The following is a 72,089-nucleotide window of genomic DNA, read 5'->3' on the forward strand; positions in this document are numbered from 1 at the left end:
ATTTAAATATGAGTTGTCGGAACAGAATATTTGCCTGGATCTTATCTGTAATAATTTGTTTGCTATTTGAGGTAAGATATGGGACGTATTATATAAATTGAATAGTAATGATAATTGTTATGGAAACTTCTGGACAGTCTGTTTCGCTCAGTGCCATGCCCCGATGATTCCGCCATCGGTTGGGGTGTGACAGATTGGTATCAGAGCCATAACTATAGGGAATTAGGCAAGACTTGACCTAGTCCGGGTCGATGTCTTAGAGACCTAGACTATAGTTAGGAACCAACAGACCGAGCATACATGCTATATCTCATTATTCTCGCCTACACTATCACCGCACTCGAATTTTCAATAATGAGAAATCGATTTAGCCAAGATTAGGTGTGAAAGCCGCAAACTCTCGACTAAATTGCTTGATCAATGCTATTTTTATCAACTTATCAATGATTTGTTCATTCTTTTCACTAACGAACGCTTGTTCAACGGGAGAATTATACCAAATCAGGAGTGAAATCCATATTTTGATGAATAATCTCCTCTATCTTACTAAAAATCAGGGGAAGTTGTCAAGCCAGGGGTGAAACCCTAACCTTGACGATTGTCCGTAAACTTTACCAAAACTCTCACCAAAGCCTCGACGGACTCCAATGACCTGAACTCACAAGTATGACTCAAGGGAAGCGTGCCGAATGCCCAAGAATCGAGGCAGAGGCCGATCCCGAAAGTCGGAATGTGATGACAAGTTTTTGAGAATAGTCAAAACACTTCGGATAGTCAATGTTTAATAGCCGCAGACAATCTATTTCTCGACTTTATGTGTTTCGATTTAGAGCTCGTAACTGCTGACTCTGATGACGCGTTGATTTTATGTGTCTACATGTATTTAACTATTTATGTGTTTGAATTTTGAGACTTATTCGATTTTTGCTCTCACTTCGATCGACACACACGACCCGCATTGCTCTTCTATCTCAATACACTAACAAGTCGATGCAACATGGACGACCTTACGCTACAATATACGCTCTTACTATACTATTCGATATATTATACGTGATCGCTATATTCGAATACTCGCAAACATTGAGGCAGTCAGGATATTGTATGTGCTTCTGTATGTTGATAGGAGGATTACGTGATAGTATCTGCCTCTGTGATTGAATGCGTATGTGCTTCTGTGTTTCTGTGCCTTACGTGCTTACGTGCTTATGTGCTTCTGTGACTACGTGAATCTGTGGTTATGTGCCTATGTGTTTATGTGATACGCGTTTCAACGTGTTCCTGAGCTTTACTAAGTAGTAGACGTGGGAGGTGAGATTCAATTTTGATGTGTCTGAGACCTACGACGATGTCTGTTGCAGACAATGTCGTCATCTGGACACCGAACCCCACTTACTCGCCAAGAAAAGAGAGACAGATGTCTTGCTGCTATCATCGCCAAACTAGTAGAAAAAGCTGTGAGCGTTGTCTACGAAAATGTCAGCAAATCATCTGAGGAGTCGAGGACTGAAGCTCCCAAAGATGCTACCAAGACTGTTTTTAGCTTTAAACAGTTCAAGGCATGCGAATCAAAGGAATTCATCGAAGTCACTCTGCGCCAAAGCGGCTGTCCAGAAAATCTCCGTACTCTAAACGCAACCGGCGTCTTCCAGTCCCGAGCTCTAGACTGGTGGACGGCCGAGCGAAACAAACGCGTAAATGATGCAGCTTATGAGCTGACTTGGAAAGAGCTGAAAGCCATTATGATGGACGAATTCTGCCCTCCCTATGAATGCCAAAAGCTGGAGGACGAGTTTTGGAACATTAAGAAGAAGGATGGAGACAACGCTGCCCTGACTGCTTGCTTTAAACAGCTCAGCATCATCTGTCCCGATCAAGTCAAGACGTCAGACATGGCCATCAAGAAGTACATTCGAGCTCTACCCGATTGTGTTGCCGATTTTGTTCACGCCGCGAAGACCTCATCAATTGAAGAGACTTACTTGCTTGCCGCCGAGATTAACGACAAGCGAGTAAAAGCTGGTTTCTGTGATAAGCCCTCCAAGTCTCTGCACCAAGCCACCACTACACCGACCGCCGAAACCGCCACTGCTCAACCATCCAAGTCATCACGCCGTAAGAAGAAGCACAACAACAACAACAGCAGCTCCAGCAACAAGAACTGTGTTGTCACTACCACTGCTGCTCCTCTGCAAGCCGTACCGGCTCAGCAGCAGTCTCATCATCGACCAGCACCAGTCACCCACGCGCCGCCAGCAAAGCGTGCTTACACAGGTCCCCACCCGCTCTGCCCGACATGCTCATATCCTCATCTGGTGGGTCTTGCCTGTCGTTATTATCAAACTTGTGTACATGCTGGTTATGCGTAAACTATTTCGAACTCTGCTATGTTATTATCAAACTTGTATGCTCACCTTTACATTTTATGTATTGACTTTATTTTAACGTATGTGACGGTTGTTTAAGATGCTTATCTGCTAGGAAGGTGAAGCTAGAATAAAAGTCTAGAGCATAGTTGTCTATAGATCTTGCAGCTTGAGTCTCTAGACATAGATAAACAATATTTATATTTAAATATGAGTTGTCGGAACAGAATATTTGCCTGGATCTTATCTGTAATAATTTGTTTGCTATTTGAGGTACGGTATGGGACTTATTATATAAATTGAATAGTAATGATAATTGTTATGGAAACTTCTGGACAATCTGTTTCGCTCAGTGCCATGCCCTGATGATTCCGCCATCGGTTGGGGTGTGACATGGAGGGAAAAGAATTGTTTTGTGGTGAGTGGGATTGATGATCATGACCCCTTTTTAATTCAAATTCCTTTGTCCATTGGATTGTATGCTTATGAAGTACACAACAACATCACATCAAAATCTCTAAGAGATTACATGGGGAAAGCAAACACTCATTCAAAACTTGTGGTTGTGATTAAGAATCTGTATGGTGGGGAGGGGGTTAGATGAAAGTTCTTTGGTAAATAGGTGAGTAATTAGGGGTGTTAAGTGTAAGAGTTAGGGTGTACCAAGATGTCCACTCAAGATCTCAACATACCCAAGAAAGCTTACATTGGGAACAAGGAAGATTTAATAAACTTTGATTAGGGGGGGGGGGCTTATGAGCTGTAATTTTTGCAAAAGGGGGGGGGTTAGATGTAACTTTATGGGTAAATAAATTAATTAGTGGGAGTTTAATGTTATGTCTAGTGTTTAGCGTGTACCGGGTATTATGTAAGGTGTTAGTGCTCGGGGACCATAACTAGCTTAATAAAAGTGAAACAATGTTTTTAACAATATTCTTGTATTCCGGGTTATGTCCGGTTGTTCGGTTTGATACCGTTCCGTTTAAGTGCTAAGTGATATCGTAAAGTGTCCTTTATGCCACTTTCAGTGACCCTTTCAATTCTCGACACTTAGGAAAGCACGCAGGAACATTTTGCCATATTTTTGCAAGTGACTAGCATGATTAAATGCTGAATTTTTTTAGTAGATGCAGAATTCTGCATTTATAGTGGATTTTAGGCACTTCCCGACACTTTGACCTAGTGACGCAGTTTTATGGTCCTCACTTCCCTACACACTACCCTAGTGTCATACTTTATTTCTGACTCATACTGGGCCTCCAAGTATTGTTTGTCTATGTGCTGGCAATGTCAGCACGTTTCTGGGTTATCCGCTCACTGTGCTAACTGTGCTTTGTGCATCAAGTTTGTCACTAAGGTTTGTATGTAATAAATGGAGTGACAGTATAAATGTGATGCATGTGTATGTATGATGCAAGAATCATAAAGCAGTTTAATCAACAGTTGTAATCAAGCACAGTCATTAAGCACAAATTAAATATTAATTAGTTGTACGGATACCTGAAATTGTGAGGGTTGTCACATTCTCCCCCTGTTAGAGAAATTTCGTCCCGAAATTTTGGTTCTGCTACTAGATGCAGGGGTCTTGGGGAATAAATGTGGGTATTTTTCTTTCATACAATCCTCACGTTCCCACGTGAATTCTGGGTTGTGTCGCGCATTCCATCGAACTTTGACGAGTTTGACACTACTCCGGCGTGTCTTGTTAACTTTCGAATCCGTAACATCAACGGGTTCTTCAGTAAAGTGGAGTGTCTCGTCAATATGAACTTCGTCGGCAGGAATGACAACTGTTTCTTGAGTTGGACTCTTTTTCCGGTTAGATACGTGGAATGTATCGTGAACACCATTAAGTTCAGCAGGTAGGTCCAACTTGTATGCTACCAAGCCAACCCTTTTTAGAATTTTGAATGGACCAATGTATCGCGGATTCAACTTCCCACGCTTCCCAAAGCGTGCCACACCCTTCCACGGTGAAACTTTCAACAAGACCATATCTCCCACCTCAAATTCCAGAGGTTTCCTTCTTCGGTCCGCATAACACTTTTGTCAATCACGAGCCGCTTTGATGCGCTCTCGGATCTGTGCAATCTTGTCTGTCGTTTCCTGGACCAATTCCGGACCAACTAGTTGTCTATCACCAGCGTCAGCCCAACAAATCGGTGATCGACATTTGCGCCCATAGAGAGCTTCGAACGGTGCAGCTTGAATGCTTGCATGAAAACTGTTATTGTATGAAAATTCAACCAACGGTAGGTGAGTGTCCCAACTTCCACCTAAATCCATTACGCAAGCTTGCAGCATGTCTTCCAACGTTTGAATTGTTCGTTCGCTCTATCCATCAGTTTGTGGATGAAATGCAGTACTCATATTTAACTGAGAACCAAAAGCTTCTTGAAAGGATTGCCAAATCCTTGACACGAAGCGTCCATCTCGATCAGAGATAACTGAGAGCGGCACTCCATGTCGTGCAACAATCTCTCTCATGTATATCTCAGCAAGTTTATTTGTACTGTCTTTTTCCTTGATTGGCAAAAAGTGCGCAGACTTCGTTAGGCGGTCTACTATTACCCAAATCGTATCATGGCCCTTGGGCGTCCTTGGTAATTTCATTATGAAGTCCATAGAAATCTGTTCCCACTTCCACTGGGGTATTTCAGGTTGTTGCAAGAGACCTGAAGGCTTCTGGTATTCAACCTTTACCTTGGCGCAAGTTAAACATTTGCCAACATATACCGCAACATCGCCCTTCATCCTTGGCCACCAATAGAAATCCTTAAGATCTTGGTACATCTTATCTGCCCCTGGATGAATCGAGTACCGAGATTTGTGAGCTTCATCAAAAATAACCTTCCTCAAACCACCAAACAAAGGAACCCAAATTTGTTTCATAAAGCATAATGTTCCTTCCCCGTTTGGTACCAACTGCTTCTCCATCCCATGGAGATACTCATCCTCAATATTCCTTTCTTTAAGAGCTTCTCTCTGCCCGGCACGAATGCGCAATGAGAGGTCCGTTTGTATGATCATTTCCAAAGCCCTAACCCTTATGGGCTTGATCCTTTCCTTCCGACTCAGGGCATCGGCGACCACATTCGCCTTCCCTGGGTGATACTTGATCTCACAATCATAATCATTCAACAGCTCTACCCAGTGTCTTTGCCTCATGTTAAGCTCTTTTTGATCAAATATGTGCTGTAGGCTCTTGTGATCAGTATAGATTGTACATCGTGTGCCATATAAGTAATGTCGCCAGATCTTCAACGCAAACACCACCGCGCCTAACTCCAAGTCATGCGTGGTATAATTTTTCTTGTGGACCTTCAGCTGGCGAGAAGCATATGCTATAACTTTCTGTCGCTGCATCAACACGCAGCCTAAACCCTGACGTGAGGCATCGCAATATACCACGAAGTCGTCCGTGCCTTCGGGTAGAGATAAAATTGGCGCGTCACAAAGCTTGTTTTTCAGCAGCTGAAATGCCTCTTCCTGTTTGTCTCCCCAATCAAACTTTTTGTCTTTTTGGGTAAGTGAGGTCAAAGGTTGAGCGATTTTTTAGAAATCCTCGATGAACCTTCGATAGTAACCAGCCAAACCTAAGAACTTCCGAATCTCGGTTGGCGTCTTTGGAGTCTCCCAGTTCTTGATCGCCTCGATCTTTGTGGGATCCACATGAATTCCATTTCCATTAACCACATGTCCAAGAAACTGGACTTCGCGTAGCCAGAACTCGCACTTCGAGAATTTTGCGTACAACTTCTCCTTTTTAAGTAGCTCTAAGATAGCTCTTAAATGTTGTTCATGCTCTTCCTTCGTCTTTGAGTAGATCAAAATGTCATCAATGAACACAATCACAAACTTATCGAGGTACGGCTTACAAACTCGGTTCATCAAATCCATGAATACAGCTGGCGCGTTTGTCAGACCGAACGGCATAACCAGGAACTTGTAATGTCCATAACGAGTCCTAAAAGCAGTCTTGGGAATACTTTCCTCTTGTATTCTCAACTGGTGATAACCTGATCAAAGATCGATCTTTAAGTAGAAACTTGAACCTTGCAACTGATCGAATAGGTCATCAATTCTCGGCAAAGGATATCTATTCTTAATTGTCAGCTTGTTCAGCTCCCGGTAGTCGATACACATGCGAAAACTACCATCTTTCTTCTTAACAAACAAAACTGGAGCTCCCCAAGGCGAGAAGCTTGGTCTGATAAATCCCTTGTCTAACAGCTCCTGGAGTTGCGTTGACAGCTCTTGCATCTCCGAAGGCGCAAGTCGATAGGGTGCCTTAGCTACAGGCGCGGCGCCTGGAACTAGGTCAATGTGAAACTCGACTTGCCTTTGCGGCGGTAATCCTAGCAAGTCTTCTGGAAAGACTTCAGGATACTCCTTCACGACTGGAATATCTTCCAACTTTGGTTCAGCGGCTTCTTTATCAACGATGTGTGCCAAGAAGGCAACACATCCCTTCCTCAAACACTTTCGAGCTTTTAGGCAGCTAATGATCCTCAATGGCGTATCGCGCTTTTCTCCATGAACCACAATCGTCTCTCCGTCTGCCATTGGGACGCGAATGGTCTTCTCATGACAAACAATCTCGGCTCTGTTGCTCGACAACCAATCCATTCCTACTACCACATCGAAGCTTCCCAACTCGACCGGCAGTAGATCTAGTGTAAACTCGTGTTCTCCCAGCTCTATTACGCAACCTCTGACAACTTCGTTGGTTTCCACTAGCTTTCCATTAGCCAGTACAATTGAGTACGGAATGTCTAACTTACTAGTAGTTAACCCAAGCATATTCTTAAATTCTAACGATACAAAGCTATAATCGGCACCAGTGTCAAATAGAACAGATGCAAAGCGTTGATTTATAGGGAACATACCAGTGACAACATTTGGGTCCTAGCGTGCTTCCCTCGCTCCAATGTTGAATACTCTGCCTTGCGCTTGATTCAGTTTTGGGCATTCCCTTTTAAAGTGCCCCAGGTCTCCACAGTTGAAACACCCTGGTCCTTGACCATTCCCATTACCATTTCCATTACCGCCTTGGTTGTTGTTCTGATTGCGGTTACCATTTCCCGCTTGATTCCCGAAATTTCCACGGTTTACATTTCCGTCATTCCTTCCTTGTGGGCGGTTTCCATTTCCATTACCTCCACGGTTGTTGCCAAAACCCCTTTGGCCACCACGTCCAGTACCGACCCAGCAAGTTTCTTTTGAGTGGCCCATTCTTCCATAAGATTCACATTTCACAGACTTGCATCGTCCCTCGTGATGCAACTGACACGCGTTACACTTGGGCAGGGTGCCCATATACCCTTTTCCCTTGGCCTTGGCCGGTGCGCTAGTCTCACCCTTCCTTTCCGAACTACTGGTGCCTTGCTTAAAGTTGGAGAACTTCTGTTTGTTCTCTACAGATGACTCCACATGAGTCTCCTTCTTTTTCGGTTCAGAAACTGAAAACTTGTTCAACCGAATGGCCTGTTCTGTAAGTGCCACGCTGAGATCAATGGCTTCAGTAATCGTTGAAGACTTGGACGTGGTTACCATGCTCATGATCTGGGGTGCCAATCCCCAGATGAAGCGCTCTATGCGTTTAAATTCGGGCGTGACCATGTACGGCACCACATGGGACAAATCATGAAACCTCTGAACATATTCGGCGATTTTTGGGCCTTCCATCTTTAGGTTCCAGAATTTCGTTTCTAGCTTTTGTATCTCTGCCCGTGAACAATACTTCTTCCTCATGAGCTCTTTCAGCTCAGCCCATGTTAGTGCATACGCCGCCACTTCTCCCAATGTTTGCACTTGCAGATTCCACCATGATAAGGCACCATCAAGAAAAAGCCCTGAGATGTATGTAACTTGTTGCTCGGGAGCACACTTGCTCATCCTTATAATAGAATCTGTCTTTTCTGCCCACCTGACGAATGCAACAGCACCTCCAGTGCCGTCGAAATTTACGGGCTTACAGTCAAGAAATTGTTTGTAGGTGCACCCTGCACAAATGATAATATTTACAGATGGTATTAGCGAATGTGTTAGAAATATCCGAATGTAACGTAATGTGTCTCAAGCGACTTAACATTACCATTGGGTGGGTTGTTGTTGTTGTTGTTTGAGGTATTCCTGCTTTTTTCTGCGTGGGAGGCCGCATACTATGCTATAGCTGCGACAATTAGCTCCTGGAGTTCCGCCTCAGTAGTAGGCAGGTGTGCGTTTCGTCGTGGAGGCATCTTCTAAAAGATGATCATATTGGTCAGGTCATAGTAAGTATAGTAAATATGCATATATAATAACATCCATCAACCTCATAACACATAACATCCCATGTTATAATATAAAACAAATAATTCAATAAAGCATGTAGTGAGAACGTTGCCATTGAGCTTTCATTAATCATGACCACAATATAGTTTTACATGTTTTACAGTACATCATACATCAAAATAAGATCATAGGGTTACATCACCCCCAAAATACAAGTCACTCTACACAAATCATATACAAAAGTGTGGTCTTCCAAAAGTCTTCGTATGCTGGCCCAATTGCGACTTTCTCACCAAAACAACCTACCTGCACCAAACCAAAAATATAGCTACGCTGATGGCGGAGGAGGAGGAGGAGGGAAGAAAATCAAACGGCGCAAGCGCACCCAGTCCTCCTCTAGTGCATGAATGACCCGCAGCAAGTAGGCAATCTGCTACTCGGAGGTGAGGAAATGAATATCCGAATCAGGGGGTAGCGGGAGGGGAGCGTGCGGTGCGGCAAAAGGAGTCTGACAGTAACATGGGGGAGGAGTGGAGTCCTCTCTAGCTCCCCGACTCGACGACTCAGAGCATCCTGCTGTAGCTGCAGGGATGTAAGTATGTCCTCTATGGTGTATCCGACATGAAACGGGTGATATGGGCCAGACAGGGGCATAACACTGGACGATGACCACAAAAATGGGTCGCCCATATGCGCAAAAGGTTCTGTAGTGCGAGGAAACTGAGACATGAATGGTACAGCTGACGACACAGGCGGGACAAAAGCAGGCTGCTGTCTCGACGAACCCTCCCCAGGACGAGGTGGAGGAATGTCCTGGAGGAAAATGATAGGAAGGTCGGTACGATGGACATCTGACACATGGGGAAAATGAGGGGCAACATCAATCGGTGCATAGATGGGTGCATTAGAGGGAGTAACAGGTCTAACATATGGGGGATAATCGTCATCGTCGACCCACCCATTGTGGGTGTCGGCATATCTCGGATCGATGTGGGTGGTAAACGGGGCATGGTCAAACATAAGGACTGGATCAGGTAATATCAGTGCAATATCAGGTATCTCAGCAAAGATGGGGCCATGATATGGTAATGGAACAGGGTCAACTGGGGTTGGATCTGGATCAGCAGGTGCAACAGGGGGCTGATCAACAGGAGCAACAGGAGCCACGAATGGCTCCTCATCAGGAGCATGGTCCATCTCATGCTCGACGTCATCAGCAAGGTCAAACTCATGATCGGGTGCGGCTGGCATGGCCATATCGAAATCTGAGTCAATAGGATGTCGACGCAATCCGACGGCGTGCAAAGTACAAGATGATACTGACTCAAAAGAATCAACACCGGACTGATCAGATAAAATCTCCTCGACGGGAGCCTCACCCAAAGTAATGGCGACATCATCAGCAATCGGGGCCCCACCCTCATGGTCGTCCTCCGGGGGACCCTCAACGAAAAGATCAATGTCGTCATCAGACACGACATCAAGTGGCAAATCCGCCATGGGAAATGCAGCGAGTGGGACAGGTGCAGGGATCTGCACGAGGGGTAGATCCCCATCAAGAACGCCATCAGCGAGCTGAACATCGTCTCCAAAATCGGGCAAAGCAAAAGGCTGAAAATCGTCATCATCACTGCTGTCTGTATCAGATGTACGAATCTCGGGATCTGTGGGTATCGGGTCATCTGGGTCTACTGCTATGGGGTCTAGTGTGCCAGAAACTCCACTCGAAGAAGACATGATGTCTGTAACAAACAATCACGACAATTGCACATATATCAACATATAATCAAATAAGCATGTAAGTCACAATAATGCAAATAATCGTCCTAGTTTTCCCCAGACTATCCCACCCAGTCTCTTAGACTAACTCCCTGGTCTCTCAGACTAACTCCCTGGTCTCTAAGACCAACTCCCAGTCTCTAAGACTAACTCCCAGGTCTCTAAGACCAACTCCCAGTCTCTAAGACTAACTCCCTGGTCTCTAAGACCAACTCCCAATCTCTAAGACTAAACCTCCCCAATCTCTAAGATTGAACCCCTCAGTCTCTAAGACTGAACCTCCCTCAGTCTCTAAGACTGAACCTCCCTCAGTCTCTAAGACTAAACCTCCCCAGTCTCTGAGGCTGAACTCCCTCAGTCTTTAAGACTGAACCTCCCCAGCCTCTAAGGCTAAACTCCCTCAGTCTCTAAGACTGAAATATAAATTTTGGAAATGTGTATTTGTGCCTTTTGTTTGTAAAAATGTTTGTACCATGGATCTGGACGTTTTTTGTATGCAATGTAAAAATGTTTTGGTGAGAGCCCTAGCGATCATAGTCTAGACTCGAGATAGAATCCTAGTTCGCTATGATTGAGGCTCTGATACCAAGCTATCACACCCTGGCTTTTGCGGAAGCGTGGATTATTTTGGTGTAACTTCTGAATACCATAGCAACAATCATAACAATGCTATATGAAAATAAAACCCAAGATGTTCATCCATTCATTAAATTTAAAAATACCACAACGTCATTGTTTGGAAATGTCGACACCTACGATAAATTACAAACCATACTTGTTTTAAAACGTGTTCATAATACACCACAAAAGAGTTAAATAAAACATGGTTTGGAGACATGTGACCCGTCCAGGCAAGGGTTACACCTCCCAAACCCTACGACCTTGGATGACATCTTTATTTAGCGCAGCTTGACACGCATGCAAACACTTGCCAGATCCCTTAGTTTCCTGAAATACATGTAGTTTGAAAAATCAACAAAAGTTGAGCGAGTTCATGTGTAAGTGGGTATGTATAAAACCTTTGTAAATAATGTATGTATGTCCCGGTATGATTGCAAACAAGGAAAAGATCACCAATGGTTTGCAAGGCCACTTATATGTGTGACGGTGTAGGAAGACTCAAACCTAGCAAAGTTGTACCGGGCTTCCGGCTGGAAGACATAGTCACCTCTATGGGCCGCCCCGGCCTCATGGGTGTGGGTTAGCTACACCCAAATAGATCTATCACTCATGCCCCTCGGTCCTGATACGAGGATTAATGGTCCCAAGTATCCGCCTACCCTATCACATGATCTATGGTTCTTTCTTAGGCTAATCATACCAATAGTATTGTAAGTATCCCTTTGTAACATGTATTTCACCCCCAAAGTAAGTAAACAAAACAGTTTAAAGAAAAGGGGGGAACATGAACTCACGGAAGTGCGCCTCCTGTATCGTAACGTCAACTCAAACTTGATCAGCTACCCGGCGACCTACAACGTACTATTGTTTATTAGACGAACGGGTCGCGCCTTGCTTTTGTATTCACGGGTTTGAGTTACGTTACTTTGATATTATTCCAAATTGTAACTTCTTGTTAGAATAATAATAATTATTTTAACTTAAATTTTGTTTTTAGAAATAATAGTTAGGCAACTATTTCGTATCCATACTTCTCAAGTATTTTATATTTGTATTTCCTTCCCAATGATGGGGGTATTTATACATGTACATTCGTAGTTTCGAAAAAATATATTTTAAGTCTTATTTTGGGAAAATATATTTAGGGTGGAGATACAACAGGAAGTTTATTTGGCTAGGAAGGCTAGGAAGTGATCTTGACCATCCATTAAGTTAATCAAGGGCTAAGATTAAATCAGGGAAATTGAAAGGAAGAAAAGAGGCGCGTGAGTTTGTTCAAGGGCATTCTAGTCAATCCAAGCCAATAGTTTCTCTCTCCTCCAATTCCCCCCCATTTTTTAAACGTTAATAACTCTTTCATACGACATTATTTTTTTATAAAAATTGCACCAAAAAACGAGCGTTTTTTTATCTTTAAAACGAGTATACTATTGCTATATTTTAAAAAAAAAATTTAAAACCCAGTTGCGTAAAACGCAATAGAAAAACCACCAGTTACGTAAAACGCAATGAAAAAAAAAACCTAAAAAATGACATTTTTCTAAAACGCAATGCACTAAAACACAAAGAAATGACTTATTTGTAAAACGCAATGGCCAGAAAACACACAGAAATGTCTTATTTGTAAAACGCAATGGCCAGAAAACACATAAAAATGTGTTTTACCTAAAACGCAATGCACCAAAAACACAAAGTAATGTCTTATTTGTAAAACGCAATGGCCAGAAAATACTTAAAATGTCTGTTTTCTAAAACGCAATGGACTGAAAACACATAAAAAAGTGTTTTACCTAAAACGCAATGCACCAAAAACACAAAGAAATGTCTTATATGTAAAACGCAATGGCCAGAAACACTTAAAAATGACTTATTCTAAAAGGCAATGGACTGAAAACACCTAAAAAATGTGTTTTACCTAAAACGCAATGAGTAAAAACACTTAAAAATGTGTTTTTTTCTAGCCAGAAACCACATAAAACTCTCTTATTTGTAAAATGCAATGGACACATAAAACTGTCTGTCATTGTGAACTGTCTGAATTGTCTACGAATTACTGTCTACGAGCTGACCTGGCAGCTCAACCCCAGCCAGGGGCTCTGCCCCTTGGACCCCGCCAGGGGCTGCCACCCCTGGGACCCCGCTACCAGGGGCTGCCGCCCCCGGACCCCCGCAAAGATCGTAAAACGCAATGACTAAATCAAAAACCCAGATTGTGAAAATGAAATTAAAGAATTTCTTACATGGATCGAAGCCGATTTCTTCATCAATTGACGAAATTTGAATGATAGTAACACTTATCAACGCTCGAATCGAACGAATCTAGTGATTATCTCCAAAATCACCGGAAAAAATGAGATTTTTTTATGAAATTAAACTGGGTTTTCTTCAAAAAAAAGCTGAAGAACACGTTGATCGGGTTTTGAATCATTGATGGGTGATGAAAATCGCACTATAATGTAGTGATTATTGAGATAGAAAGTGAAAAAATAGTTGAAGATGGTGGGTTTTGAAAATGGTGGGTTTTGAAGTTACTGGGTTTTGAAAAAGGAAGAAGAAGGAGTTGGATTGACTAAAATACCCTTTCTCTTTATTTTAAAATTTGTCACATGTCATAATCCTATGGCTTCCTATCCTTCCTAGCGAAAATTAACTTCCTATTTGATCTTTTCCCAATATATTTAATTTATTTGTCCAAAATGCGTATTTGTTAACTTATATTATTTTACCCTAAAATAATATAACTAGTCACAAAATATACAAATAATCACACAAGAGTTTTAGTATAAAATATATATACAAAATTTATATTTATCAATTTTTATTTACCAAAAATCAACCTCTGATACTTGGTATTTTTGTAACAAAAACTATGGCGAAGTTTATTTTGAAAGCAAAGTTAAAAATATATTTGTAAACACTTGTTAGAAAAATATTTTCTAAGTGTTGGATTTTTAGAAAATTTCGCCAGAGTTTCCTTTGTAAATGGAGGTGTCCATGCTTATTAGCTATCATTTTCTTTTCGGAAATCATTTAACCAATCAACAACAAGTTACTAAACAATATTACACTAGTCAAGTGCAAAAACAATGCACTTTATATAACAACATAAACTTGGTTTTTCATAAAAACGCGTAGTAACTTAGTGGGGTGTTTAGTGGGTTTAGTGGGTTTAGTTACCCTCCAAAGTGTGTTTATTTTTGTTAAAACCTTGCTCTCGGGATTTTTAGATGTTCACAACTTGTGAACTTATTTTACAAAAATATCCATTTACAACATTTCCATGTCTCACTAGTATTCATAATTTATTTCTTTCAAAAATAATGTAAGAATCATGACTTTTCAAAAATCCGCCTTTTAACTTGGTTTGTCTAGAAAAATTATTTGTAAACCTCGGGTCCATACGACCATCTACCCTCTTAGTTCACTTATTTTTCAAGAAATCACTTGGTTACCAAGTTTTTGTCGAAACATGGAGGTGATTCTTTTATGTAGATCACTAATCTCCTCCGAACTTGTTAACTTAAGTTTTCAATCTTACTTTAACAAGTTCATCCATGATGTTAGACATCCTATTACTAGTAATCACCAAACAAACAACAACAATATCAAAACAACTTTATTTTATCAAGAGTTCATCTTATTTTAGCATCAAGTTAGCTTTGTGTTCAAGTTTGTGTTATTGATCTTTTTAGTGTTCTTGTAGATACATCATAACATAACTATTAACCAGCATAAATGAGAAGTAAATGAGGATCAACGAGACTTACTACTAGCTTTTAAGCTAGGGAAGAAACACTAGAGAAAATGAGTGGATAAAGGCAAACGAGGGAGGTCCTTGACGATCCGTCAGCTCCACACTCTGTGATTCACCCTTGTGCACCTTGTAGTGGGATTAGAACACTTGAACAAAAATCAAAAATTAATGGTGGTGACAAGGAAGGTTCGGCCGAAGCTTTTAATGGAGGGAAAAGAATTGTTTTGTGGTGAGTGGAGATGATGATCATGACCCCTTTTTAATTCAAATTCCTTTGTCCATTGGATTGTATGCTTATGAAGTACACAACAACATCACATCAAAATATCTAAGGGATTACATGGGGAAAGCAAATACTCATTCAAAACTTGTGGTTGTGATTAAGAATTCGTATGGTGGGGAGGGGGTTAGATGAAAGTTGTTTGGTAAATAGGTGAGTAATTAGGGGTGTTAAGTGTAAGAGTTAGGGTGTACCAAGATGTCCACTCAAGATCTCAACATACCCAAGAAAGCTTACATTGGGAACGAGGAAGATTTAACAAACTTTGATTAGGGGGGGCTTATGAGCCGTAATTTTGCAAAAAGGGGGGGTTAGATGTAACTTTGTGGGTAAATAAATTAATTAGTGGGAGTTTAATGTTATGTCTAGTGTTTAGCGTGTACCGGGTATTATGTAAGGTATTAGTGCTCGGGGACCATAACTAGCTTAATAAAAGTGAAACAATGTTTTTAACAATATTCTTGTATTCTGGGTTATGTCCGGTTGTTCGGTTTGATACCGTTCCGTTTAAGCGCTAAGTGATATCATAAAGTGTCCTTTATGCCACTTTCAGTGACCCTTTCAATTCCCGACACTTAGGAAAGCATGCAGGATCATTTTGCCATATTTTTGCAAGTGACTAGCATGATTAAATGCTGAATTTTGTTAGTAGATGCAGAATTCTGCATTTATAGTGGATTTTAGGCACTTCCCGACACTTTGACTATCACCTAGTGACGCAGTTTTATGGTCCTCACTTCCGTACACACTACCCTAGTGTGATACTTTATTTCTGACTCATACTGGGCCTCCAAGTACTGTTTGTCTATGTGCTGGCATTGTCAACATGTTTCTGGGTTATCCGCTCACTGTGCTAACTGTGCTTTGTGCATCAAGTTTGTCACTAAGGTTTGTATGTAATAAATGGAATGACAGTATAAATGTGATGCATGTGTATGTATGATGCAAGAATCATAAAGTAGTTTAATCAACAGTTGTAATCAAGCACAGTCATTAAGCACAAATTAAATATTAATTAGTTGTACGGATACCTGAAATTGTGAGGGTTGTCACAGTGCATTAGTTGTTAGATCTACCACTAATCAGCAGAATCTTGATTTCATCGATGATTCTCAGAATGAAAAATAGGAAGAAGTTCATCGTTAGGGGGAGTCTTCAGGTGCTAAACATGTTAATCTTCTATCGTCTGTTCCTAAGGTGATTTTTCTAAAACCTGATGTTGAGGAAAGTGAAATCGTTGAGAATTGGACGAGGGAGTGGATTAAAGAAGCTCTTGGGTTGAATGATGAAGATAAGTTTACATTCGACTTTGAGAAAGATACAGAAGATAATGGTCCTGATGGTGAATACGTGTTTGAAAGGGTTGATGAAGCTGACAACTTCAATGACGTGGTGATTGAAGATGGTTCTGATTCTAACAATGAAGTACCGATGCATTATGCTAGTCAAGATGCAGATTTTCCCACGTTTGCAGAGTTGTTCAGAAGTCACAATTAAGAGGATCTTAAAAGGAAAGTTGTTGAGAAGCTAAACAAAGAAGGTATTCTCAGGAAGCTGTTAAAGGAAGAACTCTGGGAGGAATGAAAGAAATGGTTCAAACCGATTCCTGAAGAGTGAAAGTTCAAAAGACCATTGAAGTTCTTCAAAAGCTATCCAGAAGAATCTCTCGGAGATATCTTATCATGGGGTTACCTAGATGATCTGAAATTTTATGCTATCAAACGCGAATTCGGAGTTCAATACTTCGAATATGTTAAAGATCTGAAGACGTTGCCTTGGTGGGACATTGAAGAGTTGGTTAAAACGAAGAATATACAACAACTTGAATGGGGTCCAGAAGTTAGATTCTATGAATCAAAGTTGTGGTATTACATTCGTGGGCAAGCAAGAGACAAATTTCCTAAATGGAAGCCACAATATCCAAAGCAAACAGTTAAAGTTGATCCAAAGATTGGAGAAAAAGACATCACCCTGCATATGAAGCGACCAATATGTTTGAAGAATATGCCACTGAAGGAGATGGAACAAAATTTTTAAAAAGACTTCAGGGGTTAGGCATACGATCCTAAAACATGTCAGGCGGTGATTGGTCTTCGTGATGAGAATATGGTCTACTGGCGTATCTTCCTGATTGATCCGATATGGTTGGTGAATTGTTCGAAGAAGGATATTGATTGCTTATTCTTCAACAAGATCATGCACAATCCAGCTGATAAAAACTAGGCACTACAATACTAGAAGGTAGTGAATGTATGCTTCGAAAAAGACATAAATTCAGGCCGTTACTGGAAGTCGAGCTAGAGAGATCTTGAGTTAGAAGAATTTCTGAAAAAAGAACCTCACAACGAGAAGATGGATCAAAAGATGGCTGAAGCTGCTCAGAGAGCCAAATGAAGATTGGGAATGGGGCACTTTGACACTAATCAAACTCCGATTGAATCAGAAGGACGTAAGATTCCTAGGTGGTCGAAAACGATGGATGGTATAAAGGAATGGCGTGAATGGTGGATCAATGAAGGAAGGCATCAACGAAAACAGATGTTGGCAGAACGAGCAGAAAAGAGGAAGAGAAAGTACAGGGAGAGAAGACGCAACAGGAAGGCTTGATCAAGACTATACAAGAAGACGACTACAGCTACGTCCAAGGGAGAGTCTGTGAATGCACTATGTCTGTAGCTTTCGTCTGTATTGAGTCTTTGTTTATCTTGTTTAGTGTCTTTGTAATGTTTATTATATGTTTTGTATGTTATCCGAGATGAAACATAGGTTTTATATGTTATGTAAGTCCATCCGGACGGATGGACAAACTCCATCCAGACAGATGGGCATTAAAGGGTTTCATTCGGATGGGCTACCTCAATAAATAGAGGAGCTTGGGTCTTGTTTTAGTACTGAACTTTGTGCACTCTAGGCGAAGCCCTATCAAAATTTCTCCAGGTTCTGTAATCATTCTAATATCAATGAGAAAGGTGTTTAACGGTATCTTCTGTGTTATTCTCTATACTACTTTCATGGATTCCGCACACGTCAGTAGGAGTTAAGATCCGGTCTGAGTGTTCGAAGACCCGAACTGACGGTCCTCACAAAAAATAAATATGATTATTCCCCTCTCTTCTCATAAGACACACACTCTCCCTTTTTTTCTCCATCTCTCTCTCTCTCTCTCTCTCTCTCTCTCTCTCTCTCTTCACCATAACAACCAGTCACAACCACCACTTCCAGCCGCTTGAAACACATCTAAACATCCATCCAACTAAAAACACACCTGTAGCCAGCACTAGTTCGACCAGAACATGTTGCAGCCACCATCTTGTAGTCGATAGAAAAATAATTCTTTCATTTATTAGTTCCAATTTTTTGTTAAATAAATGATATCTAGAGGTCTTGTTAATAAATCACAAATTTTGTCAAATATGTGGTGGACTATTCTCTTTAAATTTACAAAAAACCCCCAAACAAATATTATGTTTAATTCCCATAGTTAAAAGTACCGATTTTAATGCAAGTTTTTATTTTTTTTAGCAGAGAGCCAAGAGGGTTTGGTTTTCTTTAACCCATTTTTTAACCGGCTCTAATTCAACAACAACAAAAATTACCCTTGATTTTTTAAATAACATACCATTATTAAAACACATTCTTTAAAAACATCATCGTCAACAATATCATCGTTTCTTGCATCTTCATCGTTGCCTGCAAATCTCCTCTTGAAGTTGACCACTGCCATATCGATTGGGGTAGATCTGGTTGCATCAAACACCTAGTTAGTCGCCGACTCGCCGTCCCCAATGGAAGTTACATGTCATCTGATGAGAGGACTTGCACTTCATCACCCCCCCCCCCATTCTAAATTTATTATGTTTTGAAATTAATTTGGTTATTATCTGTTGATTTGGGGGTTCCTTTTGTTTATGTGGAGAACGTGAAGAGCTCGGGCCTAAACTTTGAGTCAGCTTCAGGTGGTTGGGATGGTATGGGTTTTGGGTGAAATCGGGAGCCCAGAAAAGTGGTGAGATTGTGGATCTAAAACGGATTTAATGGGGGAGCAGGAAAGGGTTTCTTGGATAGTTGGAGTTTGGAACCCTAATTTGGATGGAGGGTGAAAGCGTAGTTCATAAGGTGGGATGAATCAAGGGGTAAAAGGATATAAATGCCCTCATATGATGTGCACTTGATATAACTTAACGTTTAAAACAAACCAAGTTAGTGTTAAAGGACCTAAGGTGTAATGCTTTTGACAAAGAAAGGACTATGACTCTAATTATTGAAGTTAAAGGTCAACTATTTCAATCCGATACAAAAATAAACGACAAAAAGTGTAATTTACCCTAAATTTAAATACACAGGTGTACTTTGGGATTCATGAATATGTGTACGTAATTGAAATCTGGGTTTTTATCGATGAAGAACTGGTGGACTGAAAAAAATTCTGGCTTTTTTTAATGGTGATTATGATATACATCTTGTTTAGATTTAAAAGATATTTTAAGTAATCACAAAAAAACAGAAAGGTGAAACTTTCATGGATCAATTAAAATAAATAATTAATAATAACTTAATGTATAATTAACATCCTATCCTTTTCAACAAAAAAGATAATCAAGGGCTATGATCAGTTCACACAGTTTACTCTTGGAAGGTTGTTCACTCCAGAACCCTACCCTATATATATATATATATATATATATATATATATATATATATAGTGAAAGTGTAAAATACAATATCCCTTAACGTACAATACGTACGATATAGTGAAATCGTATGTTATAAAATAGCATGTATGATATCGCATGTGATAATTTTGATGAAATCGCATGTTGGTTTTTATTAACAATTTCGCATGTGATAATTTTGATGAAATCGCATGTTGGTTTTTTGTAACAATTTCGCATGTGGTAATTTTGATGAATTCGCATGTTAAAAAACCAACATGCGAAATTGTTACAAAAAACCAACATGCGATTTCAATGTGGGATGAAGATCTGGCGGCTGAGATGAGTGTGTACATATTGTACGATAGGGGATATTGTACGTTAACCTAACCCTATATATATATATATATATATATATATATATATATATATATATGGAAAACCCCATCTTTTTTAGAAAACCCTGAAAACCCATTCTCATCCATTGATTATCTTTCATCCAAGAAGATCTATGGCTCTCCTATTTTGTGTGTATATTAGATTTAAATATAATCAAAGAAGGGCATTTTTGGTAGAACAAAAAGACTTTTTGGCATTGGAAATGACAAACCCCACTTGTGTAGTACTAGTATCATCATTTCTCTCCTCTTTCTTCTAGTCATAGTCAGATCTTTCAAAACATTATTATCTCTCTCCTCTTTCTTCATCATGTGAAAGAGAAAAGCTTCATGGTCTTCAATGGTGATCCTTCAATGGTGATCTAGTGCATGCTTGTGTATTTGGCAATGGCTACAATCAGCTGTTCCGCTGAACCAAAATCTTCATTTGAAGATAATTTCAGCATCATGTGGTCTGAAAATCATTTCAAAAACTCTAAAGATGGTCAGGTCTTCATTTGAAGATTGTTGTTTTAGAGGGAGAATGATGGCAGGATGAAGGTTTTTAGAGAGAGGAATTTGTTGTTTTAGAGAGAGAAACAACAATCTTCATTATGTTCATCTATAAACACCAAGAACACACATACAAGTGTGTGAGAGAGAAGAAGTTTGAAGGTGGTAGGCGAAGGGATTTCTTTTATGTTACATTTGTGTGGTAAAAGGGATTTCTTTCCTCCTAATTCATACAGTAGGTATTTAATAATAATATATATGGCAGTAAGTTTTTGAATACAAGTTAATTTCGTCCATTCTACTGTAAACCATGAATGCCATTTCAAGTACATAAATGGCCGGTTTCATATTATACCTTACATGCTTGAATAGTTTGAATCGTTCAATTTCATTTTACCCATTTCACCTTTTTTTCTTTTCAGCCGATTATAGAATATGGGTTTTGAAACACGAACACCAAGTATAACAGTTAATAGTTATGTCTGGTTAACGACTTAACGGTTATCTTATCTTTTTGTTATTAGGATGGTGATGGATACAAGGGAAACAAAATCCAATTCTCGGGACCGTTGGTTTCGTCAAACGTGGATCAGATGCTTAAGGATCATGACCATGTTTATGTTACAGCACAACACAACTAACACGTGTTATAGTTTGAACTTCAGGACATGCGTGTGTTGCATGTGACATGAAACCCATGTACAACGTAACACGTGTTAGTGCTATGTATTTTTGTTTACTAGTAATATGTAATGTGAGACTCTTCTTGTTTTCTCTAGTACACGATGTTATAACGGTCTAGACTTAACACATTTTCTGTTGGAGGCGCCAGTATTTGTACCTCTACTGTTACAGTTACTATTGAAGTTTATGCATCCATTCTGGAAGTCTTAACACATGTTATAATAGATGCTTAACACACGTTATATCAGTATATGCACATCATAGTGTTTTGTAAACCACTTTCATATACATGAATACAAGTCGGGTTACAACAAGATTATAATGGATGCTTAACACATGTTATCATATGTATACAAGTGGGGTTACAACGTTACGATATTAACTAAACTCACCATTAAACCCATCGCCTCCGTCAACTGTTTTCACCCTTATCACATGTTAAGCAACTACATGTTCCAAACAGACAGTATATACACATCATGGTGTTTTGCAAACCACTTTCATATACATGAATACAAGTCGGGTTACAACAAGATTATAATGGATGCTTAACACATGTTATCATATGTATACAAGTGGGGTTACAACATTACGATATTAACTAAACTCACCATTAAACCCATCGCCTCCGTCAACTGTTTTCACCCTTATCACATGTTAAGCAACTACATGTTCCAAACAGACAGTATATACACATCATGGTGTTTTGTAAACCACTAGCTTATACATGAATACATGTCAGGTTACAAAAAGATTATATCAGAGGCTTAACACATGTTATAAATCCCAAAATGTGCACAACGAATGACCCATTTCATATTATATATTCCAAAATTACCGGTACATGAGTTACCATGAATGGCTCGTTTCATATTACACGTTACATACTAACTTGTACATTTATTACTTGTACAAGTGTTATGCTCAGTATCCACATTATCGGATATTTTAAAAATCAACAAAAATAAATAGATATTACTTGTTTTTTTTAAATTAATAAAGGTTAACACACGTTATATGTCATTCTAACGGGGGCTTAACACATGTTATACATGAACACATGTCAGGTTACATCATGGTTTCTGTTACATCACAAACCACTAACACATGTTATAAATGAACTAGAGTTCTTTCCAAAAAAATGTGGCTTCTTCAAGGTCCCCGCATTAACGTCGCCTACATCCATCCAGCTTGTCAATTGAATATCTTTATGGGTCTGTTTCTGTAAATCAAGCAACCCATTCGGTGATGTAGACATTCTTTCGATGTCTCCAGCAAAGCAACTTCTTCTGTAAACCAAAAAAATGGACGAAATTAACTTGTATTAAAAAACCTACTGCCATTTCACCTTACATGCTTGAATAGTTTGAATCGTTCAAACTATGAATGCCATTTATGTACTTGAAATTTCCAAAAAGTTACATTTATGCGCTCCTTTATAACACATGTTAGAGGTTCATGCTGTAGGATAACACTCTGATGTAACCTGATAGGTTTTGCAGGCCTAACATGTGTTACTTGTGTTGTGCTGTAACATAAACATGGTCATGATCCTTAAGCATCTGATCCAAGTTTGACGAAACCAACGGTCCTGAGAATTGGATCTTGTTTCTCTTGTATCCATCACCATCACCATCCTAATAACAAAAAGATAAGATAACCGTTAAGTCGTTAACCAGACATAAGTATTAACACATTCATAACCATGGTTTTTTCATTCAACAAGTGTAACGGCTGAAAATGAGAAAACAACATCAAATAAGGACATAAATGAAGATAATCACCTAAACATTAACAGACTAAATACGAACATTAACGGTCTATAATTTGTAATATATACGAACATTAATGGTTGTTCGTGGTTCACAATAACGGTAGGAAAAGAAAAAAAAGTACTGAATCAAACAAGTATTATAATTGGTGTTCGTGTTTCAAAACCCATATTCTATAATCGATTGAAAAAGGAAAATAAACTACTGAAGCAAAGAAGCAAGATAAAAACGTGACCATTATTAGACTTGTTGTTCGTGTTTAACATTAACTATTGGAAATATTCAACACTGTAATTTGTAATCTATAATATGCATTTCTGATGGTGTAAAACACGTTAATGGGCTAAATACAAACATTAACCATTGTCGAACACATCATCGTTGCCAATAAAGCAAAACAAAAACGTGACCATTGTAGAACAAACCTGGAACATTATCTTCATTGTAGAACACATCATCGTTGTCAATGAAGATGTTTTGGGTTTTCATGGTCGAGCACATCAGAGTATCCTCCATTTTCCTTTAGATCTTCCATTGTTGATGGATGCTCCATAGTGCATTAATGGCGGATCTAGTGTGAAATGAGTGGTTTAAGAAGATTAACATATTTTGAAAAAAAAAACTTGTTAATTTGAAATAAAGTAAACAAAATGAAGGATGATGGGTGAGAATGATGTTATGGGTGATAGTGTCAAATCAGGTTGGTCAAAATATCTTGGGAGTGGGGTATGAATATGTAAATTTACCTATGTGCCCTCAAAGGCCAAAAAGGATATGAAGGTGGCTGTGACACGTGGCAACATATAGGCCATTAGATGAGTTTTCAAAGTTTTCTCAAAATAAAGGGTTTCTCCCTATCATTACCCTATATATATATATATATATATATATATATATATATATATATATATATATATCAAAAGTTTATAAGATACATGGCATGTCATCCATGGTAATCCAGTTTACCTAGATGTGTCCTACTGAAATCACGTGTGTCGACCTTGTTGAAGACACCTAGGAGTGTTAAAAGGCAGATTTTTATGTTCAACAGAAGTACATGGCATGTCATCCAATGTATATAATAATTTGAAGGGTATGGTTGTAGAGTGAACACTAATGTATTTGTGAACAGAGTGAATAAATCTTGGCCATTGATTTACATAAGTAAATCGTAAAATACACTATTGTATTTTCATCATCAAATCCTGGCAATTGATTTACATTTATGTTTACACTTGTGTATTGATAATCAAGGGTTAGGATTAGTTCACTAGTGTTCACAATTAGACCTGGCAAACGGGTCGGTTCCAGTCGGGTTGGGTCATGGGTCAAAACGAGTTCGGGTCAAAACAATTCAATTACAAAAAAAGGGTTGTTTTGGTTCGGGTCGGAACGGGTTCGGTTCAGAAGGGGTTAGGGTTGAAACGGGTCCGGTTCAGAACGGGTTTCAGGTTGGTTAAAAATTGCTTTCTTTAAAAAAAGAGATTGTATATCAAGAGGTTATGTATAAACAGAAAATGGCTTAGCTAAAAACTAACTGACTAACTAACCTGCCTAACTGAATATATTAACAAATCTAACTACTGTTATGAATTATATATACACTAACACAGAAGCATATACTTCAAAAATAATAATGTAGTAAACACAGCGTACATACTTCGGGAGGATTAACAACCAATTTACCATCGGTATATGCCTTTCGAACCATTTTTATACAAAACGAAACTAAAAATCAAAACTCAACCAAAACGAAACCGAATAAACCGACCAAACGGAAACAAAAAACCGAAACCGACACAAAACAAAAAAATGAAAATATTGAAACCGTGTCGGCCTAAAACCCGTTGCGATCCGAAACCCATCCCGTGCGGAAACTCGTGTTAGCCTATAACCCGTTGCGATCCGAAACCCGTCCCATGCAAAAACTCATGTCGGCCTAAAACCCATCCCGTGCGGAAACTCGTGTCGGCCTAAAACCCGTTGTGATCCGAAACCCATCCTGTGCGTAAACCCGTGTCGGCCCGAACCCGATCCGAACTGACCCGTTTCGATCCAAAACCCGCCGCGTGCCAAAACCCGTCTTAGTCCGAAACTAAATTCGAACTGAAACCGTTCCGATCCAAAACCTATTTCGTGTCGTAACCCGTCTTGTGCGGATACTTGTGCCGGCCCGAAACCCATTCTGATCCGAAATCTGACCCATTTCTTTAAGGTGCTAACCCACATCGACCCATTTCTTTAAAGTTGTCGACCCGCTTTAATCTGAAAATAACAAGATGTAATTTCAATTGACCCATTGTGACCCGTTTAGTTAAAATATCTTACCCAAACTAACTCATCTATACTATATAATAAAAGAAACCTGATTTGGGACACATGTCATTCAATGAGGGCATCAATAATTTATTGATAAATTTTAAATTTTAAATTTTAAATTAAAAAAATTTAAATATTATATTAGAATTTTATTTTTATTGTAAATCTAAAGTCTAAAATGTGTTTTAAATCTAATCTATAATTTATGGATTTAATTTTGATTTGAAATTATTAAACAAAAAACCCACAAAATTAGGAACCATTTAATCAATTTCGTAAGTTTTACTTTCCCTTCTAGAATCAAATTAGATTTCTGTGATAATTAAAGTTTTGTCAAGAATATAAAAAATCATTGTTTAATATTCAATATATTACATCAAATATTTAGAATTAAACTCCACTTCATTCTAAATACTAGGTATGTTTTTTTTTAGTTTTCATATGCTATGCATATTATCTATGTCACATAGAAAACATCATGTTTTTTTAGATAAGTTTACCATGTCAAATAAGTAATATGCATAATATCTATGTCACATAGAAAATATCATGTATTTTTAGATAAGTTAGATATATGTGTTTTAAAACAAGGTAACCTCTTAACATACATATTTTTTTCCTATTGTAACTAAGATGTAGAGGTCTGTGAAAGGTATCTTCACATTCGGAATGACATAACTTTTTTTTAAACTTAGATTTACTTAGTTGTCGTATGGTGTCTCAGGTATTTATTTTTAGAGTAAACTGCAATTTTACCCCCTGAGGTTAGGGGTCATTGGCATGCCAATGACCCATAACCTCAGGGGGTAAAATTGCAGTTTACTCTTATTTTTATTTTTTCACTTATATATATGTTTCATTGGTTCAATTGTACATGTAAAGTATTACACTATACATAGTATTTTCTCAACTATAGTTAATTGGTTTTATTGATTCAATTTTTATCTATTCATTTACATTACTTTTATCTGTCTAGAAGTCCCTTTTCAGACCTTTCAAATGGTATGGGACATATTACATTATCAATAGTTTTTATTGGTTTCCTTACTAATTGTGATAAAAGTAATTATTCCGTACAATTCATAACTGTTTATAGCTTTGAATACGAGCATACTTTATATTAATGCTAATGATAGCGAAAGTGAGGAAACTATATTTGGATGGTAGAAAATATAATATTTTGCCAACATTAACCCGTCAGAATAATCTATTATCAAATAAAATCAGACACATTACCTTTGAACAAGAAAATGTCACAATAAATATTAGTAGTGGTACAAAATTTTAAGTTCCTATGACAAATCCTAAAACAAATAACAGATCATATTATTATGAATGGCTATACAAACTTCAATATTTATTTCGTATTTGGTCTGCATATTACTCTGTACTATATATACATGGATCATACTTGTATCTTGATATCTTATTTTTTGAAAACATATATTCTCTTGCACTTAAAACTTTTTTTTGCAAATAATGTCTATATGTATGAACTACATAGACATGTTACACTAGCTTTAATTATCGTATAAAAATAGCTATATTATACATTTTCCGTTAGCATAGTGGATAACAAAATAAAATATAGGATTTGTTTATGGGACTTTGTATTTGACCAGGACTTGTAATTCCATAACGACTATTGGGAACAGAATCAAATATAATATAGTATTGATTAAATCTATTATCTATATTAAAACAATACATTTTGGTGCCACATGGCAGTAACTTAAGCCAATCTCTGCCACGTGGCAATGTGATATTCCTCCTCTATTGATTTTGAGCGGCATTTTATTTTCTCAATAAGCGGCTTCTCAACACGGCTTCTCATCCGTGTCATTCAAAAACCCTAATTCTATCAAACATAAAAACTCTCATCTAGGTATCTTTATCATCTTCAACATGCTTTCAGATCTTGAAGATCCATCCAATTCTCCTTTTCCTTCGTTCATCCCTTTTCATTATCATCGATTTTCTTTTGTCTTCCCCTTTCATAATCCTCTGTAAACCCTAGAGGAGTCTGCACCAGTTCTTCGAGGTTACTGATTCAATCTGATGGAATGATGGATCTTTATTCAGGCATTTGGAGAGAGGGAAATGGTCGATATATGGCAATAAGAGAGAGGGAGTGAGTGTTAGAGATAGAGACGGTGGTGGCTGTTGTTGCGACACCACTCGCCACCGGCGACGAGGATGACCATCGGTGGTCAAGGGTTTAGAATAGCGGTCTCGCTTATGACCACAGTGGCCTCCGGCAAGCGTTACAGTCGATTGGCTCCCGCTTCGTTTTTACCCAACATGTGTCGATTTCTTCATCTCGAAGGTTTGTTTTTCGTATAATTATCCTGCTTCATTTTAACTTTCTTTCATCGATTTAATGTTAAATATGCATTTGTTTTTTTGTTAGGGTTTTTAGAATCCTCCAATTGATTTGATGTTGAATGTTCATTTGTAAGGTATGTTACATTTATTGGGTTTCATATTCTTTACTTTGTTTAAAATTGAATGGTTTGAAGACGCATGCCACGTGTTTGATGAAATGCTTCAATAAAACTGACTTTTATTACCCATGTGTTTTTTTTTTTTACAATATAAGTGGATGTTTAGTTGTTCAGTACTACAAATTATCACAACTGAGTTTGTTTTTCTGAACTTTATTTCAAAATGGTTAAAGAGGTTCGTAACTATTTGCTCTATTTTCCAATCGTATCCAACAGTTAGTTTCTGATGGTCTTAAACATTAAATTCATAACTTATGTCATAATCTTGAATTTTAATAGTTCTATGTGCTGAATTATTTTTTAGAATTTTTAATTTTTTTTTTGATGATTTTGTTACGTTAAGAGGAGAAACAACTATAGTTAAGGATGAGGATAGCATTAAGAGAAATGTGTAACTTTGTGATATTGGCTAATTGGTGTGAAATGTGTTCAGCTAGATAGATCCATGACTATGGCTGCTAGAGAAGCTTCGATTACCATATTTGCCCCAAAGTTGATTTTAGACATTTGTATTTGTTTAAGTACTTTTTCAGATTTTTTTTAATCTCAAAACACTACACAACATTCATAAATAAACTGTAGCACAGTGGTTGAGCCTGCGCCTGTGTTTGTGGATGGGCCTGAGACTATGTATGTGACTGGGTCGGAAACTCTGTTTGAGACTGGGCGTGAGACTGTGTGTGTGACTGAGACTGGGCATGAGACACTGTGTGTGATTGGGCTTGAGACTGTGTGGTTTGCCCCTGACTATCAGTTTAGAGTCCTGTAGTATTCCAAGAACCGCCAGTATGGACCTGAAAACTAAGAGATGAGAGTCCTGTGTGGTTTGCCCCTGAATTTTTCTCATCTCTAAGTTTTTGTGTGCCAAATATGATTACAAGAATAAAATCATATAAATTGTTTATATAAAATGGTTTAAGAAATTTTTTGCATAAAATATTGACACAACACAACTTTGATCCGTTCGAGAGAGAAAACATAACATGAACCGGCCCGTTTATAAGTAAACATGTCTAAATAGCCATGATATGAATTTACAAATTTTGTTCGACTAATGTATTCAAAATGATGTCAACTATAGGGAGTCAACATGTCACTAGCAAGATCCTGTCGAAGGTTATTGAGTACTGTAAAAAGCACGTGGAATCGATGAAAACGAGGGAAGGTAACTGGTGAGGATCTAAAAGCTTCTGATTCAGAGTTTGTGGAAGTGGAGCATGGATCGAACGACTCTTTTTTACTTAATTCTGGTAAGTGTCTTTTGTTTCCTTTTAATTTCATCTAATTGAAATACTACAGTTAGATTTCACTTACCCAGTCGTATTACCAACATCGTTACGGTCTGCACGAGGAAAACTCAAAATGTTCTTCCTTCTTGCTAGGGTACATTTATTATACTCAACACTGCTGTGCTAGCTCCTACTGCTACAATCTCACCCACAAAACCTCAATCCACGCCATTTGCAAAAACAACTAACAAAAAATTTCACAGGCCACTGGTATGTTATTCTTAGTTTGTAACCTACTAAGTTTACGTATTTTATTACCTTTTGATTAATTTTTATTAGGGGTAGAGATTGGAATTTGACCTTTCACTAACTTCACAAAAAACGTAAAGTAGTCGAATGGTTGATATTTCGTACTTAGTTTTAAGCTGGAATAAAAAGAGTAAGCTATCATCAATCTATGTAGATGCATGATGAAAAAAACCTTGAGTAGATGTTACCTTTTACAGCTAAAGTTGTTAATACATTTAACTTATAAGTTATCTTTATAGGTAGCTATGTTGACCCACTCACTTATGAATGTGTTGTTATGTTATACTTCTAGCACTTCTAGCGGGTCAAGCTGGTAAAATAAACTAAAATAGCCTAAAATGTAAACGAGTCGATCTGGATGAAAGTCATCGAAAGTGTATTTTAAATTCATCTAAATCATATTTTATAAAAATTATATAACATATTAATATGCTATACGGTTCCATTCTCCGAATGGAGGATTTGTTTTATTTTCTTGGATGGAAAAAGCTGATAAAACTAGTTTATGTATATAAACTGGTTATGGATTCTAAATTTAGGTAGTAGAGAATAAAAGCTTCCAATAACAAGTTTGCACAGAACTGGTAAGAAAGCAACTAAATCATTTATTCAATTAATTTTTTCTCTGAATTTCTAATTTTTGATGTGTCACTCTCTCTAACAGATTAGAATCATTTTTCAAACCTGTTCTTAGCACGTATGTTTCCATTAAAAGAAAGGTAAAGTTTCATTTGAATTTTGTTGATTCTTTTATCTTACTTTGTGTATTTCTTCTTAAGTGTTAATAAGTTCAGATACAACTTAGTTAGCATTGGTTTTCCATGGTAGTAGCCTTTTTTTCAATTATCACATTGATTCCTCTTACCATTTGTCTTCTTGAGTACGATATGAACAAGTTAGAAAACAAACCTAATCTATTAGCTTTGACTTCCTTTTTCAAACTTTGAATCAAATTTTGGTTTCTGCTTCAACCTTTGAAGGGTGATAATGAGTGGAGGTGGGGGCTCATGGATTGGTATGATACTATGATGTGATGAAAGATGGATGTGCGGAGGGGTTGTGGTAGGTGGCAATGAAGTGTGATGGTGGTTATTGTTGAAGAAGGTGGTTAACAAAGGTTTGTGGTCGTTAATGACTGTGGTGGCTGGCATCGGAAATGCTATATCGTTTCTTTATATTATTCTCTAAAATTTTGAGATAAAATATGTAATTATGTATAGAGGGTGGGATGTGAACGCTCAAAAAACTTGAACATGAGTGTGACAATCAGCCTAGAGTATCATTCAAAACATCAACCTCTGCTACGTAGCAAGTTCATTGATTGTGTCGGGTGGTTCAAGCTGTCCTTAATACAAATTTAGTGGATAAAAAAGACGGGTCAAAGAGCTGCTATAAGGGCTGACATTGTGTGTGTTATCATAATGAACGCGTTGTTTTTCTATTATAAAGTATTGTTGGATAAAAAAGACGGGTCAAAGTTTTGCTTTCCAAATTTAAAACTTATGCAAATTTAGTGTCCCAGAAAATTATTAGCGCTTCTAAGTTTGTAAGGCTTGACTACGATATATTTCGTTTTGATTATTTCCCTCATAACAAGTGATCTTTAGACTCTAAGAAGGTTGAGCTCATCTTTATAAATGTAATTTTTATGACTGATTATTACTTTGTTTCTTTCTATTTTGATAAACATGTATACATGGGATGGCATTGACGAGAGTACCGAAGGGCGGGTTCAGGTAAATATATTTGGTAGTTCTTATTTTCAAAATCTCTGGAATTAGTGGTGCATTTTGTAAAAGCCTGGGATTGAATAAGGTAAATTTAATCTATACTTGGATTAAAAAAAACCCCCTCCTTAAGCCCTCGAAAATGTTATGAGATTTCCAAGTAAATATTTAAGCTCTTGAAACTGTTATGAGATTTGCAAGTAAATAAAAGTTGGAGAATTATATAAAAGCTTGGTTTTATAAGTGTTTGGTTAATTATAAAACTTTGGAAGTGCATAAATGATAAGGTCATCAGGTTTTCCCGCTCATTCCCTCATCCATCTTGGAAGCCCTAAAGAGGGACGTCGCACATACTCATTGAGAACTCCGAGTCGATTCTTTGTTTAATCTTAGGGTTTTCAATTCCTCTTTCAAAGATGTGTTCATGATACAATTACTTTGCTTTATTTTACTGATTTAGGGAATAGCGGTTTAGAATCGGTGAATAACGGATATGGATGGTTCATCGTTGGAGGTTGATCACGGTAGGAATGATGATATTGACAGTAATGCCTGCATCGCAGGAGAGTCTAAAGGAGGCTGCGGCTGGGGAGGATTCTCCTGCTTCGCCAGCTCAACCCGTTCATTCTCAAGTACTGCTGGAACAAGATGGCTACCCCCAAAGTCAACTAATTCGGCTCCTGAGGTGTTCTTTTCTTTTTTTAGTTACCATAATCTCTACAAAACTTATTGTTGAGCTACCAATGTATGTAACTCTCTTCATATACTTGACTTCTTTTTGTCTAGGGTCAGGATGGAGTATTTCCATGCTAGCTGGTGCGGGGATTGTGTGCTAACAAGGTAATATATTTGTCTTTTATCCTTATATGATGCACTTTGTTTCTTACATGGAGTACCATAATAAAACTATTATACTTTCTTTCTTTCTCACATAGTGGCTATTCGATTTTACAACTAAACTAACTGGCTTATATATTGATAAGATAAAATATAAGTATCATTGGCTTCTACAGGACACTATAAAGCTCATTCTTCATAATTCTCAAATTGAAAACAACAGCTAACTTGAAGTTTAGAATCTATTCTAATATCTATCCCCTTATTCTTATAAATATCAACAAGCTATCAAATTTAAGTATAAATTATTTTACTGTTTACTCATAGGTATCAATTTTTTTATACAGTTATTATGCCATCTACATCTACATGCTACAGGTACTACGTCAATGCCACTATATTTTGAGTTGGAAGACTCTGAACGGAAAATGAGGAGCTGAATGAGAATGGAGAAGAAATTAAATCAATAGCTTTATATCATTACAAAGTTCATCTCAATGTTAGTAGATATTATATGTTTGTGTTAAGCCACCCGTAAAACTCGCGGGATCTTAGACTATATGAATTTAAATAAGAATTTAGATATTGAAGTTTATATAAACTTGATGTCAATCAAAAGATGAAAACAGTGACCTTTCGTTGATCTATTAAAGGTTCGCTGGTATGTAACAGGTTTTTGGTGAGGGAAGTGATCACTATGTTGGGTTTTGGGTTTGTACCAGTTAGGGTCGTATATTGTCTGTTTGAGACCTGTTTTAACCCTCAGACGTGAAGCCTAAGTTTGGAAAGGCCTAGAAAAAAAATGATGATCTACATGGGCTTCAATGCCGGTAGATATTATATGTTTGTGTTAAGCCACCCGCGAAAGTCGCGGGATCTTAGGCTAGTTAAATAAATATATTATCGCATTACCCCATCCTTTGACGCGCTTAAGTTACCCCCTTTTGAACCGCCATACGCCTCTCACTTGTATAAAGCCTAACAAAATCCCCAAATCCCACTTTACATAAAAAACCAACTCTTCTTCATCTTCATCATGAGTTACTACAATCAGGGCCAACCACCTGTCGGTGCTCCTCCTCCACAAGGTTCGTATTCTAATTTTCCTTCCATTGATACGTTTAGATCTTGTTTGTAATCGTTTTAGAATTATTATGAATGGTGTTTGTTTAATTGATTGTTGTTATAGGTTATCCGCCAGAAGGGTACCCAAAAGACTCCTACCCGCCAGCAGGGTACCCTCCGCAGGGATACCCTCCACAAGGGTACCCTCCGCAGTACGCCCCTCAGCAAGGGTACCCTCCTCAGCAGCAACAACAGCAGCAAAGTACCGGTTTCATGGAAGGATGGTAATTAATGTTTTGCCCTTTTTATGTAGTTGTCAGTTAGATCGGATCTAGATTGCTTGATGTTGGCTTTGTGTGTTTCAATTGATACTGGCGGAGATGCCTGAGTGACACGGGGCAAATGGTCATATGAATCATGAAATTTGTTTTTAGATTAATGTAATTTTCACCAATGAAAAAGTTATTAATCTAGTCGAGGAGGCCCTTTTATATGATTGAGAATATGTCAGTGCTGTGTGTGATCTTTTGATCTTCCACATGTGCACTCACGTGAATAAAGCTTATCTGAAGTCGGTGGAGAATACATGTGCTTACATCTTCAGTTCGTATAAGTAAACATACGTGACCGTCTACATTTTTGCTAGATTGAATGTATTACTAAATTTGGATGTTTATACAAAAAGTCATTTTCTTTGACCACATTCAATGTTTTAGAGCACACAAATGGTAGGCATTACCACATTCTCTGTTTATATCATTCAAATGGTAATATGATATAACAAAGAGACATGTTTTGAAAGCATTGTGATCTTGGTTTGAGCAGAAATTTATAAAAAAAAAAATAGGAACGATAAAAGTTGAGATGACTTCACCCGTCTACTTATTTTGCGTAACTTTTACTTCCATGAATAAATGATGTAGTAAATACGTTTTCAAAAAATAAGATATCAAGATAGTGATGTAGCTGTAAATTGTTTCTTTGAATGGGTCAAAGGGTTGACTTTCTTTGTTACTGATGATTGTGTACAGTTTGGCTGCCCTGTGTTGCTGTTGCTTGTTGGATGCTTGCTTTTGAGTAAAGTATGGATGGAGAGATGGTCTACAACCTGATTTGACCATTATATCTTTTTATTGAATAATTTTGGACTTGAAAGTGTATCTAGTAGTTTCTTTTATTCTCATCTTAAATTCTTAATTATGGATTTTTAGCTCTTGTTTTGGGTACCTTTGAAATAGTTATAGTGTTATGTGCGTTGGTAGCTTGTTCGGGTGTTGATGAGTAGGGTATTTACGGTTCAGTTTTGAGTTTTGACATAATCTAATCCGCCAGGGAAAGGAAATCAAACAAGTCTAAACAATTACTAAGGTTTGATTTCACGGTTTTGACTTGATGGGCATTCAAAACATAAAACTATGCATTTTTGATGGCTTGATGAGTAGGGTATTCACGGTCTAAGTTTTGACATAATCTGATCTGTCAGAGAAAGGAAACCAAACCAGACCAAACAATTACTAAGGTTTGAATCATGTTTTTGACTTGTTGGGCACTCAAAACATAAAGGTATTTTAGTTGAATAAATAGTATGTAAAAGTTAATATGCATTTCGGGTGTTGATGAGGGGGGTATTCGCGATCCAGTTTTGACATAATCTAATCCGTCAGAGATAGGAAATCAAACCAAACCAAACAGTTAATATGCATTTCGGTTGTTGATGAGTAAGGTATTCACGGTCCAGTTTTGATATAATCTAATCCGTCAAAGAAAGGAAATCAAAGCAGACCAAACAACCACTAAGGTTTAATTTCACGGTTTTGACTTGCTAAGCATTCAAAACATTAAACTGTTTTAGTCGAATAAATAGTATGTAAAATTTATATGCATGTACTGGTTTTTAGGGAAATATTATTTTAGTTAAATAAATAGTTTTTCCAGCTTTTTGTTGGCTTCTACATCTATTTATAAAAAATGATATATATATATATATATATATATATAGGATTAGGATCATGAGTGAACAACTTTTTGAAAGTGAACTGAGTAAACTAATCTTGACCCTTGATCATTTTTTAGATTAAAAGGGTAAGATTGACATTAGCCAAACACTTTTAATTAAAATCCCTTAATATTCTCCTCTCTTAACTCTCTCTCTCTCTCATTTTTAATTATTTCTCCATTATTTTAATTATAAGAGATTGAAGGGATAATGTTTTTTTTAAATAAACTCTTATGTTCCTTTTAAAATTAAATATTAAACCTAATTAAATTATGTTTTTTAACATATGTGTATACAGGTCAGTATATACAAGACTTATACGCTTGTGTATTATTACATCTTGTTTCCACGGGTCGGTATAAACCAGATTTATACACTTGTGTATTATTCAAGTACATATGTGTATACAGGTTGGTATATACCAGACGTATACACCTGTGTATTATTCAAGTACATAGTGTATATACCAGACTTATACACTTGTGTATTACTACATATTGTTTCCACTATACATCTTTTCATCAAACATTGATCTAATACATATATGTATAGAGAATGTAATTAAATATTTTTAATCGTGTTCTAGATGGAACAATATTTGATAATGTTTGTATTTTTTAAATTATCAAATATTAAGTTAGGTAATATGTGAGATAAAAAAAATATAGAGAATGTAATTAAATATTTTTTTAATTGGAAAGAGAAATCAAGAGAGAGAAAAATTCAATTAATTAAATGAAGATAGAAAAATACAATTATACCCTTGTGTCCATTAAAATAAATGTAAGTTACAAAAGATAATTACAATCTTGCCACTAAAGAAAAAATCTAGATCTACAAAATCAATGGTCAGGATAAGTTCATTTTGTTCACAAATAAATTATTGTTCACTCATGAACCCACCCTATATATATATATATATATATATATATATAGGGGAAGGATCCACTAAAAACTGAATTTTGCCTAAGTAGCCTAAGAAGGATTGTGATGATGACATGTGGCACTCCTAATAAGTAGGAATGAATGGCATTTTAGTCCTTATAAATAGGAGTGAAAATGACATGTGGCACCCCTTTTATTTTTTAAAAATACAACGAAAAAATTTAGTACAAAAAAATCTAGCACAAAAAATCTAGTAAAAAAAATATAGCACAAAAAATGTAGTACAAAAAAATATAGCACAAAATTAGTACAAAAAATATAGCACAAAAAAATCTAGTACAAAAAAATATAGCACGAAAAAATTCAGCAAAAATTGTAGTACAAAAAAATCCAGCACAAAAAATTAAGAAAAAAAATACAGCACAAAAAATTTAGCACAAAACTAGATATATTGATGGTTTGATTAAGAGTAAAATGAATTCAAATAATTTGATCCCGAAATTGTTTCAATACACATTATGCTTCTGGTTTTTTCGTTTTCTAAGCGGACAAACAATTACATCAGGTTGTTTGCGGGTAAAAGGGCGTATGACTCTTAAGAGATGTATGAGCAAGAATAATACATACATACATGCATGCATATTGCAAAACTAACAGAACGGAGATACATATATATATAGTTAAAACAAATATATAGCCTTAGCTCCATGTAGATTACCAAAGTGTGCCTATTTCATGTTGTTCTTTCAAAGCTGCAACCGATTTACATGTGCAACCATTCTGGTGATGATCCGTTACTGTACAAAAATCCAGCACAAAAAATGTTATACAACATAGAAATACAACACATTTTAGTGGGTTTTTTAGTCTTCATATTTTATATAGCAATATGGTACTCAAATTAAAGATAAAAAGACGCTCGATTTTATGGTGAAATTTTTATGAAAAAATAATGTCGTATAAAAAAAATTATGAACGTCTAAAAAGGGGGGTGAAATATGCATGTGCCTTGCATGTGGAGAGAGAAAGTCCATAAATAGGATTTTACCAATATACCCTTGCACTCCTCCTTTCTCCTACACTTTCATCTTAACCATTGATTTGAAAAATGAATGGCTAAGATTCCTTCTCATCCTACTTAGGCAAAATCAACTTTTTATTTGATCTTACCCCTATATATATATATATATATATATATATATATATATATATATATATATGGATAGATATATATATATATAGAGAGAGAGAGAGGGTTGGGTTCTGTGACAACCCTCAAAATCCTATGTATTACGTACAATTTATTATTGATAATTAAAGTGTTTGACGACTGTGTGGAATTACTTAACTGCTCTCTGATTACCGTGATATACTTACATGTGTTTGTTAACGTACTTGGCTTGTGCAGAAAACTTGACTAAATGGTCCTGAATATTTTCCTATGTTTTAGGAATTAATTGTGTTACAAAAATATATGTATAAGACGCCTTACGGAATAATTAAACACTCTAACGAGCCGGTATCTAAACGAACAACCGGACATTACCCAGGACACCAAAATATTGCTAGAAACATTGTTTAATTATTTCTTGGCTTGTCGTAATCCCCGAACACCCTGAGACCCACTAGAAATCACATAGCTAACATATATAAACATAATACTTGAAATCTAACTATCCATCACCTATTTAGTTGGAAAAGTTACAACCAAACCCCCCCCCCCCCTAACCGATTCGGTCACAAGGACCATACCCACCACACTCTCAAATCTTGCCTAAAGATTTTATGGTATTATTTTAATAGATCTTTGCTTGTAGTACTCACCAAAATATATGAAGTGATTATAAAAGCATGGCCAAGGTCACCACAACTATACTCCATCATTTCACACTCCCTCACTTCACTCTCTCTCCCTTTCTCGGCTCACCCACAACCGGCCACCATACACCACCCACACACCACCCATATTCTTGCAACTTCAATCCAATCCAAGGTGATAGCAAGGTGCTAGGAGGTGAAGTAGGAAGCCCGGTGTGCTTGGAACTCGAAAGACCTCTCTAGATTGCTTTTATCCACCACTTTTACGCCTTTGATCTTCCCTAGCCTCGAGCTAGTAGTAAGTGACTCTAAACCTCTTCTTGATCTTGTCTAGAGTGGTTAATAAGCGTTTTGTCGGTTAAATCGTGAACACTAAAAATCAAAACTAAAAAGTCTTGCTAGAGTGATGAACTTGTTGATTAAAGAGTAAATAATGATGAAACATGGTAATACAAGATAAATCTGAAATATATGAGTATTAGTTTGCTGTAAATAACTTATAACCTGTTGTAAATCATTATTAGAATGAATGGTAATTATATGTGTGCGTTTTAGTAGCCTTTAGACTGATAACAGCTTGCTGATGTGTATTTTCAGCCGCCTTTAACAGGCTGTAAACAGGGCATAAATTCAACGAAAAACCGATATTTTGAATCTAAAATATGTTATTATGAAATGCGGTTCTAATGGCACCGGAATCGTAATTTTTGGACATCGTTTACTATTTTTAAAGTATTAATTTGTAACAGCAACTTAAGCTGAATTTTGACAGCAATAAATGGGTGTCATACTTTCGGTCATAACCTGAGTTTTGTGATGAATCGGACCATGAAATTTGTACAGTAGATGACAACCGATGCATGTGTAATTACCCCACTGGAATTTCGTAAATCGGACACTCGATGAGTTTTTAATAAATTGTTCCGTGGACTGTGGTCAGAAATTCATAAATCTGAGTTCGGTCCGGAATATGATTTTTTATAAAATACTGGTAGTGAACCGGACCCCGATATTTTCACACAATAAAATATGGAACGTTTAAGACATCCTGTAAAAATATGGGAATTTTTGGAATAACTTAACTATTTTATTAAAATGTCCGAAAACAGCCGGTTTTGAATATAAATGCTGAATTGAGATAAGTTGTGACTTGCGTGTCTAAATGTCGAGTATGCTATCCGTGAATGATCTAACATGTTATATATGTTATGTGCATTATCGTATGTTTGATTTTGAGTGGGGAATGGATGGGAAACTTAGAGGGCATAAACCGTTAAAGAGATGCATGTTATGTGATAGATACGTGTAGGAACTTTGTGTTCTATTTGAAAGCCACTAAATGACTAACTGGTAAATCATACTAGGACGTGATTGACCGACCTTGACTATTAGCTATATTGAGAATCTAACCGAGCAAACCAAGGTGAGTTCACACACTTTCTAAGGCATGGGATTCCCGGTGGTTTGGGAATGGGTTAAAGAATTAAAACGGAATCTACATATCTTACTTAGGTAGGATATGTACGGCCATCCTCCTCGGGTAGGATGCCAGTATTAATCCTGCGTATTCTCTTCGGGAGAACTACGTACGTTCGTCCTCCTTGGGTAGGACAACAACCTTAAAACTTACTAGACAAAACTCTATCATAAGTCCCTCATTTTATATCGACTTAATCGTCGAGGCCAATGGCGAGCGGGTCATTAGTTAATAGCACTATTAGGTTTAACAAACCTCACACCGTGCCAGTCGGATGGGCGTGTACTAATGGATTATGGCAAACCATCAGTGATGATAGACACTGATGTAGGGCACAACTTACTTGCGTAGTAGTCGATATCATACGGTCTAGTAGTTCACATGGGGAAGCCCCCACTAATCATGGAAATGGTTTGGGTAATAAAGAATGAACTGGTTAATCTTACATTCAACTACGGGGTAACCCCCACGGCAATTACGCCAACGAAAGACAAACCACGTTTTCAGAAACTACTTAAAACTAAACAACTACACGTGAACTCACTCAACTTTGTTGTTGACTCGTTGTTACATGCCTTACAGGTCGTTAAATGCTTGGAGCTTGCACGAGGAAGGAGTCGTTGTGGGATACGGACTGTCATGTTCCGTAATAAACACTTGATCCTTATAAACTTATTAAATCTACGTTTTGGATTTTAAACTTATGGACTATGAACTTATATTTTGGTATCATGTATTATGCTTCCGCTGTTTAATTTAAAACTTGGTTAACTGGCTTTTGGTCACCAATTGTATTGTGGTTGGTTTTATTTACTTAAATATGTTGTTCAGTATGATTGGTGGCTCGATCCTGGTCACGTCACGCCTCCAAGCGGTGGTACTCCGCATGGTGGATTTTGGGGGTGTGACAGATTGGTATCAGAGCCATTGGTTATAGTGAACTTGGTTTTAAAAAAGGAAAAGATTTTTGATAAAACCAGACTATAACCTGTACAGTGCTCAACGATCCACAACGACGCATCGCTCCACGTGCAAGACTCGACACCATAGGTGGTATGATATATGTTATACTTTCGGTTAAATAGTTCACACTGTGCATTGGATAATGTGAAAATTGCTATTTGAACCTTGTGTGCTTACTCTCTACTGTCGTCCCACACTTATGCACTTTCGCGACACTTCCTCACTTACGTTGCTTCATTATGAAGATCATGAGCGGACGCGGAGGACGTATCAACCTCACTCAAGCCCAGTTGACGGCGTTGATCAACGAACGAGTTGCTGAGGCACTCGCAGCTGTTCCTGCAGGAGGTATAACCTGCTACTTCAACCCATCTTAGGACGTTTAGATCCCACCTTCGCGAATCAACCCTCGTGCTTAACCTTGTCTTTTATTCTCGCACCACAGGTCAACATGCTTAGCCTCCTGTGTGCACATTCAAAACCTTCATGGATTGCCGACCTAGCACTTTCAGCGGCACAGAAGGAGCTGTAGGCCTTCTTCACTAGTTTGAGAAGCTCGAGTCTGTTTTCGAGATGTGTGAATGCCCTGAAGATCGCAGGGTGAAGTATGCTACTGGAACACTCGAGGGTGCTGCGTTAACCTGGTGGAAAGCACAGGTTCAACTGCTTGGGTTGGCGGTTGCTAATGCCATCCCGTGGAACGGTTTCAAAGAACTGATTAGAGAAGAGTACTGCAGTCGTGACGACATCCACAAGCTGGAAGTGGATTTTTTCAATCTGAAGATGACGGGGTCTGAGATCGAGGCATACACGAAGAGGTCGAACGAGCTGGCCATCCTGTGTCCTACTATGGTGGACCCTCCCTACAAACGCATTGAGCTGTACCTTAAGGGCTTGGTGCCAGAAATTCAAAGCCACGTAACCTCAGCTAACCTTGGCACTATACAGCAAGTCGTCAAGTAGGCTTATCGCCTCACTGATCAGGCAGTTGAGCAGAACAGGCTGCCAAAGCGTATTAGCGCCACTACTTCCGATGCTCCCAACGACAATAAGCGCAAGTGGGATGGAAATCTGGGAAAGGGTTCTGTTTCAGCTCAATCTCAGCAGCGAAAGACAGATGAGTACAGGAGCCCCAGTCAGCAGTCTTCTGGGAATCAAAGTCAGGGTGGATACAAGGGAAATCACCCCAAATGTAATCGCTGTAACTTGCACCACAGTGGGCCATGTGGTAAAGGCAACTGTCATCGATGCAACAAGCCTGGTCACATGGCAAGGGACTGCAGGAGTCAGCATCCAGCGAATCAGAACCGGCAGCAACAGCAAGCCCCACCCAATCAACGCCAGCAGCGGCAACAACAGGGTAACAACAAAGGATGCTTTCAATGTGGCGCTGAAGGCCACTTTAAGAGGAACTGCCCCCAGCTGAACCAAAACCAGAACAATAACCAAAGAAACAGGAACCACAATGGAAACAACAACGGAGGCAACAATGAAGGTAACAATAATGGAAATGGCGCCCAAGGTCGTGTGTTCGTGATTGGTCAGGGAGAAGCAAGGAACGATCCCAACGTTGTAATGGGTAAGTTTCTTCTGGACGACTTCTTTATTACTATTTTGTTCGATTCGGGTGCCGATACTAGTTATGTGTCCGTAAAAGTTAGCCAAATGCTTAAGCGCACTCCAACACTTCTGAACACCAAACACACGGTAGAACTAGCTAACGGTAAAAGTCTTGAAGCCACACACGTAGTTAAAGGTTGTAACCTCGTCTTAGCTGGTCAGGCATTCTCTATCGATCTTATTCCTATCACACTGGGTAGTTTCGACGTTGTTATTGGGATGGATTGGCTATCTCATCATCAAGCGGAGATTGTTTGTAAGGAGAAAATCGTCCGCATTCCTCGTTCTGGTGAAGAACCTCTCATGATTCGTGGCGACAAGAGTGGTGCTGTCGAAGGCATCATCTTTTTCCTTAAGGCCAAGAAGTGTTTGCGAAAGGGCCACACTGCCGTTTTAGCACTCGTTACTGACACATCGACGGAAGAGAAGAGAATTGAAGACATCCCTATTGTGCGCGATTTTCCCGAGGTATTTCCTGAGGAATTACCTGGTCTTCCGCCTCATCGTCAAGTTGAGTTTCAAATCGAGCTAGCTCCTGGAGCCGCGCCAGTAGCTCGAGCACCATATCGTCTAGCTCCATCAGAACTTGAAGAACTGTCCACACAACTACAAGAACTCTTGGAAAAGGGTTTTATACGTCCTAGCTCTTCGCCATGGGGAGCTCCAGTGTTATTCGTAAAGAAGAAAGACGGTACCTTCAGGATGTGTATTGACTACCGCGAGCTCAACAAGGTGACTGTGAAGAATCGTTATCCTCTCCCACGCATTGATGACTTGTTCGACCAGTTGCAAGGGTCGAGCTTCTATTCTAAGATTGACCTAAGGTCAGGCTACCATCAGCTGAGAGTCCGAGAGGAGGACATCTCCAAAACAGCATTCAGGACTCGTTACGGCCATTATGAGTTTCTGGTTATGCCTTTCGGATTGACGAATGCACCTGTGGTCTTCATGGACCTCATGAACCGAGTGTGCAATCCTTACTTGGATAAATTTGTTATAGTCTTCATCGACGACATCCTGATCTATTCTAAGAGTCAGGAGGAACACGAGCAACACCTGAGGCTTATTCTGGAACTACTTCGTAAAGAGCAGCTGTATGCCAAGTTTTCGAAATGTGATTTCTGGCTTCGCGAAGTCCATTTTCTGGGCCATGTGGTAAACAAGGATGGGATTCATGTTGATCCATCCAAGGTTGACTCGATCAAGAACTGGCCTGCACCCCGTACACCAACAGAAATCCGCCAATTCTTGGGTTTGGCAGGATATTACAGAAGGTTTATCAAGGATTTCTCAAAGACTGCGCAACCTCTCACTTCACTGACTCAGAAAGGTGTTACCTACTGTTGGGGTGATGCACAAGAGTCCGCATTTCAGCACTTGAAAGATAGACTCTGTAGCGCACCTATCCTCTCATTGCCTGAAGGCACAGATGATTTTGTGGTTTATTGCGACGCTTCCATCCAAGGACTTGGTTGCGTGTTGATGCAACGCGACAAGGTCATTGCCTATGCATCACGCCAACTTAAAGTTCATGAAAGAAATTACACTACTCATGATCTGGAGCTGGGAGCAGTTGTTTTCGCGCTTAAGATATGGAGACATTACCTGTACGGTACCAAGTGCACCATTTACACCGATCACAGGAGTCTCGAGCATATCTTCAAGCAAAAGGAGTTAAACATGCGTCAACGTCGATGGGTCGAACTCTTGAATGATTATGAATGCGCAATCAAGTATCATCCGGGCAAAGCCAAAGTTGTGGCCGATGCCCTCAGTCGAAAGGATACTATACCTAGGCGGGTACGTGCGTTACAGCTTACCATCCAATCTAACCTTCCCACTCAGATTCGTGATGCTCAGGTTGAAGCATTGAAAGCAGAGAACATCAGGGCTGAGTCCCTACGAGGATCGAGGCAACGGCTAGAACAAAAGGAAAACGACGCCTACTATGTTAACGGACGCATCTGGGTTCCGCTGTATGGAGACTTACGCGAGCTTGTGATGGATGAAGCACATAAGTCTCGTTATTCAATACATCCTGGTTCGGATAAGATGTACCACGATCTAAAGACTACATACTGGTGGCCTGGTATGAAAGCCATCATAGCGACCTACGTCAGTAAATGCTTGACTTGTGCTAGAGTCAAGGTCGAATACCAGAAACCATCAGGCCCACTCCAACAACCAGAGATACCTAAATGGAAATGGGAGCAAATTTCCATGGATTTCGTTACGAGTCTGCCCAGATCTCAACGCGGAAACGATACCATTTGGGTGATCGTGGATCGACTGACCAAGTCTGCACATTTTCTGCCTATCAAAGAAACGGATAAGTTTTCTACGCTAGCAAGCATCTACCTAAAAGAAGTGGTATCAAGGCACGGAGTGCCAACCTCCATCATTTCTGATCGTGACGCTCGTTTTACCTCTGAACTATGGCAAGCTATACATAAGTCTTTTGGCTCACGATTAGACATGAGCACCGCTTATCATCCACAGATGGATGGGCAATCTGAACGCACCATTCAGACTCTCGAAGACATGCTTAGGGCATGCATGATCGACTTCGGTAACGGCTGGGAAAAGCATCTCCCGTTAGTGGAATTTTCGTATAACAACAGTTACCACACCAGCATCCAGGCCGCTCCATTTGAGGCATTGTATGGACGTAAATGCCGATCACCTCTCTGTTGGGCAGAAGTTGGCGATAGTCAAATCACTGGCCCAGAACTCGTAGTAGATACAACCGAGAAGATTGCTCAGATACGACAGCGAATGGCTGCAGCTCGTGACCGTCAGAAAAGCTATGCCGATAAGCGAAGAAAACCACTCGAGTTCCAGGTTGGGGATCGAGTGCTGCTCAAAGTCTCACCTTGGAAAGGTGTAGTCCGATTTGGCAAACGGGGCAAGCTCAACCCGTGTTATGTCGGACCGTTCGAGATCATTGAGAAAATTGGCAAAGTCGCTTACAGGCTGAACCTACCTGAAGAACTCAGTGGAGTTCACAACGTATTCCATGTGTCGAATCTGAAGAAGTGTCTGTCAGATGAGACCCTCATAGTTGCTCTCAAGGAGCTCACTATCGACGGCCAGCTGCGATTCGTCGAGGAACCAGTAGAAATTACGGATCAAGACGTTAAGATTCTCAAGCACACCAGAATACCTCTCGTCCGAGTTCGTTGGATTCCCGTCGTGGCCCAGAGTATACCTGGGAACGAGAAGACCAAATGAAACTCAAGTACCCTCAGCTGTTTAAGAAAAACGCAACCACTACTGAGACTGAACCTACTGCAGAATTTCGGGACGAAATTCCAAATCAACGGGGGGATGATGTGACACCCCAGGAAAATCAGGAAACCAACGCAACTTAACTAGCTTCCTCAGTAACCACGCGCTAAATTTCGGGACGAAATTCTCTTAACAGGCGGAGAATGTGACAACCCTCAAAATCCTATGTATTACGTACAATTTATTATTGATAATTAAAGTGTTTGACGACTGTGTGGAATTACTTAACTGCTCTCTGATTACCGTGATATACTTACATGTGTTTGTTAACGTACTTGGCTTGTGCAGAAAACTAGACTAAATGGTCCTGAATATTTTCCTATGTGTTAGGAATTAATTGTGTTACAAAAATATATGTATAAGACGCCTTACGGAATAATTAAACACTCTAACGAACCGGTATCTAACCGAACAACCGGACATTACCCAGGACACCAAAATATTGCTAGAAACATTGTTTAATTATTTCTTGGCTTGTCGTAATCCCCGAACACCCTGACACCCACTAGAAATCACATAGCTAACATATATAAACATAATACTTGAAATCTAACTATCCATCACCTATTTAGTTGGAAAAGTTACAACCAACCCCCCCCCAAACCGATTCGGTCACAAGGACCATACCCACCACACTCTCAAATCTTGCCTAAAGATTTTATGGTATTATTTTAATAGATCTTTGCTTGTAGTACTCACCAAAATATATGAAGTGATTATAAAAGCATGGCCAAGATCACCACAACCATACTCCATCATTTCACACTCCCTCACTTCACTCTCTCTCCCTTTCTCGGCTCACCCACGACCGGCCACCATACACCACCCACACACCACCCATCTTCTTGCAACTTCAATCCAATCCAAGGTGATAGCAAGGTGCTAGGAGGTGAAGTAGGAAGCCCGGTGTGCTTGGAACTCGAAAGACCTCTCTAGATTGTTTTTATCCACCACTTTTACGCCTTTGATCTTCCCTAGCCTCGAGCTAGTAGTAAGTGACTCTAAACCTCTTCTTGATCTTGTCTAGAGTGGTTAATAAGCGTTTTGTCGGTTAAATCGTGAACACTAAAAATCAAAACTAAAAAGTCTTGCTAGAGTGATGAACTTGTTGATTAAAGAGTAAATAATGATGAAACATGGTAATACAAGATAAATCTGAAATATATGAGTATTAGTTTGCTGTAAATAACTTATAACCTGTTGTAAATCATTATTAGAATGAATGGTAATCATATGTGTGCGTTTTAGTAGCCTTTAGACTGATAACAGCTTGCTGATGTGTATTTTCAGCCGCCTTTAACAGGCTGTAAACAGGGCATAAATTCAACGAAAAACCGATATTTTGAATCTAAAATATTTTATTATGAAATACGGTTCTAATGGCACCGGAATCGTAATTTTTGGACATCGTTTACTATTTTTAAAGTATTAATTTGTAACAGCAACTTAAGCTGAATTTTGACAGCAATAAATGGGTGTCATACTTTCGGTCATAACCTGAGTTTTGTGATGAATCGGACCATGAAATTTGTACAGTAGATGACAACCGATGCATGTGTATTTACCCCACTGGAATTTCGTAAATCGGACACTCGATGAATTTTTAATAAATTGTTCCGTGGACTGTGGTCAGAAATTCATAAATTTGAGTTCGGTCCGGAATATGATTTTTTATAAAATACTGGTAGTGAACCGTACCCCGATATTTTCACACAATAAAATATGGAACGTTTAAGACATCCTGTAAAAATATGGGAATTTTTGGAATAACTTAACTATTTTATTAAAATGTCAGAAAACAGCCGGTTTTGAATATAAATGCTGAATTGAGATAAGTTGTGACTTGCGTGTCTAAATGTCGAGTATGCTATCCGTGAATGATCTAACATGTTATATATGTTATGTGCATTATCGTATGTTTGATTTTGAGTGGGGAATGGATGGGAAACTTAGAGGGCATAAACCGTTAAAGAGATGCATGTTATGTGATAGATACGTGTAGGAACTTTGTGTTCTATTTGAAAGCCACTAAATGACTAACTGGTAAATCATACTAGGACGTGATTGACCGACCTTGACTATTAGCTATATTGAGAATCTAACCGAGCAAACCAAGGTGAGTTCACACACTTTCTAAGGCATGGGATTCCCGGTGGTTTGGGAATGGGTTAAAGAATTAAAACGGAATCTACATATCTTACTTAGGTAGGATATGTACGGCCATCCTCCTCGGGTAGGATGCCAGTATTAATCCTGCGTATTCTCTTCGGGAGAACTACGTACGTTCGTCCTCCTTGGGTAGGACAACAACCTTAAAACTTACTAGACAAAACTCTATCATAAGTCCCTCATTTTATATCGACTTAATCGCCGAGGCCAATGGCGAGCGGGTCATTAGTTAATAGCGCTATTAGGTTTAACAAACCTCACACCGTGCCAGTCGGATGGGCGTTGTGACACTCTAGGTTTTTCCGAACGAACACCTTGTAATATTTTGTGTATATATAAATATTATTAAATGGAAACGTGACTTTTACATGATATGTGTGATATGTATAATATATATATATATATGTATGAGAGTCGAGACCACGACTCGAGACCATGACTCGCAACCACCCGGTTGCGAGTGGGCCACTCGGTCTCGAGTGGGCCTTTGGGCCGTAACCGGTTTGGGCCGAAACCCCCCCCCCCCAAGCTTATTTTGGAACCTTGTATATAATCCCACCTTTCCCCCACTTCCTTCATTTTACACACACCAACACTTCCATTCTCTCCCAACTAGAAAACCCCAAAACAACAACCCATTCTCTTCCTCCAACTTTCGGATCTCACAAGAATCTCGGTCAAGGAATCTCGGACAAGATCATCACTCGGACACTTCATCTTCTCTCATTTCTTCCTTTGTTTCGGCTCATTCTCCTTCTTCTCAACCGGTTAGTGTTACTTATGTGTAATGGTTGCCTTGAATGCTTGATGAATAAAATGTTTATAAACTAGAAAATGGTTAGTTATAATTGTTATGCATGACTTTTAGGATGATTTGTGAAGTTTGGCATTATGTGTACAACCCTTATGTATGAAGCTTGATAACATGTTTATAATGGCTAAAGAATAATGGTTTATGAATGATTAGGGCCAACCGAGTTATGTTTAATGTCACAAAGTGTATGTTTTCTTGTTTTTGCATCATGATCTTGTTAGAAATATGTGATTTTCGGTCCAAAATGTATGATTTTGTTAAAGTGAAAACCCTAGAAAACTATGAATATAGGATGAACTTGTTGAATGTGGTTTGAAGATTCAAAAATGGCAAAGTTTGATCTATTTGGTTTAATAGTCAGATTAGGCAAAGTGTTAGTAGAAACCTTATTGGTTGTTTCCTGATTTGGGCCTGATTACATTGTACTAATGGGACTGATGTATCTGCATCATCACGTGTACATGAAAGGGACAGCATTCCGACTCGCAACCGCGCCGTTGCGACTCGCAACCATGGCATGACAACTCGAGACCACGCCGTTGCGACTCGCAACCATAGCAGGACAACTCGAAACCACACGATTGCGACTCGAGACTACGACGGTTGCGACTCGCAACCACAGCATGATGACTCGAGACCACACGGTTGCGACTCGCAACCATAACGTGACAAGCCGAGACCTCCTGGTTGCGACTCGAGACCTCCTGGTTGCGACTGGGCTGTCCACTTTGGTTATTGGGCCATTATGTGTATTATGGGCTACCTGTTAACTGGACTATGTGATGCTGTTTGACTGTGTTACTGTTAGGGCCGGCCCAATAACCCACCGTCTAATTATATGCATTATACGTGTTAGTTATGTGTAAGTTTTTACGTGATTACTTGTACACCGAACCTGACCTATACCGGTAACCATGTTAGGACGTGGTGACCAACGTGTTTGACAAGTAACATAAATCTACCGAGCAACCCAAGGTGAGTTCACAACTTAAAAGCATGCGTCCCGGTGGTTTGGGACACGAGACTAAAACAACCCTATCCCCTTGTAAAGGGGATACCATTTACATTCCTTCCCTAGTTACTGGGAACAAACTTACTTTTCCTTCCCTTGTATTGGGAAACCTTTTAGTTAATTACTGTTTATACGGAATGCAACCAAACGGCACTAAACGAAACTCTATCACTCAAGTCCCTACTACATAATACCGATTAGTCGCCGGGGCCAGGCGAACGGGTTATTAGTTGATAGCGCTATTTAGGTTTTACCAGCCTCACACTGTGCCCTGGTTTGGGATCGGTCGTGAACTAATGTACTCAGGCATCCGTCAATGATGATAGAACATTGACATCGGGGCATCCTGCGGAAACGCAACGGTTACCTAGTGTTCGGTATTGGAAAAACAGTTTAGTCGCTAACTTTTGGGGTAGCTCCCCATGGCATGTATAAACGGATAAATTAACTGGTGAAACAAGTTTTTGGTAATTAAAACTGGACAACTAGTGAACTCACTCAGCATTATTGTTGACCCCTTACTGCATGCTTTGCAGGTAACCAGTGACGAAGGAGCTTGCTGCTTGGGAACGAGTAGTGTCTGCCCACCCTGGTGTTGGGTGTTACCTTATTTTGAACTATGAACTTTGTTTAAACTGCCTTACTTATGCTTCCGCTACTTATTACTGTTTGAACTTGAAACCTTAAACTCTGAACTTGATATTTACTAATCTTATGGTTAGTAAGTATTACTTTTTGTTAACAATTTAATTATTCAGTATAATTGGTGGCTGGATCCTGGTCAGTCACGCCCTCGAAGCGGGTGTTATCCGCAGGTGGATTTTGGGGGTGTGACAGATTGGTATCAGAGCCATTGGTTATAGTGAACTTGGTTTTAAAAAGGGGAAAATCTTTTTGAGAAAAACCAGACTATAACCCGTGACTCGCGACGACACTACACTCCAAGTACAAGGCTCAACACTTTTGACCTCATAGCTCGGACCAGTGTTTACTTGTTTGCTTACTTTATGTTTCCTGTTTTGCTATATGTACTAGTATGCCTAATTAGATAGATACACCTCTCTCTTCTATCTCATTCTCGCTACACTACGGCATCACACTCATACTGTGTTTTCTGGTTATGAAGACAATGAGTGGACGTGGAAGAGGAAACATCAACATGACTCAGGCTCAGTTCACTAACCTGCTCAACACAGTGGCTGCAGCTTTCGCAGCTCACCCTATAGGTAAGCTCGTTGTTTTAGGATGTTTAGATCCTACCGCCACATCGTCTTTCGCCTCTAAACCTATACGCTCCGCTTCTCATGAACAGGTCAGCATGCACCTGCGCAACCACCCGTGTGTACTTTCAAAACCTTCATGGATTGCAAGCCTCTCCCTTTCAACGGCACTGAGGGTGCCATAGGTCTTCTACATTGGATTGAGAAAGTTGAAGCTGTCTTTGCTGTCTGTGAGTGTCCCCCTGCGAACTGGGTGAAGTTTGCTACTGATGCGCTTGAAGGAAACGCGCTTTCTTGGTGGAAGGCGCAAATTCAGATGTTTGGTTTGGAAACTGCTAATGCTACTGCGTGGGAGGATTTCAAGGACATGATTAAGGAGGAATACTGTCACCGGGATGACATCCATAAGCTTGAGAATGAGTACTATGCGCTTAAGATGGTTGGGTCAGAGATTGAAACCTACACCAAGCTGTCCAATGACTATGCTGCTCTTTGCCCAAACATGTCTCGACCCATGTATCGAAGAATCGAACTGTACATCAAGGGTTTGGCTCCAGAAATTCGAAGCCATGTAACTTCAGCCAACCACACTACCATTCAGCCGATCGTTCGACTTGCTCACAAACTTACTGATCAGGCCGTAGAAGAGGGCAGGTTGCCCAAAAGGATCAGTGCTACTGTCGGAACTTCTAGTGACAACAAGCGTAAGTGGGAAGGAAATCAAAGCAAGGATGCTAACCCCACTCAGGCCCCAGCACAGCAAAGGAGAACTGAAAACAACAAAGGCACTCAGCAACAGGGTGGCTACCGGGGAAGCTACCCTAAGTGCAACAAGTGTAACAGACACCATAATGGGGCATGTAACAAGGGCCAGTGTCAGCGATGCCACAAGATGGGGCACGAAGCCAAGGATTGTAGAAGTCAGTTCCCAGCAAGACAGAATCAGCAACAACCCCAACAGCAACAGCAGCAGGGAAACGACCGAGCATGTTTTAAGTGTGGAGCTGAGGGGCACTTTAAGAAGGATTGCCCTGAACTGAATCAGAATCGCAACAACAATCAGGGAGCTGGAAACAACAATCAGAACAACAATGCGGGGAATGGTGCTAGAGGAAGGGCTTTTGTGATTGGAGCTGGAGAAGCAAGGAATGACCCCAATGTCGTGGCGGGTAAGTTCCTACTCGATGATCGTTATGTTTCTGTGTTATTTGATTCCGGTGCCGATGCTAGTTATGTATCCCTACGTATTAGTAAGAAGCTTAAGCGTCCGCTTTCATTACTAAGTTCTCCTCATATCGTCGAGTTAGCTAATGGTAGAAACATCGAGGCCTCACACGTTATCAAAGGCTGCAAACTAGAGTTGTCTGGTCAGACATTTAGTATCGATCTTTTCCCTGTTACTCTTGGAAGCTTCGACGTCGTTATTGGTATGGATTGGTTATCCAAGCATCGCGCTGAGATCCTCTGTCAAGAGAAAGCAGTTCGTATTCTCCGTCGTTCTGGCAAACCCCTCATTGTACAAGGTGGCAAAGGCGGAGAAATCTCCGGCGTTATCTCTTTCTTGAAGGCCCAGAAGTGTTTACGAAAAGGGCACACCGCTATCTTAGCACTTGTCACCAACACACAGGAAAAGGAAAAGAGGGTTGAAGATTTTCCGGTAGTGCGTGACTATCCCGAGGTATTTCCTGAGGAACTACCTGGACCCCCTCCCCACCGTCAGGTCGAATTCCAAATCGAGCTAGCTCCCGGAGCAGCGCCCATAGCTCGTGCGCCTTATCGACTAGCCCCCGCAGAATTGAAGGAACTCTCTACTCAACTACAGGAACTTTTGGATAAAGGGTTTATTCGCCCTAGTTCATCACCCTGGGGAGCACCGGTACTCTTTGTTAAGAAGAAGGATGGCACGTTCCGAATGTGCATCGACTATCGTGAGCTGAGCAAGGTTACCATCAAGAATCGTTACCCTCTCCCACGAATCGACGACCTATTCGATCAGTTGCAAGGATCGAGCTACTATTCTAAGATTGACCTGCGATCAGGCTACCATCAGTTAAGGGTCCGTAATGAAGACATCTCCAAAACTGCATTCAGAACTCGTTATGGTCATTATGAATTCCTCGTTATGCCCTTTGGAATGACCAACGCGCCTGCGGTATTCATGGATCTCATGAACCGAGTGTGCAAACCTTACCTCGACAAATTTGTGATCGTGTTTATAGACGACATCCTGATCTACTCGAAAGGTCAAGAAGAGCATGAACAGCACCTACGCCTTATCCTCGAACTCCTTCGCAATGAACAACTGTATGCCAAGTTCTCGAAATGCGACTTCTGGCTTCGAGAAGTCCATTTCCTTGGGCACGTGGTTAACAAGGATGGAATCCACGTCGACCCTGCAAAGATCGACTCTATAAAGAACTGGCCTACACCTAAGACTCCCACTGAAGTTCGCCAATTCTTGGGATTGGCAGGTTACTACCGCAGATTCATTCAGGGATTCTCAAAGATTGCACAACCCCTCACTACGCTCACTCAGAAAGGCGTCACCTACAGGTGGAATGAAGCACAGGAATCTGCTTTTCAGAGGCTTAAGGATAACCTCTGTAGTGCTCCTATTCTCTCGTTACCTGAAGGAACGGACGACTTTGTGGTTTCCTGCGATGCGTCTATTCATGGGCTCGGTTGCGTGTTGATGCAACGCGAGAAAGTTATTGCCTACGCCTCTCGACAACTCAAGACACACGAAAGGAACTACACAACGCATGACTTGGAACTGGGAGCCGTGGTTTTTGCTCTTAAGATATGGAGACATTACCTGTACGGTACCAAGTGCACTATCTACACCGATCACAGGAGTCTCGAGCATATTTTTAGGCAAAAGGAATTAAACATGCGACAACGTAGATGGGTCGAACTCTTGAATGACTACGAATGCGCCATAAAGTATCATCCGGGCAAGGCCAATGTCGTGGCAGACGCCCTCAGCCGAAAGGACACCATACCAAAGCGCGTGCGAGCGTTACAACTTACCATCCAGTCTAGTCTCCCTACTCAGATTCGAAATGCCCAGACTGAAGCTCTGAAACCGGAAAACGTCAGGGCTGAGTCCCTGCGAGGATCGAGACAACGATTAGAGCAAAAAGAAGACGGCGCCTACTACGTGGCAGGGCGCATTTGGGTCCCACTTTACGGAGATCTACGAGAGCTTGTGATGGACGAAGCCCATAAGTCCCGTTATTCAGTACATCCTGGTTTAGATAAGATGTACCACGACTTAAGGACCACTTACTGGTGGCCTGGCATGAAAGCCCACATAGCAGCATACGTTAGCAAATGTTTGACCTGCGCAAGAGTCAAGACTGAGTATCAGAAACCGGCAGGCCTACTCCAGCAACCCGAAATCCCGAAGTGGAAATGGGAGCAAATTTCCATGGATTTTGTTATGGGGCTACCTAGATCTCAACGCGGGAATGACACTATTTGGGTGATAGTAGATCGACTGACTAAGTCTGCACACTTTCTGGCCATTAAGGAAACAGACAAGTTTTCTACCTTGGCAGAGATCTATTTAAAGGAAGTAGTCTCCAGGCACGGGGTGCCAACTTCTATTATTTCCGACCGAGACGCTCGTTTTACTTCCGAGTTGTGGCAAGCTATGCACAAATCCTTTGGCTCACGTTTGGACATGAGCACCGCTTACCACCCACAAACGGATGGGCAGTCTGAACGCACCATCCAAACCCTGGAAGACATGCTTAGGGCATGTGTGATCGATTTTGGCAAGAACTGGGAGAAGCATCTACCGCTGGTGGAATTCTCCTACAACAACAGCTACCACACTAGTATTCAGGCGGCACCTTTTGAGGCATTATACGGTCGTAAATGCCGATCACCTCTTTGCTGGGCGGAAGTCGGTGATAGTCAGCTCACAGGCCCAGAACTAGTGGTAGATACAACGGAAAAGATTTCACAGATAAGGCAACACATGGCGGCAGCTCGTGACCGTCAGAAAAGCTACGCTGACAAGCGTAGGAAACCGCTAGAATTCCAGGTCGGGGACCGGGTTCTACTTAAAGTCTCACCCTGGAAGGGTGTGGTTCGTTTTGGTAAACGAGGCAAGCTGAATCCACGATATGTTGGACCATTCGAAATTACCGAGAAAATCGGTAAGGTTGCTTATAGATTGAACCTGCCTGCAGAGCTGAGTGCAGTGCACAATGTCTTTCACGTGTCCAATCTGAAGAAGTGTCTGTCAGATGAAACACTCATAATTCCTTTCAAGGAACTCACTATTGATGAACAGCTACACTTTACTGAGGAACCGATTGAGATTACGGATCGAGAGATCAAAACCCTCAAACGTAGCCAGATACCTCTCGTGCGAGTTCGTTGGAACTCACGACGTGGCCCAGAGTTTACCTGGGAGCGGGAAGACCAGATGAAGTCCAAGTATCCCCAGTTGTTCCCAAACGAAACCCCCAGCACTGAAGCTACAACTGAATTTCGGGACGAAATTCCAAACTAACGGGGGGATGATGTGACACCCCGTTGAAACACGCTAGCTTGGCAGTGGCTGCCTTAACTTTCGGGACGAAAGTTCTTAAAACTTGGGGATAATGTGACACTCTAGGTTTTTCCGAACGAACACCTTGTAATATTTTGTGTATATATAAATATTATTAAATGGAAACGTGACTTTTACATGATATGTGTGATATGTATGTAATATATATATATATATGTATGAGAGTCGAGACCACGACTCGAGACCATGACTCGCAACCACCCGGTTGCGAGTGGGCCACTCGGTCTCGAGTGGGCCTTTGGGCCGTAACCGGTTTGGGCCGAAACCCCCCCCCCCTAAGCTTATTTTGGAACCTTGTATATAATCCCACCTTTCCCCCACTTCCTTCATTTTACACACACCAACACTTCCATTCTCTCCCAACTAGAAAACCCCAAAACAACAACCCATTCTCTTCCTCCAACTTTCGGATCTCACAAGAATCTCGGTCAAGGAATCTCGGACAAGATCATCACTCGGACACTTCATCTTCTCTCATTTCTTCCTTTGTTTCGGCTCATTCTCCTTCTTCTCAACCGGTTAGTGTTACTTATGTGTAATGGTTGCCTTGAATGCTTGATGAATAAAATGTTTATAAACTAGAAAATGGTTAGTTATAATTGTTATGCATGACTTTTAGGATGATTTGTGAAGTTTGGCATTATGTGTACAACCCTTATGTATGAAGCTTGATAACATGTTTATAATGGCTAAAGAATAATGGTTTATGAATGATTAGGGCCAACCGAGTTATGTTTAATGTCACAAAGTGTATGTTTTCTTGTTTTTGCATCATGATCTTGTTAGAAATATGTGATTTTCGGTCCAAAATGTATGATTTTGTTAAAGTGAAAACCCTAGAAAACTATGAATATAGGATGAACTTGTTGAATGTGGTTTGAAGATTCAAAAATGGCAAAGTTTGATCTATTTGGTTTAATAGTCAGATTAGGCAAAGTGTTAGTAGAAACCTTATTGGTTGTTTCCTGATTTGGGCCTGATTACATTGTACTAATGGGACTGATGTATCTGCATCATCACGTGTACATGAAAGGGACAGCATTCCGACTCGCAACCGCGCCGTTGCGACTCGCAACCATGGCATGACAACTCGAGACCACGCCGTTGCGACTCGCAACCATAGCAGGACAACTCGAAACCACACGATTGCGACTCGAGACTACGACGGTTGCGACTCGCAACCACAGCATGATGACTCGAGACCACACGGTTGCGACTCGCAACCATAACGTGACAAGCCGAGACCTCCTGGTTGCGACTCGAGACCTCCTGGTTGCGACTGGGCTGTCCACTTTGGTTATTGGGCCATTATGTGTATTATGGGCTACCTGTTAACTGGACTATGTGATGCTGTTTGACTGTGTTACTGTTAGGGCCGGCCCAATAACCCACCGTCTAATTATATGCATTATACGTGTTAGATATGTGTAAGTTTTTACGTGATTACTTGTACACCGAACCTGACCTATACCGGTAACCATGTTAGGACGTGGTGACCAACGTGTTTGACAAGTAACATAAATCTACCGAGCAACCCAAGGTGAGTTCACAACTTAAAAGCATGCGTCCCGGTGGTTTGGGACACGAGACTAAAACAACCCTATCCCCTTGTAAAGGGGATACCATTTACATTCCTTCCCTAGTTACTGGGAACAAACTTACTTTTCCTTCCCTTGTATTGGGAAACCTTTTAGTTAATTACTGTTTATACGGAATGCAACCAAACGGCACTAAACGAAACTCTATCACTCAAGTCCCTACTACATAATACCGATTAGTCGCCGGGGCCAGGCGAACGGGTTATTAGTTGATAGCGCTATTTAGGTTTTACCAGCCTCACACCGTGCCCTGGTTTGGGATCGGTCGTGAACTAATGTACTCAGGCATCCGTCAATGATGATAGAACATTGACATCGGGGCATCCTGCGGAAACGCAACGGTTACCTAGTGTTCGGTATTGGAAAAACAGTTTAGTCGCTAACTTTTGGGGTAGCTCCCCATGGCATGTATAAACGGATAAATTAACTGGTGAAACAAGTTTTTGGTAATTAAAACTGGACAACTAGTGAACTCACTCAGCATTATTGTTGACCCCTTACTGCATGCTTTGCAGGTAACCAGTGACGAAGGAGCTTGCTGCTTGGGAACGAGTAGTGTCTGCCCACCCTGGTGTTGGGTGTTACCTTATTTTGAACTATGAACTTTGTTTAAACTGCCTTACTTATGCTTCCGCTACTTATTACTGTTTGAACTTGAAACCTTAAACTCTGAACTTGATATTTACTAATCTTATGGTTAGTAAGTATTACTTTTTGTTAACAATTTAATTATTCAGTATAATTGGTGGCTGGATCCTGGTCAGTCACGCCCTCGAAGCGGGTGTTATCCGCAGGTGGATTTTGGGGGTGTGACAGGCGTGTACTAATGGATTATGGCAAACCATCAGTGATGATAGACACTGATGTAGGGCACAACTTACTTGCGTAGTAGTCGATATCATACGGTCTAGTAGTTCACATGGGGAAGCCCCCACTAATCATGGAAATGGTTTGGGTAATAAAGAATGAACTGGTTAATCTTACATTCAACTACGGGGTAACCCCCACGGCAATTACGCCAACGAAAGACAAACCACGTTTTCAGAAACTACTTAAAACTAAACAACTACACGTGAACTCACTCAACTTTGTTGTTGACTCGTTGTTACATGCCTTACAGGTCGTTAAATGCTTGGAGCTTGCACGACGAAGGAGTCGTTGTGGGATACGGACTGTCATGTTCCGTAATAAACACTTGATCCTTATGAACATATTAAATCTACGTTTTGGATTTTAAACTTATGGACTATGAACTTATATTTTGGTATCATGTATTATGCTTCCGCTGTTTAATTTAAAACTTGGTTAACTGGCTTTTGGTCACCAATTGTATTGTGGTTGGTTTTATTTACTTAAATACGTTGTTCAGTATGATTGGTGGCTCGATCCTGGTCACGTTACGCCTCCAAGCGGTGGTACTCCGCATGGTGGATTTTGGGGGTGTGACAGATTGGTATCAGAGCCATTGGTTATAGTGAACTTGGTTTTAAAAAAGGAAAAGATTTTTGATAAAACCAGACTATAACCTGTACAATGCTCAACGATCCACAACGACGCATCGCTCCACATGCAAGACTCGACACCATAGGTGGTATGATATATGTTATACTTTCGGTTAGATAGTTCACACTGTGCATTGGGTAATGTGAAAATTGCTATTTGAACCTTGTGTGCTTACTCTCTACTGTCGTCCCACACTTATGCACTTTCGCGACACTTCCTTACTTACGTTGCTTCATTATGAAGATCATGAGCGGACGCGGAGGACGTATCAACCTCACTCAAGCCCAGTTGACGGCGTTGATCAACGAACGAGTTGCTGAGGCACTCGCAGCGGTTCCTGCAGGAGGTATAACCTGCTACTTCAACCCATCTTAGGACGTTTAGATCCCACCTTCGCAAATCAACCCTCGTGCTTAACCTTGTCTTTTATTCTCGCACCACAGGTCAACATGCTTAGTCTCCTGTGTGCACATTCAAAACCTTCATGGATTGCCGACCTAGCACTTTCAGCGGCACAGAAGGAGCTGTAGGCCTTCTTCACTGGTTTGAGAAGCTCGAGTCTGTTTTCGAGATGTGTGAATGCCCTGAAGATCGCAGGGTGAAGTATGCTACTGGAACACTCAAGGGTGCTGCGTTAACCTGGTGGAAAGCACAGGTTCAACTGCTTAGGTTGGCGGTTGCTAATGCCATCCCGTGGAACGGTTTCAAAGAACTGATTAGAGAAGAGTACTGCAGTCGTGACGACATCCACAAGCTGGAAGTTGAATTTTTCAATCTGAAGATGACAGGGTCTGAGATCGAGGCATACACGAAGAGGTCGAACGAGCTGGCCATCCTGTGTCCTACTATGGTGGACCCTCCCTACAAACGCATTGAGCTGTACCTTAAGGGCTTGGTGCCAGAAAATCAAAGCCACGTAACCTCAGCTAACCTTGGCACTATATAGCAAGTCGTCAAGTTGGCTCATCGCCTCACTGATCAGGCAGTTGAGCAGAACAGGCTGCCAAAGCGTATTAGCGCCACTACTTCCGATGCTCCCAACGACAATAAGCGCAAGTGGGATGGAAATTTGGGCAAGGGTTCTGTTTCAGCTTAATCTCAGCAGCGAACGACAGATGAGTACAGGAGCCCCAGTCAGCAGTCTTCTGGGAATCAAAGTCAGGGTGGATACAAGGGAAATCACCCCAAATGTAATCGCTGTAACTTGCACCACAGTGGGCCATGTGGTAAAGGCAACTGTCATCGATGCAACAAGCCTGGTCACATGGCAAGGGACTGCAGGAGTCAGCATCCAGCGAATCAGAACCGGCAGCAACAGCAAGCCCCACCCAATCAACGCCAGCAGCGGCAACAACAGGGTAACAACAAAGGATGCTTTCAATGTGGCGCTGAAGGCCACTTTAAGAGGAACTGCCCCCAGCTGAACCAAAACCAGAACAATAACCAAAGAAACGGGAACCACAATGGAAACAACAACGGAGGCAACAATGAAGGTAACAATAATGGAAATGGCGCCCAAGGTCGTGTGTTCGTGATTGGTCAGGGAGAAGCAAGGAACGATCCCAACTTTGTGATGGGTAAGTTTCTTCTGGACGACTTCTTTGTTACTATTTTGTTCGATTCGGGTACCGATACTAGTTATGTGTCCGTAAAAGTTAGCCAAATGCTTAAGCGCACTCCAACACTTCTGAACACCAAACACACGGTAGAACTAGCTAACGGTAAAAGTCTTGAAGCCAAACACGTAGTTAAAGGTTGTAACCTCGTCTTAGCTGATCAGACATTCTCTATCGATCTTATTCCTATCACACTGGGTAGTTTCGACGTTGTTATTGGGATGGATTGGCTATCTCATCATCAAGCGGAGATTGTTTGTAAGGAGAAAATCGTCCGCATTCCTCGTTCTGGTGAAGAACCTCTCATGATTCGTGGCGACAAGAGTGGTGCTGTCGAAGGCATCATCTTTTTCCTTAAGGCCCAGAAGTGTTTGCGAAAGGGCCACACTGCCGTTTTAGCACTCGTTACTGACACATCGACGGAAGAGAAGAGAATTGAAGACATCCCTATTGTGCGCGATTTTCCCGAGGTATTTCCTGAGGAATTACCTGGTCTTCCGCCTCATCGTCAAGTTGAGTTTCAAATCGAGCTAGCTCCTGGAGCCGCGCCAGTAGCTCGAGCACCATATCGTCTAGCTCCATCAGAACTTGAAGAACTGTCCACACAACTACAAGAACTCTTGGAAAAGGGTTTTATACGTCCTAGCTCTTCGCCATGGGGAGCTCCAGTGTTATTCGTAAAGAAGAAAGACGGTACCTTCAGGATGTGTATTGACTACCGCGAGCTCAACAAGGTGACTGTGAAGAATCGTTATCCTCTCCCACGCATTGATGACTTGTTCGACCAGTTGCAAGGGTCGAGCTTCTATTCTAAGATTGACCTAAGGTCAGGCTACCATCAGCTGAGAGTCCGAGAGGAGGACGTCTCCAAAACAGCATTCAGGACTCGTTACGGCCATTATGAGTTTCTGGTTATGCCTTTCGGATTGACGAATGCACCTGTGGTCTTCATGGACCTCATGAACCGAGTGTGCAATCCTTACTTGGATAAATTTGTTATAGTCTTCATCGAAGACATCCTGATCTATTCTAAGAGTCAGGAGGAACACGAGCAACACCTGAGGCTTATTCTGGAACTACTTCGTAAAGAGCAGCTGTATGCCAAGTTTTCGAAAGCAGAGAAAGCAGAGAAGTAGGGCACAAGTGATGATAGACACTGATGTAGGGCACAAGTTACTTGCGTAGTAGTCGATATCATACGGTCTAGTAGTTCACATGGGGAAGCCCCCACTAATCATGGAAATGGTTTGGGTAATAAAGAATGAACTGGTTAATCTTACTTTCAACTACGGGGTAACCCCCACGGCAATTACGCCAACTTAAACAACTTAAAACTAAACAACTACACGTGAACTCACTCAACTTTGTTGTTGACTCGTTGTTACATGCCTTACAGGTCGTTAAATGCTTGGAGCTCGCACGAGGAAGGAGTCGTTGTGGGATACGGACTGTCATGTTCCGTAATAAACACTTGATCCTTATGAACTTATTAAATCTACGTTTTGGATTTTAAACTTATGGACTATGAACTTATATTTTGGTATCACGTATTATGCTTCCGCTGTTTAATTTAAAACTTGGTTAACTGGCTTTTGGTCACCAATTGTATTGTGGTTGGTTTTATTTACTTAAATACGTTGTTCAGTATGATTGGTGGCTCGATCCTGGTCACGTCACGCCTCCAAGCGGTGGTACTCCGCATGGTGGATTTTGGGGGTGTGACAGATTGGTATCAGAGCCATTGGTTATAGTGAACTTGGTTTTAAAAAAGGAAAAGATTTTTGATAAAACCAGACTATAACCTGTACAGTGCTCAACGATCCACAACGACGCATCGCTCCACGTGAAAGACTCGACACCATAGGTGGTATGATATATGTTATACTTTCGGTTAGATAGTTCACACTGTGCATTGGATAATGTGAAAATTGCTATTTGAACCTTGTGTGCTTACTCTCTACTGTCGTCCCACACTTATGCACTTTCGCGACACTTCCTCACTTACGTTGCTTCATTATGAAGATCATGAGCGGAAGCGGAGGACGTATCAACCTCACTCAAGCCCAGTTGACGACGTTGATCAACGAACGAGTTGCTGAGGCACTCGCAGCTGTTCCTGCAGGAGGTATAACCTGCTACTTCAACCCATCTTAGGACGTTTAGATCCCACCTTCGCGAATCAACCCTCGTGCTTAACCTAATCATAAAAATACACATAATAAATGATAAAATTATCCTAAACATAAAAATATATAAATAAAAAGATTGATTATTAGGAGTTCTGCGAGTTCTGTAAATATTTATGGTTCTGAAATGATCCTTACCCTATATATATATATATATATATATATATATATATATATATATATACGTAAATTATAGGGGAGAAATCCCATGTGAGTTGCAAAAACTCTGAAAACCTAATGGATAGACATAATGTTGCCACGTGTTACACTTTTTCGCTGCAACATTTTTTATTGACACCTGCAACGTTTTCTATTGGTGAGCAAGTTTAGGTCCGGACCGAAAATAACTGAGAACTGAACCGAAAATATACCCAACCCGACCCGAACCCAAGTACCTAGGTATTTAGGTCGGTTACAATTTTTCATATAAAATCGGGTCGGGTCAGTTCTTGATTCTTTTCATGGTGAAACCCGACTTGGACCTATGGACCGAACTAAAATTCTACTTATAAAAGACTAGGCCATAGCCAAGTACCGATTAGAGCTTGAATCCCTAAAATATATAACATACAACGGCTGCATGATGCTCTTACAGATACATTCATATAGAGAAAGAAACCATCTGCATTAAATTTGCAGTCAACTTTTTGGCTGCTACTGTGAATTACTCAATACTTTTTGAATTCTTAGATGTTTAAGTTATGAATTTTTTGTTAGAAGGTTTTATCTACGCTTGGTAGTGTGATTCATCAAAAACTACCTTTGGTAATATGTTTCGTCGAATTTTTCACTCGGACACTTTATCGAACACTTGGTGTACAAAGGGATTACTCATGGATAATAAACATTAGATTGAAGCATGAACACCCCATCAAGCATGAAATACTTGCAAATTTGTATCTACTATTACAGAACTACTTAATATACAAGAAACATATTATACTTGTGTGGTCAAGTTAGTTCAAATTAAGAATGACTATCAATAACATTTGAATGAAAACTAACAAAGAAATAACTCACCACCGTTAATGGATTGAAATAAAAACATATATTGGAATGTGTATAAGGCCGGAATCAAGGAGAATGTTGTGTTTCTTCATCATCGGATGGTTTGTGAGTGTAAAATAGCCTCCCAAGTTCATAACAAAACATGCTCAAAAATGAAATATGACGGGTCGGTTCTTATACTTAGTACCCAACAAACCCGATTACATAAAAACCCGGAACCGACCCTATATTTAGGGTAGTGAATCGGTTGTCTATTTTATATTTGATTGGTTCGCGGGTTGGGTAATGATCAGGTAGGTCGGGTTTTGCCTTTTGCTCACCCCTAACGTTTTTTGACATTTACACATTTTCGTAACAGTAGAGAGAGGAGAGAGAATATGTTACATTTTTTCAGCTGTTCATATTTTTTTGTAACTCATATGTAACACATTTTTATTATGTTTTGACATCGGTTTTTTTAGATTATATAAAGTGTATGGATTTTAGAACTTATAATTTATGAAGTTTTTATTTTGTAATCTGCGTAAAAAACATGTTACATTTTTTTACAATGAGATTTTTATGTAACAATGCAGTCATCACATTTTTTTGTGTGAGATGAGAGAGAAGAGAGAAAAATGTATCATTTTACACTTTGTATCAAACTGTAACATTTTCTGAAAAAGTTTGAAAAAGTAACTTTTTGTACCTTTTTAATATCAACCATTGATCAAATGAGATGGATGGTGGGGATGAAGTTTTCTAAATTTTTTAACTAAGGTAAGTTTTTGATTTATACTCTACCTATATATATATATATATATATATATGTATATAGGGTCAGGATTTAGAGAAAATGGGGGAAAATGTGAGAACGGTGAGAACGGTTATGGATCGTCCGATCAAAACAATCTATAGACTAGATTGGCACGGTGGCGTTTTCGTAAATAACTTAAATTTTATTACGTGGACACGCTTCATTAAGGGTAAAAAAAAAGGTAAAACATCCTTTCTCATATAAAACGCCGTTGAAATATAAAACGCCAACTAAATACAAAACGCCAATTTTACCACTGCGTAGTTTTTTCTGTGTTTTTGTTTGAGCTCTCAGGCTACAAAAATGCCATAAAATGTAAAACGCCATAATATATAAACGCCAAGCCTTACATCCGGATAAATGTTAATTGCATTTATTGTTATAAAACAATATCCCTCCTAAACTACGCGCCAAAAAAATCCTATAAATAGAAATGTCTCACCACCTTCCGTTTGTCACACCAAAAAAACACAATGGTTCCTAAAAATACAACTCAATGTAAAACGCCAAAAAGTTGACAGAAATCAACGATGGCAAACATCTTTTCTTTGATACTCAGTAATGTTCATTACTGCATGAAGTTTCGCTGAATGATTTGTTAGGTGAGGGGATTAAGATTTTGCTGCATGAGATGTACAAAATTAAAGAAAGAGGGACTGATGACACCCATATGTCATTTTGTCTTCTTTGTTCTTGAAAAAGGTTTGGATGAGTAGAAGAGACCTATCCCAGTGTGAATGCTACTTTGGCCTCGATGATTATAATGAAGATGACGGGCATATAGCATCTACCCACACGGAGTCGATTTATGTCTCCAACATCCACAAAGACACTTCAACACACGAACAAAGAAAATAAACCACGCTAAATCCAAAACGCCATTATTTGTGACAGTTCTTGTAGTTTCAAAAGAAGAAAGAGATTGATGACACTGAAGATTTAGATCATAAATTGCTTCTATTTGTTTTTTTTTTAATTTTTTTCTGTTGTTTGTTATGTAATTTTCAGCTAAGAACAACAAATACATTAATCCTGTAATTATTCTGTTATCATTCTCTGTAACATATATATATTCATGCTAAAGTTGAATTTAGAATAAAGGATAAAAAACGGTGTACTAATGGACTGGAACCAAGGTACAACCCAGACCAAAAGCATGCCCGCAACTAGCTGACCTACAGTTGCTTTTAGTTTCAACTTTGCGTTGCATGATATTTATACAAATCTGAAACGTGACCTGCTTCCTCTCTCTTCTTCCTGAAACGCGAGCATGGCTTGAACCCACATTCATTCGTTGATTAATGCGACTTTTCGGATGACCTCTGTCCCAATAGATTCGTTTATGAGGTGAAACTGATTTACCGATCATAAATTATGTAATAACACTCCTTAATCAAACGAATTAAATTGGGATTTAACTCCATTAAAGCTCTTGAAGAACATGAATTGGGTTTTACACAATACATAAAATTAGGCCCTAAAACTTTTAGCACCTGTTCTCTTGATCAAACCATGCAAAACCTCACTGGAATTTCTTCATTTTCTCCACTACATCTCGCGAATTAATCCGGAGAACATTCTGGGGCTTGTAACTTGTGCGGACGATATCTCCTTAATTCTCAACCTTTTCAGGTGATTCCAAAGCCCCACTTGCTTAATATTTTGTGCTCTACAAAAGCCCTCTATCAATTTAAGCGATAGAAGGCAAATTTATCCGAATTTAATTTTAGTTGAAATTAGGGTTCTTCATGCATAGAATTTCGAGCTTTTAGAATTAGACTTGTGTTTTGATTAGATTGAAAGTATGATATTGTTATATATCTATATTGTGTGTAAATTTTGGAAACTTTTAGATATCAATTGGAATTTTGGTGAATTATTTCTATTTTAATTATTAGATAAATCAAACAAAAATACAAGATAATCTCAAATAAATTAAATAAACATTTTTATTTATTTTTCGGATTACATAAAGACCAGGGAAATTTTTATAGAATTGTTCCTTAATTTTTGGAGAATTCATGAATATAATTTGGATATATATATATATATATATATATATATATATATATAGATATATACACACATGTATACATGATTTAATTATTTAAAAATACAAGATTGTTGCAAATAAAATTTGATTAATGTTCCTACCGATTTTTAATGGTTGTATAATTGTTATAGAATTTTTATGGAATATATCTATAATTTCTTTTAGTAATTATTGTATAACTAAGGAATTGATGAAATTGTTTAGACAAATGATTACCATTATAAAATTATTACTTTTAAATTAAAAAATCTAATAATCATTAAATCTGTTTTAAATGATAATTAGATGAGTTGATGAACTTATTTAATTATTGGCTTTATTAAATATTTGAAAACCATTAAAATGGTAATTTTATGATTTTGCGATTTTAATAAATTCTAGAATCGTATAATTATTAATTTGGATATTTTGGGTGAATAAGTATAATTTGATATAATTCTAAGTCCCCAAATAAGAGAACCCAATTTCCTAAAATCATTAGGTTATCCTTTCGTATAGTATTTCATCTACTTGCATTTGCGATTAATATTTAGATATCAATCGTTCCTTGTCGTGCGGTGAATTCTTGTGGATTAACTCTTTGCAACCAGTGAGTAATCTCTTCCACTTTCACCTTTTTAACTTTTCAAATTTTAGGGTGCATCACGTTACACTTTTCGATTTACTTAACATGCTATGATCAAGTGTTATTATGTGAACGTCTTATGTGTATTCTATTATTCTATATGCTATCTGATGTCAAGTCTATTGCATGCTATTGTGTCTAGTGGATCCACGGCTGACTAGGTTCCCCACCGGCATGGGTTGTAGCCTAGTATCGCCAACGGTATTAGACTTGCTCCTCGGGGCTTGAGCCTAATGCACACTATTATCAGGAGTCTATTTATTTTGGTTGTTTGTGTTGTTATTGATTGTGTATTCTTGTTTGGTGAATTTGGATTTATGGATATGTTTACTATGTTGATGATATGAGACCATTTACACACTAACCTTGAGGTGCATGTTAAAAATATTTTTTTTAAGAAATAAATATAAAACTGTTTTCTATAAAACGAAGGAAATTATTCACCAACATATTTGTTGACCCAAAAATATATTTTTCTAACGTGATGCAGGTTTTCAAAGTTGATGATCAAGTGATTTGGACACGTAGCATGGGCCTTAGGAAATTAAATTGAAATCTTGATATGTTTATTTTGAACAATGTATGAACAATTTTGATTATTATATGTTATGTGACTATTTAAATGGATATGCTTTAAATATTGAAACAATAATTATAGTCATGAGCTATGGGCAATCATCATGCCCCGTACCTTTCCGCTGCGGGACGGGGTGTGACACTTACATTATTTAAACCCTAGGTCACGTGTAACGGACCTAAAAATTAACTAACGCTTGAAGCACGTTATTAATTACCGAGCAAACCAAGATGAGTTCACTACTCTTTCACAAGCATGCGTCCCGAGGGGACAAACAAACAAACAAACTATTATTCCTGGGAGGAATACGTTTCAAACAATTATTCCTTGGAGGAATACTTTTTACAGATGTTATGGTTTAATTTCGATGTTAGTTAATAAACTCAACTCTATCATGAAAGTCCCTACTTACTACCGAGCTAGTTGCCTGGGAGGCAACGGGGTATTAGTTGATAACGCTTTTAGCCTTGACAACCTCACACCGTACCTGGGAGGACGGGCGTGAACTAATGACCTTAACCACATGGCCAATGTTATGGTCATGGGTCATGACACTTGCGTAGACATTTAACGTTTACTGATGTTTATCAAACCAAATGATGTTGAATTGATTGAACGATAATTACGCTTCCGCTGATTGTATTTTGTTTTAAGCAGATGTTTTGAATTACACTTTTCACATTGAATGAGATTTCGAGTTTATTATATTACTATTAGTTCAATGTGATTAGTGGCTGGATCCTGGTACGTCACACGCCTTGCGGTGATTCCCGCATGTGGTATTTTGGGGCTATGACACAATTCGCCTACAACGACACCAGAAACTGAGTCGCAGCTATTTTTGGTTGTATCAAATCGTTTCTAAGATTCGGTCAATCATGTATAAACTCGATCTTCCTGCCAATGCGCAAATTCATAATGTCTTTCATGTTTCATTGCTTCGGAAATGCGCCAGTGTCCTTGACCAACAAATTACACCCTTTGGGCTGGTTGATTCCACTACACCCTTGGTCTTGGAGCAAAAAGAAATTCTCACCACACGTTCCATCACTCGTTCGAATCTCTCGGTGACGCAATATCTGGTGCATTGGGAGGGACTTCCACCCACAACAGCCACATGGGAAGACAAGGCAATCGTGTTGCACTCCTTCCCTAATCTCCACCTTGAGGACAAGGTGACTGTTCAAGAGGGGAGTATTGTTGTAAATGATGAGGTAACAACAAAATGTGGCATCACAAATGGATCAGAACCAATTGAGAAAGAGCACTCGTTCCACCAAAATACCTTCCAAATTGCATGACTATCAACTGCATGCCATGTCATCCAAAGAGTAACCAATTACATTCTATTATATAGGGGAGAGTGTCAGAGAGTGAGGTCCTGAATATAGTTAGTTTTTTATTTTATTGTCTTTCCCATCTGAGTCTGTAATTTTTCTTCCCATCTCAAATTCAATGAAATCCCTTTTCCTTCTGTCGATGAGGGCCCCTCGATTGAGCTCCTCATCTGAGCTTCTTTATTGGGCTCTACAAGAGGCTCTTTATTGGGCCCCTCGATTCACAAAGAAGGGCCATGTATAACAGATAAGCGGGAAAGAGGCCATCACCTCACCATCTCTGCAGAGCCATTTAATGCCTGCAACAAGAGAGGGAAAGTTGGAGCCAGAAAAGCACGAGGTAGGTACTGACTGCATTAATGGTTAAGGCCATCTCTCCGGCGAGAAGGGGACACGTATCTGATGCTGTGAAGATCCTTTCTGTCTAACGGAGAACCGTTAGATTGCACAGAGATCCCCACCAAACTAATAAGATGGTTTCTCTATACAAGCCATCTTCATATTCGAATAAGGTAAGCATTGAATAACCTTGATACTCACATACAAACAACATTTACTTCAAACATTCTCTTTAGCATTGAGTACTCGAATCATTGGATTCAAACCAAACATTCTGGCAGCTCTATCACGCCGGAATAACCTTTCTTCTCCGGCAAGTTACATATTCTCACGCCGGATATTGGTCACAGATCCCCCCCCCCCGGGGCCCTCAGTGACGAGGATAACGATGTTCTCTTTTGCAGACGTTAAAGAAGATCTCACTGGATGTTGATGAGTCTCTTCAATCTCAAACCGGAGTTAGGGGATTCGACACCTTCTAAATTCTTTATGTATCAGTTGCAATTCATATAACAACCCACTTTAGTTTGGGTTCGGTCACATAGATTAACAAAATCAAATTAAGTGAACAGATAGATAACAGAACCATCTGTCACACCCCGAAATTATCAGAGCTGGAGTGATTGGACTGGTATCTTCATCGCACAGCGGAAGTAAATAAGCTAAGACTTCTATAAATGAACGCCCGCTAAGTACTCGATTCCACATGGTTCTCCTATTCCAACCGTGCCATAATTTGAAAAAGTAACCTGAGAAAGAAACATGCGAAAAATCAACATAAAGTTGAACGAGTTCATAGTTTGTTTTAGAAAAGATTTAAAACAAATCTTTTTGATAAACGGTTTTAAAGTTGCCGTGTAAATACAGAAAAATCATTTTTCTCGGCCTGATATATAAACACTGTGAGCTCCAAATAATCTTTGTAATCATTGAAAATATGTATGTATGTTTGTAAGAGAATATGAACATATCAATTAAAGTTTTGCAAGGACATTAAAGCATGTGAAGACATAGGGAGCACTCGAAATGAGTAAGCTTATACCCTCGTCGATTCCCTCGACTATGTCGAATTCCCCTTCGACTATGTCGAATTCCCCTTCGACTATGTCGAATTCCCCTTCGACTATGTCAATTTACCTTGACCATGTCAATTCACCTTGACTATTGTCGATTTACCTCGACTATGTCAATTCACCTTGACCATTGTCGATTCACCTTGACTGGGACATCGAAGCACTCAAGTGGTCACAAGTACCCTGAGTGGGGTTCGGCCGTACCCGTTAGATCTAACCTTCGTCCCTAATTAAGAATTAATGGCATTTCAAATTCAATCTATGCTCACATGATCTAATTAACTCATTTCGTACCGTTTTGTTGGTGCACTTGTGTCTGTACTTTGTCTGTATTTTGTCATGATACAAAACGATGTCTTTTGTTAGTCTGGGTTACGTCTTAGGTTTGTTAATATGTGTGTTTGATGTAAGTTTGACCAAGTCAACCATCCTCCTGGTTTGACTTGGCCAAACAGTTAGACAACGGTTGTAATATGTTTGTGTCGAAGGATGAGTCATCGAAGGATTGTTTAGATCCTTCGATGAGCTCGAAAGATAAACCTTCGATGGATGTTGATGGACCTCGAAGGATATCATCCTTCGAGGTATATGTGGATCCTTCGATAGGTTTCAGATCGATAGATGATCCTTCGATCAGTCTATCTGATCCTTCGACCAGACGAGCTGTGATGGGTATATATATACTCATGTAATGTGTTCACTTCAATAGCAGTGTAAGAGAAAGTGTGAGTGAACTTAGTCTTGTAGAGAGCGTATTTTCAGTTTGGTCAAGGGCTGTAACCGTGTCCACTGAAATACAAGAGAAAACTTTGATATCTCGTGTGTCTACCTTTCTCTTTGTAGCTTGTGTTCTCATATAAACTACCGGTTTGCATTCTAGCTTGGATTCCGCACTTGCTAGTGTGTTAAACACAACAAGGATAAGGTTTAACCTCAACCTCCGGGGGACCTACAAGTGGTATCAGAGCCGTGGCTCTTTTCCTTGTTAAAAACCGAGTTTATACAAGACTTTGGAGTGTTTGGACAAAAACTCACATGGTTTAGCACCCGTTTTTAGTGTTTTTCTCGCATTTCTAGACGTAAAAACGTGTTCTAAACTAACCGGGTGTGTTAAAGGACGGGTTGGGTAACTTAAAAACTTGTTTTTAAGAAGTTTGGTAATTTCCGGCCAAATTCCGGCTTACTCCGGTGACCGGTTTTTCTGGATAAGAACCTTCCTTTTTAAGCAATATTTTATTGGGTCAAATCTGGTTTGGTAAAAGGCATGGTTTGAACATACCTTCTGCCTAAAGCTTTCTACCAACCAATCACCTTTTCACCAACCTGTCACTTTTTGTCAACTGTGTCAGTACAGATCGAAGGATATCCTTCGAAGTCGAAAGATCATCTTTCGATCAAAGGAAGTTCGATGATAATCATCCTTCGAACATCCTTCGAAGTCTGTGACTTATCCTTCGATCCAAGGAATCTTTTCGAAGGATATATCTTTCGATCTACAGTTCTTATTCGAGAGATAAGGATCTTTCGATTGTAGAATCTTTCGAAATCATTGTTCGAAATTCAACAGTGATCTTTCGAACACTGTTGATCCTTCGAACAAGTATTGATCCTTCGATCCTAGTCTGTTTAAGTTTAACAAGTTTGTGTTTTTCAGGTCTTTCGATCAGGGATCCTTCGGCTGGTTGTTATTATTCGAGATATTAACTTAGTTTGTGAAAATTAATTTTTTAAAAAAAAAGGGAAAACTTGTTTTTCAAATTTTAGATCAATTTTCACTTAATATATTAATTTCTATAAAATGGGAACAAACGGTCAGTGGGATCCAACCGTGTGGACTCAAACAACTTTGACTCCACAATCATCAGCTACGCAATCTGCGTCAGATTTCGACAAAACTGCATGGATGCGGGCTATTGCATCACCTCAAACTGCAATGATAACTGCAAATCAATGGGCATTGGTCACAAATCAAAGCAGCAGCATTCAAGCAATGATGCAGAACGACAATGAAAGTGGTACAAGCACAAAACCGCCAAAGCTAAATCACATCAATGATTGGGGATGGTGGAAAGAAAGGCTGAGAACTTATGTTCAGGGGCAAGGTCAAGATCTATGGATGTGCTTCTTCACTGCATTTGACAATGATTTGGAAGTTGCAGGATCTAATCCAACAACTTACAGCACTATGTCTGATGATGATAAGAAGAAATTTGAGTTAGAAAAGAAAGCATTCATGATTCTCACACAAGCTCTTCACAGAGACATTTACCACCAGTTTGTTTACTGCACGACTACTAAAAGCTTGTGGGATATGCTCACGTTACGATGTGAAGGAAATGCTCAATGTAGAAAGATCAAGCAAGAATTACTGAAGAAAGAGTTTGAAGGATTCACGTGTATGGAGAATGAGACTTTGGCAGAGTTATCTACAAGGTTCCATCACTTGTTGAGCGAGATGTTTGCTTTT

The 72,089-nt window shown here is 39.5% G+C and overlaps 1 non-coding gene across 8 annotated transcripts; it reads left to right on the forward strand.

Annotated features, from left to right (window-relative positions):
- The first annotated feature begins 27,199 nt into the window (after positions 1-27,199).
- LOC110878015 lies at positions 27,200-34,328 on the forward strand. 8 transcript variants are annotated; one of them, XR_004868331.1, is made up of 12 exons: positions 27,202-27,719; positions 27,804-27,852; positions 28,979-29,147; positions 29,280-29,396; positions 29,975-30,019; positions 30,100-31,171; positions 31,623-31,847; positions 31,949-32,002; positions 32,347-32,377; positions 32,672-33,087; positions 33,189-33,348; positions 34,096-34,328. It is a non-coding gene; the product is annotated as an uncharacterized LOC110878015 (transcript). The 8 variants fall into 8 exon arrangements; XR_004868330.1 differs by having other exon boundaries at positions 27,200-27,719; positions 32,347-33,087; XR_004868328.1 differs by lacking the exon at positions 32,347-32,377 and having other exon boundaries at positions 27,201-27,719; positions 27,813-27,852; positions 32,378-33,087.
- Positions 34,329-72,089: the final 37,761 nt, after the last annotated feature.

The sequence above is a fragment of the Helianthus annuus genome, chromosome 9 (assembly GCF_002127325.2).
Source record: "Helianthus annuus cultivar XRQ/B chromosome 9, HanXRQr2.0-SUNRISE, whole genome shotgun sequence".
Classification (NCBI taxonomy): domain Eukaryota; kingdom Viridiplantae; phylum Streptophyta; class Magnoliopsida; order Asterales; family Asteraceae; genus Helianthus; species Helianthus annuus.